Genomic DNA, 72,089 nt, shown 5'->3' with positions numbered 1-72,089 from the left:
GTTTGCATGCTATGCAGGCTGAAGCATGTAACTAACTCAGTCTGACCGGTAGTGTAATTAGAGGTGCAGCACAACACTGGAGCCAGTGCTAGAGGAAGCAGAACCAATGCTTCCTGTATAGCAGCCCCTTCTGTCACATGGGCAGGGGTGGAGTCAGGGGTGGAGCCAATGGGGGCGACAAAATGAGGTTTCGCCTAGGGTGTCAAAAATCCTTGCACCAGCCCTGGATGCGATGCATAGTAGTCCATTATGCTTTACCTTTGCAGGGAATCAAAGAGGAAGTAAACTCATCAGGGTTTACTTCCTCTTAAAGCGGGAGTCGGCCGGGACTCTTTTTTTTTTTTTAAGCCAGCAGCTACAAATACTGCAGCTGCTGACTTTTAAAATAGTGACACTTACCCGCCCAGCGCGCCCGCGATGTCGGCACCCGAAGCCGATCTCTCGATCGTCTCTCGGGTTCTGCCGCCGCCATCTTGGGTATGGGAATCAGGAAGTGGAGCCTTTCGGCTTCATTTCCCGGTTCCCTACTGCGCATGCGCGAGTTGCGCTGCGCAATAAGGATGGACCCTGCTGTCTCTGGGATCTGTGTGTTTCCCAGCAGGCAGCGGGGGACTTTCGGAAAGGGGCATAATCTACGCCTCTTTCCGCAGAGAGCTATCCCGGAAGTGGGTACAGATACCTGTACTGTACAGGTATCTGCACCCCCCTCCCCCCTGAAAGGTGCCAATTGTGGCGCCGGAGGGGGGGAGGGTTCCGATGAGCGGAAGGTCCACTTTAGGGTGGAGCTCCGCTTTAAATACTTATTTTACTCACTGAACTGCAGCTCAATTTATAACATTTGTATCGTGTTTTGTTTTTTTCTGGATTTTTGGTTGATATTCTGTCTCTAATATTTAAAATTGACCTATGATAAAAATGATAGACCCTTCATTTCTTTATAAGGGGGCAAAACTTACACAATCCGCAGAGGATCAAATCATTATTCTTCCCCCACTGTATATATATATATTCAAACTACGTTTTCTGCTATTTGATGTTTTCTTCCCTACAGAGATTCTATTGCTTTATTTTCAGTTAACAAATAAATAAAATGTATAGCGTGACGTGAGGTAACCGCATTTTGTATACATCTGTGATATTATTTCGCGGCGGGTTGGGGATGGCGGTTGATAATTGCGGCCCTCCGTTCTTATTTTGAACGCTCGGCGTACGATGTATTGTGTATCTTTGGAGAAATAAATGAAGTCTGCGTTGTTGTTTTGCATTCTTCTCCACAACCTTCGCGGTTTTTTTTTTCCGCACATTTTTAATTTTATTCCGTATTCAGGCTTATAATTATCTGCCCATGCTCAGACTTCCGCCTGCAATTTTTCCCCTAAATATCTATTTTTTACTCAACAACAAGTTAATTACCAATCTGAAAAGTACATTGACATTCTATAAAATGTCACCTAATAGATTTGTGCTTTTTTTTTCGCCCCAACTAAAAAGACGAAGCATTTTAGAAATGCCAGGCGGCCAAAACCATGCCAACCCCCCTTCAGTGCAGGGAAAGGGAATGACATGCCCACTGGTGAGGCTGAAATCCAGGCAGATATGAAGGGGGGGGGGGGGGCAGGTAATGCAGCTTTGAGTTTGGTACAGTGCATCCGGAAAGTATTCACAGCGCTTCACTTTTTCCACATTTTGTTATGTTACGGCCTTAATTTAAAATTGATTAAATGCATTATTTTCCTCTAAATTCTACAAGCGTTCGGGGGAGCCCATTAACTCAATCTTCCCGTCAACTCTGACCAGCTTCCCTGTCCCCGCTGAAGAAAACCATCCCCACCACATGATGCTGCCACCACCATGTCTCACGGTGGGCATGGTGTGTTCAGGGGGATGGGCAGTGTTAGTTTTCCCCCACATTTAGGTCTGGACTGTGACTGGGCCATTCTAACACATGAATATGCTTTGATTGTAATTCCATTGTAGCTCTGGCTGGATGTTTCGGGTCGTTGTCCTGCTGGAAGGGGAACCTCCGCCCCGGTCTCAAGTCTTTTGCAGATTCTAACAGGTTTTCTTCTAAGATTGTCCTGTATTTGTCTCCATCCATCTTCCCATCAACTCTGACCAGCTTCCCTGTCCCTGCTGAAGAAAACCATCCCCACCACATGATGCTGCCACCACTATGTCTCACGGTGGGGATGGTGTGTTTGGGGGATGGGCGGTGTTAGTTTCCCCCACACATAACGTTTTGCTTTTAGGCCAGTAAGTTGAATTTTGGTCTCCTCTGACCAGATCACCTTCTTCCACATGTTTGCTGCCCCCTCCCCCACATGGCTTCTCACAAACTACAAACAGGACTTCTTATGACTTTCTTTCTCCAATGTCTTTCTTCTTGTCACTCTTCCATAAAGGGCAGATTTGTGGAGAGACGACTAATAGTTGTCCTGTGGACAGATTCTCCCCCCTGAGCTGTGGATCTCTGCAGCTCCTCCAGAGTTACCATGGACCTCTTGGCTCTTCTCTGATGAATGCTGTCCTTGCCCGGCCCGGTCAGTTTAGGTGGACGGCCATGTCTTGGTAGGTTTGCGGTTGTGCCATACTCTTTCCATTTTCCGATGATGGATTGAACAGAGCTCTGTGAGATGTTCAAAAGCTTGGGGGAGATTTTATTATAACCTCACCCTGCTTTATACTTCTCCACAACTTTATCCCTGACCTGTCTGGTGTGTTCCTTGGTCTTCATGATGCTGTTTGTTCACTAAGGTTCTCTAACAAACCTCTGAGGGCTTCACAGAACAGCTGTATTTATACTGAGATTAAATGACACACAGGTGGACTTCTAACTAATTATGTGACTTCTAAAAGCAATTGGTTCCACTACATTTTAGTTAGGGGTATCAGAGTAAAAGGGGGGCCAAATACAAATATTTGGAGAAAAAAATTGGAAAATCATTTATCATTTTCCTTCCACTTGACAATTTTGTGCCACTAAAATACATTTACATTTTGGGTTGTAACATGACAAAATGTGGACATTTTCAAGGTGTATGAATACTTTTTCAACTGCACTATACTGCTCCTGATGAAGCTGCTTGGACCACGAAACACGTAGATCTCATTGGTGACCCTCTTCTCCTCCCTCTTTGTATAGTATTTATTTATGGCACTATGCATGGTCCATTTTTGGAAAGGGCAGATGGTTATGTTGGCTTACAATTGTAATAAGCTTGTAGAGGGCTGGATGTTTGCTTTGGGTACACCTTTACCAATGATTCTGAATCTTTTTCCCTTTTTTTTTAATGTGTTTTATGCATAATCTTTTTATATTATGTAAAAATCTAATTATGTATGTTGATATGTGGTTGTCATTATTTGATACCTGGTGGTGCCTTAAAAGCCCAAGTGCTTTAGTAGTTTGTGATTCCTGCAGTTGTTGTTGTTGCCAATCTCTCCGTGAGCGGTCCGTCTCCCATAGCAACGAGAGCAGATCAGCACTGCAGAAATCTCCAGCCTGTACACAGGTACGGAAGAGGAAGAATCAAGTAAAGTGGATGCATGGAGTCAGCGCTAGGTGCATGGCGGGGCTCCATACCGTTACTGGGAGTTAGGTAGTGGAGATGCACTGGACAGGTGGAGAAGGCATTGGCTCTGTGTGTCCCTCCTACATACACAAGTACCCATGGTGGTGTATATTACATCAAGAGAGTTTATTAGAGTTCAGTTGTCAGTTGTAAAGGCACCCCATGTGTCCTCATCCAAAGTGCCTAGCATAGCCCAGAAGAACCCACCCCAGGGTTGGCCTCTCATGTGTCCCTTGCTTGGCGCCCAGAGAGGAGGGAAACATGGAGGAAGAGTGACCCACCTGCCCCATTAAGAGATTTTATTTGAGTTCAGTTGTCTTTCCAAGTAAAGGTACCCCATGTGTCCCCATCCAAAGTGACTAGTGTAGCCCAGAAGAACCCACCCCAGGGTTGGTCTCTCATGTGTCCCTTGCTTGGCACCCAACGAGGAGGGAAACATGGAGGAAGAGTGACCCACCTGCCCCATCAAGAGAGTTTATTAGAGTTCAGTTCTCTTTCCAATTAAAGGTACCCCATGTGTCCCCATCCAAAGTGACTAGTGTTGCCCAGAAGAACCCACCCCTGGGTTGGCTTCTCATGTGTCCCTTGTTTGGGGCCCAACAAGGAGGGAAACATGGAGGAAGAGTGACCCACCTGCCCCATCAAGAGAGTTTATTAGAGTTCAGTTCTCTTTCCAAGTAAAGGAACCCCATGTGTCCCCATCCAAAGTGACTAGTGTAGCCCAGAAGAACCCACCCCAGGGTTGGCCTCTCATGTGTCCCTTGCTTGGTACCCAGGGAGGAGGGAAACATGGAGGAAGAGTGACCCACCTGCCCCATTAAGAGATTTTATTTGAGTTCAGTTGTCTTTCCAAGTAAAGGTACCCCATGTTTCTCCATCCAAAGTGACTAGTGTAGCCCAGAAGAACCCACCCCTGGGTTGGTCTCTCATGTGTCCCTTGCTTGGCACCCAACGAGGAGGGAAACATGGAGGAAGAGTGACCCACCTGCCCCATCAAGAGAGTTTATTAGAGTTCAGTTCTCTTTCCAATTAAAGGTACCCCATGTGTCCCCATCCAAAGTGCCTAGTGTTGCCCAGAAGAACCCACCCCAGGGTTGGCCTCTCATGTGTCCCTTGTTTGGCGCCCAACGAGGAGGGAAACATGGAGGAAGAGTGACCCACCTGCCCCATTAAGAGAGTTTATTAGAGTTCAGTTCTCTTTCCAAGTAAAGGAACCCCATGTGTCCCCATCCAAAGTGCCTAGTGTAGCCCAGAAGAACCCACCCCAGGGTTGGCCTCTCATGTGTCCCTTGCTTGGTACCCAGGGAGGAGGGAAACATGGAGGAAGAGTGACCCACCTGCCCCATTAAGAGATTTTATTTGAGTTCAGTTGTCTTTCCAAGTAAAGGTACCCCATGTGTCCCCATCCAAAGTGCCTAGTGTTGCCCAGAAGAACCCACCCCAGTGTTGGCCTCTCATGTGTCCCTTGTCTGGCGCCCAACAAGGAGGGAAACATGGAGGAAGAGTGACCCACCTGCCATATCAAGAGATTTTATTTGAGTTCAGTTGTCTTTCCAAGTAAAGGTACCCCATGTTTCTCCATCCAAAGTGACTAGTGTTGCCCAGAAGAAGCCACCCCTGGGTTGGCCTCTCATGTGTCCCTTGTTTGGCGCCCAACGAGGAGGGAAACATGGAGGAAGAGTGACCCACCTGCCCCATTTGCTTTGGGTACACCTTTACCAATGATTCAGAATCTTTTTCCCTTTTTTTTAATGTGTTTTATGCATAATCTTTTTATATTATGTAAAAATCTAATTATGTATGTTGATATGTGGTTGTCATTATTTGATACCTGGTGGTGCCTTAAAAGCCCAAGTGCTTTAGTAGTTTGTGATTCTTGCAGTTGTTGTTGTTGCCAATCTCTCCGTGAGCGGTCCGTCTCCCATAGCAACGAGAGCAGATCAGCACTGCAGAAATCTCCAGCCTGTACACAGGTACGGAAGAGGAAGAATCAAGTAAAGTGGATGAATGGAGTCAGCGCTAGGTGCATGGCGGGGCTCCATACCGTTACTGGGAGTTAGGTAGTGGAGATGCACTGGACAGGTGGAGAAGGCATTGGCTCTGTGTGTCCCTCCTACATACACAAGTACCCATGGTGGTGTATATTACATCAAGAGAGTTTATTAGAGTTCAGTTGTCAGTTGTAAAGGCACCCCATGTGTCCTCATCCAAAGTGCCTAGCATAGCCCAGAAGAACCCACCCCAGGGTTGGCCTCTCATGTGTCCCTTGCTTGGCGCCCAGAGAGGAGGGAAACATGGAGGAAGAGTGACCCACCTGCCCCATTAAGAGATTTTATTTGAGTTCAGTTGTCTTTCCAAGTAAAGGTACCCCATGTGTCCCCATCCAAAGTGACTAGTGTAGCCCAGAAGAACCCACCCCAGGGTTGGTCTCTCATGTGTCCCTTGCTTGGCACCCAACGAGGAGGGAAACATGGAGGAAGAGTGACCCACCTGCCCCATCAAGAGAGTTTATTAGAGTTCAGTTCTCTTTCCAATTAAAGGTACCCCATGTGTCCCCATCCAAAGTGCCTAGTGTTGCCCAGAAGAACCCACCCCAGGGTTGGCCTCTCATGTGTCCCTTGTTTGGCGCCCAACGAGGAGGGAAACATGGAGGAAGAGTGACCCACCTGCCCCATTAAGAGAGTTTATTAGAGTTCAGTTCTCTTTCCAATTAAAGGTACCCCATGTGTCCCCATCCAAAGTGACTAGTGTTGCCCAGAAGAACCCACCCCTGGGTTGGCTTCTCATGTGTCCCTTGTTTGGGGCCCAACAAGGAGGGAAACATGGAGGAAGAGTGACCCACCTGCCCCATCAAGAGAGTTTATTAGAGTTCAGTTCTCTTTCCAAGTAAAGGAACCCCATGTGTCCCCATCCAAAGTGCCTAGTGTAGCCCAGAAGAACCCACCCCAGGGTTGGCCTCTCATGTGTCCCTTGCTTGGTACCCAGGGAGGAGGGAAACATGGAGGAAGAGTGACCCACCTGCCCCATTAAGAGATTTTATTTGAGTTCAGTTGTCTTTCCAAGTAAAGGTACCCCATGTTTCTCCATCCAAAGTGACTAGTGTAGCCCAGAAGAACCCACCCCTGGGTTGGTCTCTCATGTGTCCCTTGTTTGGCGCCCAACGAGGAGGGAAACATGGAGGAAGAGTGACCCACCTGCCCCATCAAGAGAGTTTATTAGAGTTCAGTTCTCTTTCCAATTAAAGGTACCCCATGTGTCCCCATCCAAAGTGCCTAGTGTTGCCCAGAAGAACCCACCCCAGGGTTGGCCTCTCATGTGTCCCTTGTTTGGCACCCAACGAGGAGGGAAACATGGAGGAAGAGTGACCCACCTGCCCCATTAAGAGAGTTTATTAGAGTTCAGTTCTCTTTCCAAGTAAAGGAACCCCATGTGTCCCCATCCAAAGTGCCTAGTGTAGCCCAGAAGAACCCACCCCAGGGTTGGCCTCTCATGTGTCCCTTGCTTGGTACCCAGGGAGGAGGGAAACATGGAGGAAGAGTGACCCACCTGCCCCATTAAGAGATTTTATTTGAGTTCAGTTGTCTTTCCAAGTAAAGGTACCCCATGTGTCCCCATCCAAAGTGCCTAGTGTTGCCCAGAAGAACCCACCCCAGTGTTGGCCTCTCATGTGTCCCTTGTCTGGCGCCCAACAAGGAGGGAAACATGGAGGAAGAATGACCCACCTGCCCTATCAAGAGATTTTATTTGAGTTCAGTTGTCTTTCCAAGTAAAGGTACCCCATGTTTCTCCATCCAAAGTGACTAGTGTTGCCCAGAAGAAGCCACCCCTGGGTTGGCCTCTCATGTGTCCCTTGTTTGGCGCCCAACGAGGAGGGAAACATGGAGGAAGAGTGACCCACCTGCCCCATTTGCTTTGGGTATACCTTTACCAATGATTCAGAATCTTTTTCCCTTTTTTTTAATGTGTTTTATGCATAATCTTTTTATATTATGTAAAAATCTAATTATGTATGTTGATATGTGGTTGTCATTATTTGATACCTGGTGGTGCCTTAAAAGCCCAAGTGCTTTAGTAGTTTGTGATTCTTGCAGTTGTTGTTGTTGCCAATCTCTCCGTGAGCGGTCCGTCTCCCATAGCAACGAGAGCAGATCAGCACTACAGAAATCCCCAGCCTGTACACAGGTACGGAAGAGGAAGAATCAAGTAAAGTGGATGCATGGAGTCAGCGCTAGGTGCATGGCGGGGCTCCATACCGTTACTGGGAGTTAGGTAGTGGAGATACACTGGACAGGTGGAGAAGGCATTGGCTCTGTGTGTCCCTCCTACATGCACAAGTACCCATGGTGGTGTATATTACATCAAGAGAGTTTATTAGAGTTCAGTTGTCAGTTGTAAAGGCACCCCATGTGTCCCCATCCAAAGTGCCTAGCATAGCCCAGAAGAACCCACCCCAGGGTTGGCCTCTCATGTGTCCCTTGCTTGGTACCCAGGGAGGAGGGAAACATGGAGGAAGAGTGACCCACCTGCCCCATTAAGAGATTTTATTTGAGTTCAGTTGTCTTTCCAAGTAAAGGTACCCCATGTGTCCCCATCCAAAGTGCCTAGTGTTGCCCAGAAGAACCCACCCCAGTGTTGGCCTCTCATGTGTCCCTTGTCTGGCGCCCAACAAGGAGGGAAACATGGAGGAAGAATGACCCACCTGCCCTATCAAGAGATTTTATTTGAGTTCAGTTGTCTTTCCAAGTAAAGGTACCCCATGTTTCTCCATCCAAAGTGACTAGTGTTGCCCAGAAGAAGCCACCCCTGGGTTGGCCTCTCATGTGTCCCTTGTTTGGCGCCCAACGAGGAGGGAAACATGGAGGAAGAGTGACCCACCTGCCCCATTTGCTTTGGGTACACCTTTACCAATGATTCAGAATCTTTTTCCCTTTTTTTTAATGTGTTTTATGCATAATCTTTTTATATTATGTAAAAATCTAATTATGTATGTTGATATGTGGTTGTCATTATTTGATACCTGGTGGTGCCTTAAAAGCCCAAGTGCTTTAGTAGTTTGTGATTCTTGCAGTTGTTGTTGTTGCCAATCTCTCCGTGAGCGGTCCGTCTCCCATAGCAACGAGAGCAGATCAGCACTGCAGAAATCCCCAGCCTGTACACAGGTACGGAAGAGGAAGAATCAAGTAAAGTGGATGCATGGAGTCAGCGCTAGGTGCATGGCGGGGCTCCATACCGTTACTGGGAGTTAGGTAGTGGAGATACACTGGACAGGTGGAGAAGGCATTGGCTCTGTGTGTCCCTCCTACATGCACAAGTACCCATGGTGGTGTATATTACATCAAGAGAGTTTATTAGAGTTCAGTTGTCAGTTGTAAAGGCACCCCATGTGTCCCCATCCAAAGTGCCTAGCATAGCCCAGAAGAACCCACCCCAGGGTTGGCCTCTCATGTGTCCCTTGCTTGGTACCCAGGGAGGAGGGAAACATGGAGGAAGAGTGACCCACCTGCCCCATTAAGAGATTTTATTTGAGTTCAGTTGTCTTTCCAAGTAAAGGTACCCCATGTGTCCCCATCCAAAGTGCCTAGTGTTGCCCAGAAGAACCCACCCCAGTGTTGGCCTCTCATGTGTCCCTTGTCTGGCGCCCAACAAGGAGGGAAACATGGAGGAAGAATGACCCACCTGCCCTATCAAGAGATTTTATTTGAGTTCAGTTGTCTTTCCAAGTAAAGGTACCCCATGTTTCTCCATCCAAAGTGACTAGTGTTGCCCAGAAGAAGCCACCCCTGGGTTGGCCTCTCATGTGTCCCTTGTTTGGCGCCCAACGAGGAGGGAAACATGGAGGAAGAGTGACCCACCTGCCCCATTTGCTTTGGGTACACCTTTACCAATGATTCAGAATCTTTTTCCCTTTTTTTTAATGTGTTTTATGCATAATCTTTTTATATTATGTAAAAATCTAATTATGTATGTTGATATGTGGTTGTCATTATTTGATACCTGGTGGTGCCTTAAAAGCCCAAGTGCTTTAGTAGTTTGTGATTCTTGCAGTTGTTGTTGTTGCCAATCTCTCCGTGAGCGGTCCGTCTCCCATAGCAACGAGAGCAGATCAGCACTGCAGAAATCCCCAGCCTGTACACAGGTACGGAAGAGGAAGAATCAAGTAAAGTGGATGCATGGAGTCAGCGCTAGGTGCATGGCGGGGCTCCATACCGTTACTGGGAGTTAGGTAGTGGAGATACACTGGACAGGTGGAGAGGGCATTAGCTTTGTGTGTCCCTCCTACATGCACAAGTACCCATGGTGGTGTATATTACATCAACTGAGTTCATTAGAGTTCAGTTCTCTTTCCAAGTAAAGGTACCCCATGTGTCCCCATCCAAAGTGCCTAGCGTAGCCCAGAAGAACCCACCTCAGGGTTGGTCTCTCATGTGTCCCTTGCTTGGCGCCCAACGAGGAGGGAAACATGGAGGAAGAGTGACCCACCTGCCCCATCAAGTGACTTTATTTGAGTTCAGTTCTCTTTCCAAGTAAAGGTACCCCATGTGTCCCCATCCAAAGTGCCTAGCGTAGCCCAGAAGAACCCACCTCAGGGTTGGCCTCTCATGTGTCCCTTGTTTGGCGCCCAGAGAGGAGGGAAACATGGAGGAAGAGTCACCCACCTGTCCTATCAAGAGACTTTATTTGAGTTCAGTTGTCTTTCCAAGTAAAGGCACCCCATGTGTCCCCATCCAAAGTGCCTAGTGTTGCCCAGAAGAACCCACCCCTGGGTTGGTTTCTCATGTGTCCCTTGCTTGGCGCCCAACGAGGAGGAAAACATGGAGGAAGTGTCACCCACCTGCCCCTCACCCCTTCAAGTATACACTCATTGGTTTATTTCTTAATAATGTCTGGACAGTAATGCACTAGGCCAGAGATGGGGAACCTTGGCAGCCCAGATGTTTTGGAACTACATTTCCCATGATGCCCATGCACTCTGCAGTGTAGGTGAGCATCATGGGAAATGTAGTTTCAAAACATTTGGGGTACCAAAGTTCATCATCACTGCACTAGGCCTTTTATACTTGTTTTGTCTTTACATGGTTTTATGTTGAATGTCAAGGCCGACTACAGCCAAGAATATGTAATGTATGTAATAACGTATTCCTGCCTGAGGCCGGGTGGCTACATACAGTATATGTATTTCAATGACTTGTGTAGCCGTTTGCCCGGAGTTCAGCTTTAAGAAACGGAAAATAGCACAATTTTCTGCTACGTCTGTAGCTACCCGTTCCTCTAATCTGCCAACAATATTGACCGAAGAGGATCTCCATCAATCTGTTAATTTTCATTGTCAGGCAGAGAAAGTCCCAGTTCTCCTGCTCTGCCAATTTCCATAAACCATCCATTCCCGGCCGCCCCATGTCACAACCGATAACTCCTCTCCCAGTCAAGGAACTGCTGACAAATGGGGCTTCCAGGTTCATCTGTTTCCTGCAGATGGGCAGGAGGTGTAATTAAAGGTGTAATATCACTTATCAATGACCTGTTTTATGATGTGTACGGAACCCGCAGCCTTCATCATGGTGATGGAAGACACGGGGGACGTCGGCCCCTACAGTAGGGGGGAATTTTGTATCTGGTTACAGATTGCTTTTCTACCAAACAGATCGACCTGTCAGGGGAAGAAGTTTGAATAATGCATCACATTTTCCTCACCCCAGGGAATTAGCTCTGGACCTACCTGTGTTCTAAGACCCCCATAGTGGTTGATATAGGTAAACTGGAGAGCGTGAAATCTGGTGCACCTGTGCATGGGAGCCAATCGGCTTCCAGGTTTTATTGTCAATGCTTAACTGTACAAGTTAGAAGCCGATTGGCTGCTATGCACAACTACATACGATTTAGCAATCTCCAGTTTTAGTAAATCAACCCGGTAGTATTTACAGTGGAATTCTTAGCTAATTATAAGGCTGTCTGAGGGCCTATCCAGAAGCAAGAAGCAGCGTAGGGTTCAAGACTGCGGCTTGTAGTCCAACCAGAAGTGACGGTTCTGCCGGCCGTAGAACCTGTTGTGGTCGGAGGTAGAGGGGAAGTTGTCACCAATAAGGGACCACTGTCCGCCTTATTACCCGGGATCACTGTGAGTAGCTGAAGGAAGTACCAGAGGAGACTTCTCGCCAACCGGGGGCGATGAAGAAGTGGGAGAACTTCAGCAAGTGCCAAGCCAGGGACCCGGCCATCGGAGGGGTGACGCTTGCAGAGCATTATTGTGTGCCAAGCCAGGGACCCACCCAGTGGAGGGGACGCTTGTAGAGCATTATTGTGTGCCAAGCCAGGGACCCACCCAGTGGAGGGGACGCTTGTAGAGCATTATTGTGTGCCAAGCCGGGGACCCACCCAGTGGAGGGGACGCTTGTAGAGCATTATTGTGTGCCAAGCCAGGGACCCACCCAGTGGAGGGGACGCTTGTAAAGCATTATTGTGTGCCAAGCCAGGGACCCACCCAGTGGAGGGGACGCTTGTAAAGCATTATTGTGTGCCAAGCCAGGGACCCACCCAGTGGAGGGGACGCTTGTAAAGCATTATTGTGTGCCAAGCCAGGGACCCACCCAGTGGAGGAGACGCTTGTAAAGCATTATTGTGTGCCAAGCCAGGGACCCACCCAGTGGAGGGGACACTTGTAGAGCATTATTGTGTGCCAAGCCGGGGACCCACCCAGTGGAGGGGACGCTTGTAGAGCATTATTGTGTGCCAAGCCAGGGACCCACCCAGTGGAGGGGACGCTTGTAGAGCATTATTGTGTGCCAAGCCAGGGACCCACCCAGTGGAGGAGACGCTTGTAAAGCATTATTGTGTGCCAAGCCAGGGACCCACCCAGTGGAGGGGACGCTTGTAGAGCATTATTGTGTGCCAAGCCAGGGACCCACCCCGTGGGGGGGGACGCTTGTAGAGCATTATTGTGTGCCAAGCCGGGGGCCGAGCAGACCAATAGGGTGAGGCTTGAGGAGTATCTGTGAGTACCAAGCCAGGGACCCAGCAAGGATGCGGGGGTGGGTGACACTTTAGGAAGATACTCAGTGAGAAGGTTGGAAGAGCTCAGGAGATCCAGTGGTAAGTGGATCAGTAGGTCTAGTTAGAGAGACGGGGAGCTCAGTGGAGTGAAGTTCTACAAGAGGAGATTGTAGAGGAAGTGAAAGGGTTATTGCAACATGTTAGAAACTGTTACAAAAATTGTTGCCATAGGAGACAGCGTTCCTGCTCATGCAGACGTGGTGTCCGGCTGGATACCTTTCCCTGCATGGCTGTCTACCTATAGAAGTCTTGGAGTCTTAACATTGCATCTACTTAAAGGTGTCCTGGTCCCAACCCTCTCCCCTACAGTTCCGTTTAAGAGGCAATAAATCTCTTTGCATTCAGGAAGTGTCTGGCGCCCATCAATCCACCTTACATTGCACCCCCCCCCCCCCCCCCATGCCTTGTAACCCACTCTACACATTAGGCCCAAAGAGACTCGGGACTTTGCTACATTATTATTATACATGTTAAATATATTATCATTACTATTATTTTACACTTTAAAATGACTTTTATTATTATTTACTTAAAAATATATTTATTAGTATTATTCCTGTTGTTGTTATTATTATAATTATTCACTTTAAATATATTATGTCTGCTACATTTATTATTGTTGTTATTATTTTTCTTCTTCTTCTTCCTCATCATAGTCTTCTTCTTATTTGAAATATATTACTGTTATTATAATATCCTTTAAATAGTATTATTATTTTTATTATATTCTTTAAAGACGAAGTACGGGGGAAAGCTTATTTGGCTGTACTTCTCCAGTTCATTCTGCACTCCTGTTACTCGTTTTCAGCAGACAGAGGGCTGTCAGCTGATGTCACACAGAGCCGGTCCAGGCTCTGGCAAGATCGTGACATTGAAATCCGGATCCGCCCACATGTCCGGAACGGCACACGGCTCAGCCTCTCAGCGAGCCACTGAGAGCTCCCGCCCCCTCCACAGCCCAGCGCTCCGGGGAGTGAGGAGAGGGCGGAGCAGAGAGCGGTCACCAGTTCTCTCCTCAGGGGGCACTGAGAACCGAGCGACTGGCAGTGATTGATTGCTCAGTTCTCAGTGTTAGAGCTGGCGGGGGAAGGATGCAACTTCAGACCGATGCTGTATCCACCTAGGTAAGTAAAAATCTGCAAAAAAAAATCTCTTTTAAATATTGCATGTCTGTTAAATGTATTACTGTTATTGTTATTATTGTTATTAATATATATTTTATATATATATATTTCTGTTATTATTATTTCTATTATTGTATATGCCTTAAAGTGGTTGTAAACCCTTACAAACCACTTTGACCTACAGGTAAGGCCTAGATTAAGCTACCTGTAGGTCCAAGAAATATCTCCTAAACCTACACGGTTTAGGAGATATTTACAAAAAGACAGGCACCGCTGTCTACGGCGCATGCGCGGTAGACAGTGGCGCGCAGGCGCACTGAGCAGCCTGCAGATCACTGCAATATGCCGCTCGTGTCGGCTCCCGTGTGCATGCACGGGAGTGACGTCATCGCGGCTCCGGCGAATCACAGCGCCAGAGCAGCAAGACCCGGGAGTCACTCCGGGATACATGGCAGCGGCGAAGATGAAGACGGAGGAGCGCTTCGGGGGCTTCGTTCTCAGGTAAGTTATTCATAATGAGCTAGTATGCTATGCATACTAGCTCATTATGCCTTTGCCTTGCAGGTTGCTTTTTTTTTTTGCCTTTGCTTCCTCTTTAAATATATGACTATTTTCATTATTATTACTACTATTATTATTATTTCCTTTAAATTTATTACTAGTATTAATATTGTTGCTTACATTATTATATCCTTTGAATGTATTATTATTACTGTTGCTGTTATTGTTATTATTATCATATCCTTTAATTCTATCATGTCTGTTAAATGTATTACTGTAATTATTATTATTAATATTATTATGAATTACTGGTATTATTAATACTATTATTTTTTATTCCTTAAGTGTATTATTAAATCCCTTAAATATATTACAATTATTATTCTTATTACTATGTATTCATATTTTTATTATTTCTATTATATCCTTTAATTAGCTTCATTTCTGATCAGCTCCCAAAATGATCCCACATTGAAAGATATCGGAATTTTTTTTTTTTTTCATAATCCTGTCTTTTCTTTTTCCTGACACTTAGTTTTCAGGGGAAGATGCAATAACCGTTCGTGTCACCTGGCGATCGCTATCTTTGTGATGAAGGACCATAATCATAAAGTGTGGAGTTATCTGGCCATCGCAGCTGGAAAGGTCACTACCAGCAGGGAATGGAAGTGGAGACTCAGTTGGTTAATTAGCAGCTGAGATCAGGAGATCCGTCCGATTTTATACGACCGGAGAAATCCCGTCTTTCCAGGTCCCAGCCCAGCACAACGCTCGCTATGTCCAGGGAAACGATCGTAGATCTTCGGGGGAAACATTCATCATGGGGGTAAAGCTAATTTTCCAGGAACGTTCTTCTCCCCCCCCCACTACTCCTAACCCCTCCACCAAATAGGGAAAAAAAAAGAAGCTTCCTAAAACCCCTTTTCCTAAATCCACGGCCACGTGGTGCACCAAGTCCTGCATCTCCGATGTTCCTCACTGTGAGAGAGTCCTTCTTCAGGCCTTCACATCACTGTTTAGGTGACGTGGACGCTTCTCATTGGTGGTTCAGCAAGCTCCAGCGCTGGGATGACATCACCGCGAGCGAGAGGTTTCCGGAGGGGGGGGGCGGATCGAAATATGTTGGAGGCGTGGCCTGGCGGGAGCCCAGGCTGAGGTTGCCTCTCTCATACCAACATAGGACTCAGTGGATGTTGCGACACCAGGGATCTTTCCTCTCTTCCTTCCAGTGACTACAGGAGCTGGGACGAGCCCCGTCCCTTGCTGGCACTCTTGCAGTGGTTGCAGCATCACCCACACTATTTCCCATGGTGATCGTGCCTGAGCAGGACCCTAAAAAAAAAAACATGGATCACCGTGAGAGGACCAGTAGGTACAGACTGCAGCACTGGAGGAACTGAACTAACTAGCACTAAACAGGAGGGGAGGACAGAGGAAGATACCAAAATCACATTAGTAAACAAGCTGTAGTGACCAGAAACTGGCACTAGATGTCAGAAAGGTCATGAAGAACAACAACCTAATGTATTTCGATACAAGACCTAAAGATTGCATGAAAGTGGGGCAGATCAGATGAGCTTTATGCTGGCAGAGGACAGACTTTTCTACGCAGGCTTTAGCAGTGACCTCTCTGTAGAGGTCCAATACTCCCCCCCCCCCCCATCAGTCAGAGCTTGTCCTCTTCAAGCAGGGAGCATGCTCCGATGATGGCGGCAATCTCCCGGATCTCCCCATGCATCCTCCCCTCCCCCCTGGTACAAGCCAATACGATCGCTTCTCCTCTCGGCCAATCGGGTCTCATTAACCACTTCTTAATTGGCCCGGCAGGAAGCAGGAATACAATAGCGAATATTAATTCGCTATTGTCACACATCTGGGTGGGCGCAGTGCTCTGTGCCCCGAGCCCACCCCTTTTTTAAGCCAATTAGAGCCTCAGACTCTGATCACGTGCTTCTAAAAAAGAAAAAAACCCCATTGGAATTCATGCGTCCGGCGCCCTGCATGTAGATTAGGGAGGGCGGCACCCCTGTGTCCCATATGGAGCGGCCGCCACTGCTGCAGACAGACCACTGCTCCCACACAGAGGTCACGGGTCCTTCTATGTGGCATGTTGGCAGGGGACTGACTTTTCTTCGCTCTAAAAGCAGTGACCTTTCTGCAGAGGTCCGATATTCCCCATGTGCTCTTCAATCAGGGAGCATGAGCCTTGTTTATTGGAGAGCTCTAGCTCTGAATGGGCAAGGGGGGGGTGTCAAACCACTGCAGAGAGACCACTGCTTCCCCACAGAGTTCAAGGGTCCTTCAATGCAGCATTCTGGCAGAGGACAGACTTTTCTACTCGGGCTCTAAAAGCAGCGACCTTTCTGCAGAGGTCCGATACTCCCCTTTTGATTCAGAGCTTGTACTCTTCAATCAGGGAGCATGAGCCTTGTTTATTAGAGAGCTCTACCTCTGACTGGGCAAGGGGAGGTGCGTCAGACCACTGCAGAGAGACCACTGCTTTCACACAGAGTTTAAGGGTCCTTCAATGCAGCATGCTGGCAGAGGACAGACTTTTCTACTCAGGCTCTAAAAGCAGCGACCTTTCTGCAGAGGTCCGATACTCCCCTTTTGATTCAGAGCTTGTACTCTTCAATCAGGGAGCATGAGCCTTGTTTATTAGAGAGCTTTACCTCTGACTGGGCAAGGGGGGGTGTGTCAGACCACTGCAGAGAGACCACTGCTTCCACACAGAGTTCAAGGGTCCTTCAATGCAGCATGCTGGAAGAGGACAGACTTTTCTACTCGGACTCTAAATGCAGTATACGCAGAGGTCCAATACTCCCACTATGAGTCAGATCTAGAGTTCTTGAATTGGCGGGGAGCGCAAGCCTTGCTTATTGGAGAGTTCTAGCTCAAACTCAGCAGGGGGCGTGTCAGACCTCAGCAGAGAGACCACCGCTTCCACACAGAGAGCAGGGGTCCTTCTGTGCGGAGGACAGACTCATCTACTTGAGCTGCGGCTGCTTTCTAAAGAAAAGTGAACTCTGCGCACCTTTTTTTTGTTCTGATGCCCCTGGAAGTTATTTTGCTGATTTCGACTAAAAGCTTATTTGGGCTTTGTAGCTTTTCGCCATTATCTCAGCGTTCTAATTCTTTAAATATCCTTTCAGGCGCCCACCGGGTTGACATAAGGTAATTGTTACATCAGCACACCGGCAGGTCGCTCGCTGGTTTCCACTGACAGCGGGGGGAAAAAAAAACCCCAAAATGAACATGTTACAGGTTCCCCCGTTAGGATATTTCCTCAGACGTAAAACAATCCCGAAAATGATAGAAATCCCTTTCATCTCTTCTTTTAGTAAAAAAAAAAAGATATCGAGTCTTTCAAGAGTACAGCGTTCCCCCTAATGCAACTTCAAAAAAGCGCCATCCCCTTTCATATTTAACCCTAGCGCAGCAATTTCCTGTTATTTAATTATTCAGGGGCTCGTCTGTTATTTTAAGAGACGCTATTAGCATGAAAGTCGGAGTTTCGCTTTCATCTCCACAAATTGTCTCTGGTATCAGCACATTGACGCCGGGCCTGGAATGGCTCCCGGGCTCCGAGGGAAAGGACGAAATAGGCAACGCCGAGGAGCTCCGCGCACAGCGGCTTCGTATTTCAAGCCGCCGTGGCCTTTTCAGGATCTCAAACCGCATTTCGAATGCGGGTCACAAATCTTCCCTCTGCCGCCCATTAATGTCTATAGAATTGATCCTTCGGGTGGCCAAGAGACTCCTTAGATCATAGTAAAGACGCCGGGTCACGGGTAGAAAGGAAAGATCTCAGTGCTCACCGCTTAAGTGTAAGATTTCATTTTTGTGTTCAAAACACAAACTACTCACATAAAAGAGGATAAAAACACAGCATGTAAAGCCGACATTCGTGTTAGTTCCGTAGGGCAGCAGCAGGTGACGTCATGCGTAGCGCCTCCCCCGTACGCGTTACGTTCAATCAGAACTTCAACATCACCGGACTCCTCCTCTCTTCCCTTCACTAGCAGATGGAGGCGTACAGCCAGCGTACAGCTACGGCGATTCACGCGGGAGAGTCAACCTGCCGCTGTATAACGATGGCAACTGGTTGGAAATCAGTTAACCGGCAATTGCACGTTTATGCAACACTGTACGCAAATTAACTTTATATCATTTTTTTTTCACACAAATAGAGCTTTTTTGTTGGTGGTATTTGCTCACCACTGAGTTTTTTTTATTATATAAATAAATTTTGAAAAAAAAACTATATTTTTTACTTTCTCCGATATATCCAATAATTTATTTATTTTTTAAATCGAATTTCTTCATAAATTTGGGTCAAAATGTATACTGCTACACATCTTTGGAAAAAAAAAAACTTAGTTTTTACTAGTAATGGCGGTGATCAGCAACTTATAATTGGACTGTGATAGTGTGGTGGGCAATCTGACACTGGGTGGGAACTGTCTAACGGACATCACCAGTGACTAATACAGGGATCAGTGATAATACTATACACTGTCACTGTACTAATGACACTGGTTTGGAAGGGGTTAACATTTAGGGATAATCAATGGGTTAGCTGTGTGCCTAACAATGTGTGTAATGCAGTGAAGTTTTAGGATGGGGGACGCCAGACCATGCCCCTCTTTTTTGATCCCTCCTACTTCTCATAAGCCCCACTCCTTATAAAATCCACCCACTACGTTCCCTGTACTCCACTTGCTTTCACCCATAGTGTCAGGAGTATTTAGCTCAGCTTCACAGCACAGAGTATACAGCCCAGCATCACAGGACTGAGTATACAGCCCAGCATCACAGGACAGAGTATACAGCTCAGCATCACAGGACAGAGTATACAGCTCAGCATCACAGGACAGAGTATACAGCCCCAGCATCACAGGACAGAGTATAAAGCTCAGCATCACAGGATGGAGTATACAGCCCCAGCATCACAGGACAGAGTATACAGCCCCAGCATCACAGGACAGAGTATACAGCCCCAGCATCACAGGACAGAGTATACAGCTCAGCATCACAGGACAGAGTATACAGCCCCAGCATCACAGGACAGAGTATACAGCTCAGCATCACAGGACGGAGTATACAGCTCAGCATCACAGGACAGAGTATACAGCCCCAGCATCACAGGACAGAGTATACAGCTCAGCATTACAGGACAGAGTATACAGCCCCAGCACCACAGGACAGAGTATACAGCTCAGCATCACAGGACAGAGTATACAGCTCAGCATCACAGGACAGAGTATACAGCCCCAGCATCACAGGACAGAGTATACAGCCCCAGCATCACAGGACAGAGTATACAGCTCAGCATTACAGGACTGAGTATACAGCCCCAGCACCACAGGACAGAGTATACAGCTCAGCATCACAGGACAGAGTATACAGCTCAGCATCACAGGACAGAGTATACAGCCCCAGCATCACAGGACAGAGTATACAGCTCAGCATCACAGGACAGAGTATACAGCCCCAGCATCACAGGACAGAGTATACAGCTCAGCATCACAGGACGGAGTATACAGCTCAGCATCACAGGACAGAGTATACAGCCCCAGCATCACAGGACAGAGTATACAGCTCAGCATCACAGGACGGAGTATACAGCTCAGCATCACAGGACAGAGTATACAGCCCCAGCATCACAGGACAGAGTATACAGCTCTGCATTACAGGACTGAGTATACAGCCCCAGCACCACAGGACAGAGTATACAGCTCAGCATCACAGGACAGAGTATACAGCTCAGCATCACAGGACAGAGTATACAGCCCCAGCATCACAGGACAGAGTATACAGCTCAGCATCACAGGACAGAGTATACAGCCCCAGCATCACAGGACAGAGTATACAGCTCAGCATCACAGGACGGAGTATACAGCCCCAGCATCACAGGACAGAGTATACAGCTCAGCATCACAGGACAGAGTATACAGCTCAGCATCACAGGACATAGTTTACAGCCCCAGCATCACAGGACAGAGTATACAGCCCCAGCATCACAGGACAGAGTATACAGCCCCAGCATCACAGGACAGAGTATACAGCCCCAGCATCACAGGACAGAGTATACAGCCCCAGCATCACAGGACAGAGTATACAGCTCAGCATCACAGGACAGAGTATACAGCTCAGCATCACAGGACATAGTTTACAGCCCCAGCATCACAGGACAGAGTATACAGCCCCAGCATCACAGGACAGAGTATACAGCCCCAGCATCACAGGACAGAGTATACAGCCCCAGCATCACAGGACAGAGTATACAGCCTCAGCATCACAGGACAGAGTATACAGCCCCAGCATCACAGGACAGAGTATACAGCCTCAGCATCACAGGACAGAGTATACAGACCCATCACCACAGGAACGAGTATACAGCTCAAAATGACTGAAGGGGCGGAGACAAGACCAGTCTCCCTGCACTAGGAGAGAGCAGAGCTGTGGGAGGAGTAAAGTAGGCACAAGGAGAGAGAGCAGCAGTGAGTGGTCTTTATTACAGGAAGTCTCACACTGGATTAGTGCACAGATCTGGAAGAAATACACAAATCTCACCGAGATTCAAGAAGAATCCACATGAGGAATGGATTTAGACAAATGTTTAATTTTCCAGAGTTTGGCTTCAAAAAGTTAGTGAACCCCCATTGGGTTCCTGATGATATTTAACAACAGCTCCGATTATTAACAGATGGTACCCCAAAAAGTAGGCAGCATCACAGCTGTACAACGCCTGCACAATGACTTTGATCTGCCGGCAAAAAAAAAAAAAAAAAAGGAAACTAATCAAAGAAAAGGGATAAAACTGGGACATGGATAATGGCTTTCATTAAATGGATGAACGTTCGGCTCTTTCTTGCTGTTCCAAGCTTGTTAGTTTGAGTCATTACCGCCGGTACAAAACAGGAAATAAAACCCCATTTTCTGCGTGTGTGTGTGGAGCGTCTTTCTTGTAATGCTAATTCATACAAATAGAACAGATCTGAGGCTATTTAAATGTGCGCGGTAGAGTAGACGGTTTTGTAGGGGATACAATGAATTAACTACTGATCATAGAAAACGTATTCTGAAATTTCATCAAAAGACGCGCCGGCACAAAAAAATAAAGTTGGGGATTGGCACGCAGCATCAAAGTATAACTGAAGGTTCAGGGATAGCAAGATACTGATATACTAGGCTTGGTCCAAACAAGCACAGGCGCGTTCCCACGTTTCATAAACACGTTTGAGAGATACATTGGAAGCACGCCTAAAAGCCAATGCCAAGAAGCATTTGTGTTTACAAGCATCTCACTTGTAGACTCAACTAAACTCCACTTCCGGGGGAACGTGATGACGTCAGCATGTAGCTCCGTCTGACGAGTTTCGTTGGAGATGACGTCCTATGCAAGAATGGCCGCATACAGCCATTCACTTGTACAGCAGGCTGTATGCAGCACATGCATCTCACTTGTAGACTCAACTAAACTCCACTTCCGGGGGAACGTGATGACGTCAGCATGTAGCTCCGTCTGATGAGTTTCGTTGGAGATGACGTCCTATGGGGAGGTGCGAGTATGGCCGCATACAGCCATTCACTTGTACAGCAGGCTGTATGCGGCACATGCATCTCACTTGGTGTGGGGAAAGCAAGAGAATATATCGCGCTAGGCATAGAAAATGTCTATACAATCTCTGTCTCATGAACCCTTAAAGTGGAAATATATAGTTATCCAAGGGCGCAATTATATCAATAAACCAGGCGACTGCAAAGGGGCCCAGTGCTGTTTGGCTACACGGTGATCTATTCAGGTAGCCGTAGCATTTGGTAAATACATTTTGGATGAAAAGAACGTAGATAGAATTTGTGACTACTATGAAAGCAATTTGGATTCTCTACCTCTGGAGAAGCCATTCCCAACCAGGGTTCCAGGGAATAGAAATAGAAATGACTCCTCCTGTGTTCGCAATGTAGCAGGGCAGCCTCTTGGCACGGCACCTGGAATGTAGTGGAGATCACTGGAATACCGGTGTCTACTACAGAGATTTCCATCTTTTAGCGCAGGGGTGTTGAACTCAATTTCATGGCGGGTTACATCCACAGTATGGTTGCCCTCAAGGGGCCAGTTGTATCTGGGGTGCGTTATGTCCAGAGTGCAGAGTTCAGGAGTGCTTTATGTCCAGAGTGCAGAGTTCAGGAGTGCGCTATGTGCAGAGTGCAGGGTTCAGGAGTGCGCTATGTGCAGAGTTCAGGAGTGCGCTATGTCCAGAGTGCAGAGTTCAGGAGTGCGTTATGTCCAGAATGCAGAGTTCAGGAGTGCGCTATGTCCAGAGTGCAGAGTTTAGGAGTGCACTATGTCCAGAGTGCAGAGTTCAGGAGTGCGTTATGTCCAGAGTGCAGAGTTCAAGAGTGCGCTATGTCCAGAGTGCAGAGTTCAGGAGTGCGCTATGTCCAGAGTGCAGAGTTCAGGAGTGCGCTATGTCCAGAGTGCAGAGTTCAGGAGTGCGCTATGTCCAGAGTGCCGAGTTCAGGAGTGCGTTACGTCCAGAGTGCAGAGTTCAGGAGTGGGTTACGTCCAGAGTGCAGTGTTCAGGAGTGCATTACGTGCAGAGTGCAGAATTCAGGAGTGCATTACGTGCAGAGTGCACAGTTTGGGGGTGCATTATGTACAGAGTGCAGATTTCAGGGGTGTGCTATGTACAGAGTGCAGGGTTTGGGAGTACAAAACATACTGAGTGCAGGGTTCAGGAGTGCCTTATGTACAGAGTGCAGTGTTCAGAAGTGTGCTATGTACAGAGTGCAGGGTTTGGGAGTACAAAACATACTGAGTGCAGGGTTCAGGAGTGCCTTATGTACAGAGTGCAGTGTTCAGAAGTGTGCTATGTACAGAGTGCAGTTTTTAGTGGTGTGCTGTGTACAGAGTGCAGGGTTTAGGGGGGCACTATGCACAGTGTGCAACCCCAATCCCCCCCCCCAAAGCTTCCTCACATCTCTACTCTCTCCTTCCTGGCCCGGCCCCTAGTGCAGAACCTCCCTGTGCAGGTGGCTCTAGTACCCCCCTTTGTAGGTGGCTCTGTCTCACCTTGCAGGGGGATCATTCTATCTCCCAGATTGTGGAGATCTGTGCCTGCTGTGAGTGCGTGTAGGGATCTGGGAGCCACTGAGAGCAAATCTGTCTCTTGTAAACACAGTAAGCTTCCATGTTTACAACTGACAGCAGGGGGCGGGAGCAAAGGGAGAGAGCCAGAGGTGGTGGAACGGAGTTCAGGCACATTACGGCTACAATACTGGGTGTGAGGGCCACATGGCAAGGCTGAGTGGGCCAGATTTGGCCTGTGGGCCTTGTGTTTGATGTGAGTACTGGAGGGATCCCACAAGTAGGGCATATGGATCCCACAGGTATGGTATATTCATAGTTACATTGGTCCAAGCTCAGTGCCGGGACAAGGTCATCAAGCTCCCAGGGCAAAGATGCCAAACTGCCCCCCCCCCCCATTTATGATGTGCAAGCTTAGGGCATGCAACACCCAACAGTCACACACTGGTCAAAATCACTGCCGCTATCACTACTCCTGTCAGCCTTCTAATAAAAGGAAGGCGTCCCAATCTCTACAGTAACCCATTGTGCCCAGGGAAGCCTCCCCTTGTGCCCACCCCTTGTCCCAGCCCTATCCAAGGTGGACCAATGTAACTACTGTATGTACAAAATGCCATACCTGGAATTCTTCTTTAATGATGATCTTTCGGGATTCTTCTATTATCCCATTCATAACCAGTTCTCCAGTGCCGGGACAAGGTCATCAAGCTCCCAGGGCAAAGATGCCAAACTGCCCCCCCCCCCCCCATTTATGATGTGCAAGCTTAGACCCCTTTCACACTGGGGCGTTTTTCAGGCGTTTTTCAAGCGCTTTAGCGTTAAAAAAAAACAAAACAAAAAAAAGCGCTTGAAAGAAGCCTCATCTGCAGTCCCAATGTGAAATGTCAGCGCCCGAAAAACGCTTGTAAAGCGCCGCTTAAACTAGCAGCGCTTTACCAGCGTTTTTCGAGCGTTAATGGGGCGCTTTTAACCCCTGCTAGTGGCCAAATAAAGGGTTAAAAGCGCCCACAAAACGCTGCTGCCAATAGCGTTTTTCTGGCGTTTTTCAGGCGTTTTACAAGCGCTTCCCATTGATTTCAATGGGAAGGGGCGTTTTAGGAGCCTTGTATTCACCGCTCCAAAAGCGCTGCAAAGAAGCTGCTTGCAGGACTTTTTTTGACGCTCTTCCAGCGCAGCGCCTCAGTGTGAAAGCACTCGGGCTTTTACATTGGGATTGCAGTTGCAGCTTCTTTCAGGCGCTTTTTTTAACGCTAAAGCGCCTGAAAAACGCCCCAGTGTGAAAGGGATCTTGGTGTGAAAGCACTCGGGCTTTTACATTGGGATTGCAGTTGCAGCTTCTTTCAGGCGCTTTTTTTAACGCTAAAGCGCATTAAAAACGCCCCAGTGTGAAAGGGGTCTAGGGCATGCAACGCCCAACAATCACACGCTGGTCAAAATCACTGCCGCTATCACTCTTCCTGTCAGCCTTGTAATAAAAGGAAGGCGCCCCCATCTCTACAGTAACCCATTGTGCCCAGGGAAGCCTCCCCTTGCGCCCACCCCTTGTCCCAGCCCTATCCAAGGTGGACCAATATAACTACTGTATGTACAAAATGCCATACCTGGAATTCTTCTTTAATGATGATCTTTCGGGATTCTTCTATAATCCCATTCATAACCAGTTCTCCATGTACTGCATTTTTTACTAAGCGTTAGGGCCAGACCGCCATTTGCAAGACACAGATGTCTTCAGAAAGCCTTAGGGCAGGCCATTGCCCTTTTCTAAGGGCAAGCAACGTTGTTGCATCTTCATTTTTCCCGGCGTTGCGTTTTCAACAGGATCAGCAATGCAGAGCGGGGCATGCAGAAAGATTAGGGAAGGAACTACTTTAAGCCACTTTAAGAAAGATAATCCCCTCCCCCCCCCCTTCTTCTGCAGCTCTTGCTAGAGGGAAAGTTATTCGATTTTTTTTTTATTTACACAGAAAACTCAGCGGGGAAGGGGGATGAAGACTTTCCAGCTCTCTGTATGTGAATCCCCACAGGGGAAGAGAGACACATTAATACACAGTATTAATCAGCAGACGGATCATATTTAGAGGCCATTAATCATTGTTCTATGAGGTGCGCCCTGACAGCTCATCTCCTGGAAGTGGAAGCCAACTGATAACTCATTAAGCTCCCCGGGGATTCTCCGAGCATCCTCAAACCTCCTTGTTACCGTAATAAACATTCTTATCGCTAACTTAACCGCGGTCCGGTTCTGCTCATCAGAGATGGGATAATGGATGTCCACATAGAGAGCCGGGCCTCATCCCAGACGCATCGATAGCAGCGCATTCCCGGGGGGGGGGGGGGCGCATTACTAATGTCTCTTCCTTTTACAGGTTCAGTAAGTGGCGGCACTCACTACGTCTAAAGAGCCAGGAATTCCAAGAACAGGATTAAATCCCAAGCAAAGACCTGAAGAACAATAGACCGGCGGTTCTCAACCTCAGCCCTCAAAAACCCCCAACAGCAGGGACGTAACTATAGGGGGTGCAGCAGTCGCGACCGCAACCGGGCCCTGTGATGCAGGGGGCCCATGCAGCCTCCTCTACATATGGCTGGCAACAGCATAGGCAGCTAGGTGTACCAGTGCACCATGCACACGGGTGGTGGAGGGTGACTAGCAGAGTTCCATGCTCGACTATCGCACTGGCTGCTCTTTAGTTGTGCATTCCCCGCATGACCTGTGTCCTCGGCCGGCTCCTCAGTGTACCCCTCTACTGCTCCATGCATTGCCGCTCAGTCCAATGTCTGTTCTCCCCAGCCAGAGTCCGGCCCACACTGCACTGCATACTTCTCCCGGGTAAAAAAAACTTTAAGCACACAGATGTAGTGCAGCCCTATGAGAGACGGCTCCCCGGAGGACACTGCAGGCTTGTCTGCCAGCCCCCCTCCTCCCCCGTCATACACAGATGATGAAAGGTCTTTCTGGGAGATATGCTGATCGCCCGTCCAGCACACTGGATGGAGCCCAGGCCAACATGGATGAGTGCACGGCCTACAGCTTGGTCATGGTGAGTGAGAGGACCCCATCCCCCACACACCATTACATACCCCCTCCATCTCCCCCTGGGGACAGGGACCGCTTCTCACGTGGGGACAGGGACTCCCACCTCCCCTGGGGGCAGTAACTTCATCTGCCCTGGAGAAAAGGACCTCATCTCTTCTGGGGACAGTCCCCCAATGGGGCACCTAAAAAAAACAAAAAAAAAACTACTGATACCAGTGGTGGAACTACAGGGCTCACAAAGGTCATACCTGTGACCACGCCCTGGAGTTCCACCGCCGGACTCGGAGGAAAGGGCCCTGGCTGGGGTTTAGGGGGGGCCCTTCATGGTTTCTTCCATCGGGGCCCTGAAGGTTCTAGTTACGCCACTGCCCAACAGGCCATGTTTGCAGGTTTTCCTTTATCTTGCACAGGTGCTTTACCACTTGGCGCCCATACCACGTCTAGTGACGTCGTGGGCTTTGTGGCGGTATATCTGAATGATGCCTGAGGCCACAGACATCATTCAGATATCGGCGTTTTCAGCCGGCAATTCCCTGCACCATAAGCCCTTGTACACACGGTCAGAGAATCCGTCGGAATGTGTCCTATCGGACCGCGTTGTCGGATAATCCGACTGTGTGTGGTCTGCATCGGACTGATTCCGTCGGAATATCCGTCAGACCCAATTTTCCAACTTGTTGGAAATATTTTCCGACCAACTGGTTTGATCGGACATACTCCGATCATGTGTAGAGAATTTTGAACGGACCAAGTGCCACGCATGCTCAGATCAAATTCCTACATCAAAGCTATTGGCTACTAGCCTGAATGTAGTCCCATCGTAACGAAATTACGTCATCACGTTCTGAAAGATCGGATTTTTCGACAACTTAGTCCGACCGTGTGTATGTAACAGTTTCGGACAAGATCCGACAGGCAAAATCCGACGGATAAAATCTGACGGATTTGGTTGGCAGAATGTCCGACCGTGTGTACAGGGGCTAAGAATGATCATAGCGGCTGTTCCGCCGCTTGATCGTTCTTACGGGCAGCGGGAGGGGACGTCCCCCGCCTCCCGCCGCCCTCCGGTGCTTCTACCGACTCACTGCTTCCATCGGTGAGTCGGACACAGGATCCGCCAGGCCCCCGGAAGTTACCATAGAGATTTCCGGCGGACCAGATCGTCCCCGGAGTCTCTATGATCGTTCGGAGGCCGGGCGCGATGTTATGACGTCACGCCCGGCCTCTGCATTCAAAATAACGGCGCCGATTTGGCTAGGAAGCCAGGAGCATTTTTTTTTAATTTTTTTTATTTTAGGCTTTCCAGCCTAGAGGTGAGATGTGGGGTCTTATTGACCTCCCATATCTCACTGTAAATAGGTCCGATCGTGCCATATTCCTATTACAAGGGATGTTTACATTCCTTGTAATAGGAATAAAAGTAATCATTTTTTTTTTTTAAAGTCTCAAATTAAAAAAAATAAAATAAAATGAACAATAAAAAAAAAAAAAAAAAAAAAAATGTAAAGCACCCCTGTCCCCGTGAGCTCGTACGCAGAAGCAAACGCATACGTAAGTCCCGCCCACATATGAAAACGGTGTTCAAACCACACATGTGAGGTATCACCGTGAACGTTAGAGCGAGAGCAATAATTCTAGCTCTAGACCTCCTCTGTAACCCAAAACATGTAACCAGTAAAAACATTTAAAGCGTCGCCTATGGGGATTTTTAAATACCAACGTTTGGCGCCATTCCACGAGCGCGTGCAATTTTGAAGCGTGACATGTTGGGTATCTATTTACTCTGCGTATCTTCCTCTTTCACATTATGCAAAAGAATTGGGCTAACTTCACTGTTTTTTTTTTTTTTAAAGCGCAAAACTGTTTTTTTTTTCTGAAAAAAACGCGTTCGAAAAATTGCTGCGCAAATACCGTGCGAAATAAAAAGTTGAAACGACCGCCATTGTATTCTCTAGGGTCTTTGCTAAAAAATATATATATATAATGTTTGGGGGTTCTATGTAATTTTCTAGCAAAAAAAATTATGAATTTTACATGTAGGAGAGAAATGTCAGAATTGGTTAAATCCGAGTCAATGGCTTGGTATTTTGGACAGCTATTTTCTTAGAGAAATTCCCAAAACATGGACTGTTTGGGTACTTGAGGACTGAGGTTGAGAACCACTGCAACAGACCATAGGTTTTTTTTTTTTTTTCCTTTTAACCCTGGGAGCAAGTTTAATTTTATTTTTATTTGTATTTCATTGTTATAAAATTTTGGGAAGTACCTGTATAATTACTTTTATGTGCTATTTTCTTTTTTTTTTTACAACAAACTATCTTAATGCTATGTTTTTCTATTTCTAGAAAAAATGATAAGCTCCTGATGAAGCGTTATGGTGGACGCGAAACATGTAGAGCATTTGAGTATCTCTGAGCTGATTCGTCTGTGATATACTGTCTGTATATAAATTATTTCTTGCATTGATGGTTGTTTGTTCCTTGATGCCCCCACGTTGGATGCCTATGGGAATATATGTAAAATATGATGTACTTACAATACGCTAGACAGTGAAAGATTGTGCTCTGAGGCGTTGAGTTTTTGTTTGTTTTTTAGAAATAAAAATAGTTTAAAATGACCCCCCTTCTTTTTGTTATATCTATATTTATGCCTAAAAAGTCCATTATTGTCAACATTACTCGTTGAGTTTTTTTAGTAAATTTAAATATCGGGACGTGGCATGTGTTTTATATAATGTATCCCCAGGACCACCCTGTGGTAGATACATACCAATTTTAACAGACCATAGGTGTCACGTACCAGGCTGGAGGCTGGGGTGACGAGAGGGCTCCCCTTGCGGCTGAGTGCAGAGTACCCCTGGAGTTGGAGGCAGAGGGTGCTATGCCCAGAGATGCACGGGTTGCCCGCCGGTGAAGCTGTCTGATGGTTCCAGAAGCGGACACCCAGGAGCCGAGAAGGTGGTCACAGCCAATGATTCCCTGGAGGTACTGGCGGATCTTAACAGGTGGAAAAGCAGAGACGTCGTCAGAAGCCAGGCTGGGGGTCAAAGACAGGAAGGCAATCAGAAGCAGAGGCAGGAGGAGTACTTGTGATGATCAAGCCGGGGTCAAACACAGGAAGTCAATCTGGAACAGGCAAAGGAGGTCCGTGAAACAAGCTGGGTTCAGAGCGAGGAGAGAAGCCAGAGCAGGTCAGGGTAAGCCGGGTCAGTAACAGGTAATCAAACAGGAGCAAGAAACACAGGAACACAGGATACAGAGCTGACGATAATCCAGAGATTTATGACAGCAATTGGAGTTCTTAAATAGTCATGGAAAACACTGGTAATTAGCAAGTTTTTGTGTAGGCACGTTAGCCGTTGCTAACGTACGTTCGCCGTTATGAGCGGATTCGTGCGGCCATAATGGCTATTGGCATATCTGCCAGTTCTGTTCCGATTTCTTCCCTGACCATAGGGATGAAATAACAGACCTCTGTAGCACCCTCTAGTGTGTTGGAGTTGGCAATGTTCGTTTTTTTAGGAAGTGAGGGACTGTGCTGGAGTGGTGACAGGAAGCAGGTAAGTATTTATTGATGATGAGGGTGGGTAGGACAGGTAGTGGAGTGTTTTCTAACTTAATGCAGAGAATGCCATTAAGGTTAAAAAAAAAAACTTTTGACTTGAGGACCACTTTAATAAACACTGGTATATGTCTTCTCTGTATTTTTCTACCTTCTCAAATTGTAAACTATATTTAATAGAGAAAAATAATTTCTAGTGAAGTTGTCCTATTTGTTGTCCACTGGCTATTGTCTATTTTGTGTCTTTTTTTGTCTCTTGATAAATCTTCCCTATGTTTTTACTTTGCAAATCCGTATGCTATGCCCATGGAGTCATTAGAACACGTCAACCACAAGGGCCACAGTCCGAATCCAGCCCTCCAGGCCATTTCATGTAACCCCCCCCCTCCTCGCCTCTGCCTCCAAGTTGCCTCAATGGTCAGCAGCAAAGAGGAAGGAACTCCTCCTAGAGATCCTGCGCTTCTCTGTGCAGGCGCAATACCCCCTCGTCTACGTCTCCCCTGGTCTCAGCATTCAGCAGACTCTGGTAGCGGACTCCAGCCCTCATCCAGTCCTTCTCCAGACCCTGTAACTTTTCTGCTTCCCAGCTCTGCCCCCAAATTTTCCCCAGCAGCAGCATAAGATAAGGGAGGTGCACCGTGACCTAAAGGATGGTGAGGGGACTCTTGACTTCTGATGGTGAGGGGACTCTTGACTTCTGATGGTGAGGGGACTCTTGACTTCTGATGGTAAGGGGACTCTTGACTTTTGATGGTGAGGGGACTCTTGACTTCTGATGGTGAGGGGACTCTTGACTTCTGATGGTGAGGGGACTCTTGACTTCTTATGGTGAGGGGACTCTTGACTTCTGATGGTGAGGGGACTCTTGACTTCTTATGGTGAGGGGACTCTTGACTTCTGATGGTGAGGGGACTCTTGACTTCTGATGGTGAGGGTACTCTTGACTTCTGATGGTGAGGGTACTCTTGACTTCTGATGGTGAGGGGACTCTTGACTTCTGATGGTGAGGGTACTCTTGACTTCTGATGGTGAGGGGACTCTTGACTTCTGATGGTGAGGGTACTCTTGACTTCTGATGGTGAGGGGACTCTTGACTTCTGATGGTGGGGGGGCTCTTGACTTCTGATGGTGAGGGGACTCTTGACTTCTGATGGTGAGGGGACTCTTGACTTCTGATGGTGAGGGGACTCTTGACTTCTGATGGTGAGGGTACTCTTGACTTCTGATGGTGGGGGGGCTCTTGACTTCTGATGGTGAGGGGACTCTTGACTTCTGATGGTGAGGGGACTCTTGACTTCTGATGGTGGGGGGGCTCTTGACTTCTGATGGTGAGGGGACTCTTGACTTCTGATGGTGGGGGGGCTCTTGACATCTGATGTAATGGGGGTGGGGTGTTCTGAACATCTAGCCTTACAGATACAACTGGCCCTTAGAGGACAGCCATAATGCTGATGCCGGCCGAGATGAAATTAAGTTTGATACTTCTCTCCCCTAGAATATCCCCTTTTTAAAAATCTCTCCCTCAAAGCTCCTAACCTCCTCTCAAACATCCCAATATTGGTATATTTGTTCTTATCCTAATAAATTCTCCTTTTTGAGCTGCATAAATACCAAGCCTAGGATAGCAGCTAGCGGCATTGCGGCGAGAATTCCGAGAAATGGGTTTTCTCCACAATTCTACTTCCACTTTCATGTCACATACGACACCTTTCAACATCAAGTCCAAAAAGTTTATAGATTCCTTATTCCTTGAATTGTGAATCGTAAATTATACTCATTCTGATTCATATAGTTGACCCAAACTGAAGCTTCAAGATCATCATCTGCTCTGCACTTTGTTTGATTTACAGTCATAATATGATGAATCAGCACATTGTAATTCTTCTACCTTCTCCTCCATTGCAAGAGAATAAAGAATCGTTACACTTTTTGGTCTTGAATGACTTATCGTTTGGAGCGTCTGGGTTTAGTCCTAGACATAGCTCAGGAGTATTTCTCTTTTCTCCCTCCAGAGAAACTCCAGTTCCCTTACTTCCCTTACCTTCATAAGAGAAACTCCAGTTCCCTTACCTCCCCTACCTTCATAAGAGAAACTCCAGTTCCCTTACCTCCCTTACCTTCATAAGAGAAACTCCAGTTCCCTTACCTCCCTTACCTTCATAAGAGAAACTCCAGTTCCCTTACCTCCCTTACCTTCATAAGAGAAACTCCAGTTCCCTTACCTCCCTTACCTTCATAAGAGAAACTCCAGTTCCCTTACCTTCATAAGAGAAACTCCAGTTCCCTTACCTCCCTTACCTTCATAAGAGAAACTCCAGTTCCCTTACCTCCCTTACCTTCATAAGAGAAACTCCAGTTCCCTTACCTCCCTTACCTTCATAAGAGAAACTCCAGTTCCCTTTCCTCCCTTACCTTCATAAGAGAAACTCCAGTTCCCTTACCTCCCTTACCTTCATAAGAGAAACTCCAGTTCCCTTTCCTCCCTTACCTTCATAAGAGAAACTCCAGTTCCCTTACCTCCCTTACCTTCATAAGAGAAACTCCAGTTCCCTTACCTCCCTTACCTTCATAAGAGAAACTCCAGTTCCCTTACCTTCATAAGAGAAACTCCAGTTCCCTTACCTTCATGTTCCCCATGCCAGGGGTTGGCTCACTTCTGTCCTGGGTCTGATGGCAGGCTTTCTTTAAGGTAGTCCTATTTGCCCAGTTTCATTCTAGACCAGGCTTTCTCAACCTTTTAACCCTAGAGGAACCCCTAAAATAATTTTCAGGTCTCGAGGAACCCTTACTAAAACCAATTCATCAGGGGTCAATAGCAACAATGCCCCTTATATTGGTTGTCAATGGGAAGAATGTTCCCCTTAAAGTGATGCTCAGAATGCCACCCTTAAAGATAGCTAAAGACTAGAATTTGATGGGGCACAGTGAGGCTGCATTTGATGGGCACAGTGGCTGCATTCAATGCGGCACAGAGGCTGCATAAGATGGGGCACAGTGGCAGCATTTGATATGGCACAGTGGCTGCGTTTGATGGGCACAGTGGTTGCTTAAGATGGGCACAGTGGCGGCAATTGATGGGCACAGTGGCTTTGTTTGAGGGTACAGTGGCGGCAATTGATGGGCACAGTGGCTGTGTTTGATGGGCACATTGGCTGCGTTTGATGGCACAGTGGCTGCATTTGATGGCACAGTGGCTGCGTTTGATGGTTACGTTGGCTGCGTTTGATGGGCACAGTGGCAGCATATGATGGCACAGTGGCTGCGTTTGGTGGCACAATGGCTGCATTTGATGGAACAGTGGCAGCATTTGATGGCACAGTGGCTGCGTTTGATGGCACAGTGGCTGCGTTTGATGGCACAGTGGCAGCATATGATGGCACAGTGGCTGCGTTTGATGGCACAGTGACAGCGTTTGATGGCACATTGGCTACGTTTGATGGCACAGTGGCTGCGTTTTATGGCACAGTGGCTGCGTTTGATGGCACGGTGGCTGCGTTTGATGGCACGGTGGCTACGTTTGATGGCACAATGGCTACGTTTGATGGCACAGTGAGGCTGAAATTGATGGGGTTTTTTTTTCATAATTTTTCAGTTTGTTTGCGCCCCCTCAAAGATTTTGAGCACCAGCCGCCACTGCTTTTTATAATAAAATAAGTTTTCAGATGTAAGCTTGTTAATCTTAACAGCTTGTGTTAAATCGCAGCGATATTCCCCATCTGCTTCATAAAAACAATAGCTAAGAACAGGGAAAAAGATCCATAACTTGAGAATATTTCAGTAAAAACTCCGTACTTCAAAAACATCTGCTGCACTCTACACCTTCTTCCATCTATAAACTGATCATTTAAAGTTTATGTCAAACCAAAACTTTATTTTTATTATTGATACCAGGGAGATATCAATGGGGGAAAAGTTGTCAGTCACCCGCAATGCAGGCAGCAATTGGTGCGATGTGTACCGAAGGTGCAGAGAAAATGCACTGCAATGCCAAAGCCACGGGTGAGGTTGCCACTGCTCCTCTGAGACTCTGAAACTCGGGTGCAGGCTGCAAGAGACTCCACCAAAAGGAAAAGCATTCGCACTTCAATGACGTCATCTTTTAAAAAGCTTTATTGAAAACCAGACATACGACACAGGAAACATGTCAGTCCCATCTAAAGACTGCCCTCTACTGACACGTTTCGTCCTTCCCATAGTTCTTGTTCACAGAGATACATGGCCAAGGGAGGGTAGATAAGGAGGCTTTATGAGAGTTCATCCCATGCTGGTTCCTTGGCCTTGGGGCTAAACGCACTGTGCCAAGGACATTGGACTCCATTCACAAAAGCATCTTGCATGCTGTATTTATGTTTTCAGACACATTTTGCCTAAATATTGCATGTAATCCTGAAACTGTCAATTCACTATACTCTTTTGCTGTATTTAAATACCGCAAACAAAGCTAAAAATACATACTGCATTAACAGACATTAAAAGAGATGTATGGGGTGTTTTTTGTCTGTCTCCCCAGCGTCTCTAACACTGAGAACCGAGCGATCAAACACCACTGATCACTCGGTTCTCTGGGCTTCTTGAGCAGAGAGCTGCTGTCTGTCATTCACCATGCTCTGCCCCCCCCCCCCAGTCCCATGCTAGGCTGTGGATGGGGCTCAGGCTCTCAGTGGCTCGCTGAGACGCTGAGCTGGTTAACAGCTCTGTGACATCAGCAAGCTTCAGCCAGCTGTCTGCTGAAAACGGGTCACAGGAGTGCAGAGGGATCCAGAAGTCCAGCCAAATGAGCTTTCCCTGTACTTCTCCTCTAAACCCAATTCACAGAAGGAAATAACTAATGCATGCAGTAATTAAAGTGATTGTAAAGGGAACAATTGTATGTAAAAAAAAAACAACAAAAAATCAAACATGTTATTCGTATCTGCTCTGTGCAGTGCTTTGCACAGAGCAGCCCCGATCCTCCTCGTCGCTGGCACTGTGGACCCCTCCCCCTTTGCCGAGTGCCCCCATAGTAAGCTGCTTTCTGTGGTGGGGGGGGGCACTCATGCATGCTCGCTCCAGGCCCAGCGTCCATAAGACGCAGAGAGAGCAGCTTGGCCCTTGCTCCCGCCTCACTGGCTGTGACTGACAGCAGTGGAAGCCGATGTCCCCTGCACCTCAGCCAATTAGGAGGGAGAGATCTGGGACAGCCTCCGGTCTCATGCACATTGCTGGATCGAGATCGGGCTTAGGTAAGAATCTGGGGGGGGGGGGGGAGGGGCTGAGGGGGGAGTTGCACACTGAAGGTTTGGATTGACCCACAGGTGTCTATATTATATGGATTGATGGCGTGATGTCTAGCGGTCTGACGCTCGCTGTTTCAAAGTAAGACCTGGTTTGCATACATCAGCACCGTTCAGTCCAATAGACAATGGTTGTCTGACAGTGAGGCCTTGCCCGCATATGCCTCCATCATTCTGACAAACAGAGCATAATTTTGACGTCTGGCGCACAAATACTTTCCATTCATCACAGCGAGGCTTGAACCGCGTGCGCCAGCGCCATTTTGTCTGATCGGAAGTGTTTACAGCACATCCAATACACTATGAACGCACCACGGGTTCGCGTCTCGTTTTGAGGTCACATTATCTATTTAAACGTCATGACAGGTGCAGACCCACACCCTAGATGATGTCTGCTTAGACGAAACGCGTCGGTACGAGCCTTGCCAATGTCACTGCATAATCCTTCAGTTATTCCTACAAGCGCTTTTAAATCTACTCAAATGTGAGTGTTCCTAATTTTTAATAAATACTCTTTTTTTTTTGCCAACGATATCACACTATGTGGAACCTTTTTTTCATTTTCTGGTTACATGGTGTGAATACACGGGAACGATTCGGCCCACCCCTCTCTGAGACAATCTATCGGGTCACTGTTGCTGTGAACTATTCGAAGCCAGAGGTTCCAGATGTTGAGGTTTCCAACCCATTGGTGCGTGGTCACCACAAGCCTTGAAGACTCGGGGGGTGTTTGCTCTTTTGAGTCCACTGACTCCAGTGAGCCTTCTTGTTGCTGGTGGTGGTTATTTTCCAAATCTACCCTCCTCACCCGTCCTCCCACTGATGTCCTAAGAATGTTATCCAACTGTCAGGATTAACTTTAACACCCAATCTTCACCTGTGGACTTATATTTTTTGTATATATTCATTTTATATATATTTTGTAATAATTGGAAGTCACACTAACGAAGCCTAAGATAGGCTCTGATGGGCATTCTTGAATGTTAGGGGAGGCTCTGATGGGCACTCTTGGATGTAAGGGGAGACTGATGGGCACTTTTGAATGTAAGGGGAGACTTTGATGGGCACTCTTGAATGTAAGGGGAGACTGATGGGCACTCTTGGATGTAAGAGGAGGCTCTGATGGGCACTCTTGAATGTAAGGGGAGACTGATGGGCACTCTTGGATGTGAGGGGAGACTGATGGGCACTTTTGAATGTAAGGGGAGACTCTGATGGGCACTCTTGAATGTAAGGGGAGACTGATGGGCACTCTTGAATGTAAGGGGAGACTTTGATGGGCACTCTTGAATGTAAGGGGAGACTTTGATGGGCACTCTTGAATGTAAGTGGAGACTGATGGGCACTCTTGGATGTAAGAGGAGGCTCTGATGGGCACTCTTGAATGTAAGGGGAGACTGATGGGCACTCTTGGATGTGAGGGGAGACTGATGGGCACTTTTGAATGTAAGGGGAGACTCTGATGGGCACTCTTGAATGTAAGGGGAGACTGATGGGCACTCTTGAATGTAAGGGGAGACTGATGGGCACTCTTGATTGTAAGGGGAGACTGATGGGCACTCTTGAATGTGAGGGGAGACTGATGGGCACTCTTGAATGTAAGGGGAGACTGATGGGCACTCTTGGATGTAAGAGGAGACTCTGATGGGCACTCCTGAATGTAAGGGGAGACTGATGGGCACTCCTGGATCTAAGGGGAGACTCTGGTGGGTACTCTTGAATGTAAGGGCGGACTCTGATGGGCACTCCTGTTCTAAGGGAGGACTCTGATGGGCTTTCCTGGATGTAAAGGAAAATTCTGATGGGCTCTCCTGGATATAAGGGGGGGTGGGGCTGATTTTCTTCGGTCTGCAAAGACTTGTAAGACACACGGTGGGCCTTGAAGAGTTTGTAGACCCCTGACCTAACCAAACACCCGTTTTGTTGCGACAGCTCCTTTTGTGCCCCCTGCCTGGAAAATAATGTACCATCCTCCGCAGTCTGATATGGATTTCTCCGAGTAACGCAGAACTTGCAGCATAGAGAGTTTTAGAAAGTCACATTGAATGGATTAGGCAGCAACAAAAGATCAGCCGACGTCTTTCATCCTTGAGAAGTTCATCTAGTTGTCGGTGTTTGTACCCTGATCTCCGGCAGCCAACAGCCTTTTGATCTGCTGCTTATAAAGCGTGGTATTGATTGAGGGATAATGCTGGATGCCACGGATGTTCATGCATTTGCTGATGTTTGAAATCTGAATGTACTGGAGTCAGCTTTCGGAATTTGCTGCTGGCGCTTTTTTATTTTTTTACATTTGAACTTAAAAATAAAAAGATATAACGATGGAGGGAAGTGCGTGAATAGCAGGTTGCTTTAACCGGATGTTTTGTTCCAAAATGTAAGGAGAAAACAGAAAGTGTTTTCAGGGAGCGCAGGTTCTGCGGGGTTCATTGTCATGTTAGTCTTGGAATGATTCTGCAGTAGCCTTCATTTTGCTGTACCATATTTTCATTACTGTATTCCATATAAGATGTCAAATCTACCTGTGCGGCCTGCCTGTTCAACAGCTGCTGAGATAAAATATCTGACACACGGGGGGTGCGCATTGTGTTCATAGCTGCCACAATTACGAAAAAATGTCCGCAGTTTTTTTTTTTTTTTTGCTATGCATCAATCAAGTCATTGTAGGTGGAGAATGCACTTTTACTAGTTGCAGATTTTGGGCGTGCTACACACGGCCAAAAAAATGTCATTGTTGTACATAGGACGTGTGTAGCACGCCCACTCTATCTTGTCCTGCTTCTGGGACCTCCTTCCACTATACAGCAATTGTTGGCTTTAATCAAAGCTGGCATTACTGTATACTCAGAGGTGTTGGCAGCTGCAGCTGTCAGACTCAGTGTTTATAAAAAATAAAAATAAAAAACACCCTTACAGGGATTAGATAAAGTTACATTTGTATCATTTATCTGTAGAGCGAAAGGGATGAAATTAGATCTGCAAATAATGTCAGTTAACCACTTAAAGCGGAGGTCCACCCTAAAGTGGACCTTCCGCTCATCGGAACCCTCCCCCCCCTCCGGCGCCACAATTGCCACCTTTCAGGGGGGAGGGGGGTGCAGGTACCTGTACAATACAGGTATCTGCACCCACTTCCGGGATAGCTCTCTGCAGAAAGGGGCGTAGATTACGCCCCTTTCCGAAAGTCCCCCCGCTGCCTGCTGGGAAACACACAGATCCCAGAGGCAGCGGGGACCGTCCTCATTGCGCAGCGTGACTCGCGCATGCGCAGTAGGGAACCGGGAAATTAAGCCGAAAGGCTCCACTTCCTGATTCCCATACCCCAAGATGGCGGCGGCAGCACTCGAGAGACGATCGAGAGATCGGCTTCGGGTGCCGACATCGCGCGCGCGCTGGACAGGTAAGTGTCACTATTTTAAAAGTCAGCAGCTGCAGTATTTGTAGCTGCTGGCTTTTAAAAAAAAAAAAAAAAAAAAAAAAAAAACGCGGAACTCCCAGCGGACTCCCACTTTAAGCCCCGGACCAATTTGCAGCCAAAAGGACCTAGCCCCTTTTTGCGATTCGGCACTGCGTCACTTTAACTGACAATTGCGCGGTCGTGGCGACGTGGCTCCCAAACAAAATTGGCGTCCTTTTTTTTCCCCACAAATAGAGCTTTCTTTTGGTGGTATTTGATCACCTCTGCGGTTTTTATTTTTCGCGTTATAAACAAAAATAGAGCGACAATTTTGAAAAAAAAATCAATTTTTTAACTTTTTGCTATAAATACCCCCCAAAAAATATATAAAAAAACATTTTTTTTCCTCAGTTTAGGCCGATACGTATTCTTCTACATATTTTTGGTAAAAAAAAAAATCATAATTAGCGATTATTGATTGGTTTGCGCAAACGTTATAGCGTTTACAAAATAGGGGATAGTTTTATAGCATTTTTATTAATATTCTTTTCTTTACTAGTATTGGCGGCGATCAGCGATTTTTATTGTGACTGCGACATTATGACGGACACAACAGAAATTTGTGGGACCATTGTCATTTATACAGCAATCAGTGCTATTTAAATGCACCGATTCCTATGTAAATGACACTGGCAGTGAAGGAGTTAACCACTAGGGGGCAGTGTAGGGGTTATGTATGACGTTATGTGTGTTTTTTTATTGTAGGGGGGGAGTGGCCTGGCATGTGACGTCACTGATTGCCCTTCCCTATAAAAGGGAACAGATGATCGGTGACAGCCACAGTAGAAAGCACGGGGAGAGGTTGGTTACTTCAGCTCTGTGACCCGATCGCAGGACACCAGCGGCGATCGGGTCCGCTGGTCCCACGGCCACGGAGCTCAGGACCGGGTCGGGAACGTGCCGCCGGCAGCGCGCTCCCGACCCACAGCTGGGCACTTAAAAAGAAACGTACAGGTACGTGCTTGTGCCCAGCTGTGCCATTCTGCCGACATATATGTGCAGGAGGCCGTCCTTAAGTGGTTAAAGCAACCCTACAATTAAAAAAAAAAAAAATTTTTTTTTAATAAAATGTTCTCCTGTTAAAAGAGAATTTATTTTATTTTTTTTCATATTTCTACTTACCTAGGTGGATATATCGGTCCGATGCTGCATCTGTCCTCCCCGGCCCCTCTAACACTGAGAACCGAGCGATCGAACATTGTAGATCGAGCAGAGAGCTGGTGACTGTCAGTCACAGCTCTCACCCTGCTCCACCCTGCGCAAACACTGGAGCTCTGGGATGTGGAGGGGGGTGGGAGCGGCCGGCTTGCTGAGAGGCTGAGCCAGGTATCGGTCCAGGGATCTGGGCAGATCCCAACACCATGGTCGTGATGACGCCAAGCCTAGACTTCAGCCTGCTGTCTGCTGAAAATGGGTCACAGGTGTGCAGAGTGAACTGCACTCCTGTGATCCATAGAAGCACAGCCAAATGAGCTTTTCCCCCTAATTCTCCCTTAATAAACTCTAATCAGCTCTAAGTAACACTCCTCCCCTCTTCAACTTCCTCCTGCTTTTTTTCTATTTTATTAACTATTATATATATATATAGCACAACCTTGGATTATGAGCATAATCCGCTACAGGAGAATGCTTGTAATCCAAAGCACTCGCATATCAAAGCGAGTTTCCCCATAGAAGTTAACAAATATAATTTGTTCCACATTGACTTCTATTGCATGCAATACCGCATGTGGCCAGAGGTGTGGGGGGGGCGCCGGAGAGACTTGGAAATACTCTGAGACCGAGTATTTACGAACGGCTCCGAGTGCCACTGGTGCCCCTGCACCTCTGGTCAAATGCGGTACTGTATACCGCAGAGGCTTGATTCCTGCTTGTTTTGCAAGACATCACTCACAAACCAAGTCAGGATATTTTAAAAAGAATTGCTCGTATTACCAAATGCTCATTAACCGCGTTACTCGCAATCCAAGGTTCCACTGTATATATTATTTGAATAACATATAACATAGTACAGGTGCAGAGCATACAACATAGCGTATGCAACACACGCCTGCCCCAGAAGACATCGTGTCCGGCGCGTTTTGTCAGATGGAGCTACATGTTTACACCATCACATTCCCCGAAAGTGAAGCCAAACCGGTCCTAATTTTTTACTGTGCAGGGACTTTTCGCTTACATGTTAAGTGCATTGCCCATCGGGTTTCTACACTATTTAAAGGCTTTGGTCTCCCGTTTCGTCCCTAACATATACTGACATGGTAGAGGTTGATGGAGATACCTGTGGCCAATTCTGTCTCTTCTCAGTGGTGCATCCTGCTGAGAACCAGGAACCTTACCTTTGGGTGACCGATATTTCCACTTGCCATATATAACTTTTCTATAGTGGGCGAGTCATACATTTTCGGTAAGCCTTCACTCGTGACCATATGGTGGTGGAGATCTTCTTTGGATAAACTATTTCAATGTTCTCAGACACTTTGAAATTTGAATGATTCACAGCGGACTGTTTTCACTTGTGGATTGGACGACTATTCTGGTTTTTGTGGGATTTTTTTTATTTTTTCTTGATTTATACACAATATAAAAGCATGTTGTGGTTACTACGGCGTTCGCAGCTTTGCTTGTTCATTTCATAAAAGTTTTCTTTACAAGAGCGGTTTCTGTCTTTGTGACATTTTTCTTAAATCAATTTATGGGGGCAGTTCTCCCACCGCTATCAACGTACGGGGGCAGTTCTCCCACTTTTATCAAAGTACGGGGGCAGTTCTCAGACTGCTATCAACGTACGGGGGCAGTTCTCAGACTGCTATCAACGTACGGAGGCAGTTCTCCCACCGCTATCAACGTACGGGGGAAGTTCTCAGACTGCCATCAACGTACGGGGGAAGTTCTCCCACCGCTATCAACGTACGGGGGCAGTTCTCCTACTTTTATCAATGTACGGGGGCAGTTCTCCCACTGCTATCAACGTACGGGGCAGTTCTCCCACTGCTATCAACGTACGGGGTAAGTTCTCAGACTGCTATCAACGTACGGAGGAAGTTCTCCCACCGCTATCAACGTACGGGGGAAGTTCTCCCACCGCTATCAACGTACGGGGGCAGTTCTCTCACCGCTATCAACATACAGGGGCAGTTCTCTCACCGCTATCAACGTACGGGGGCAGTTCTCCTACTTTTATCAATGTACGGGGGCAGTTCTCCCACTGCTATCAACGTACGGGGCAGTTCTCCCACCGCTATCAACGTACGGGGGAAGTTCTCCCACTGCTATCAACGTACGGGGGAAGTTCTCAGACTGCTATCAACGTACAGGGGCAGTTCTCCCACCGCTATCAATGTACGGGGAAGTTCTCCCACTGCTATCAATGTACAGGGGCAGTTCTCCCACCGCTATCAACGTACAGGGGCAGTTCTCCCACCGCTATCAACGTACGGGGGCAGTTCTCCCACCGCTATCAACGTACGGGGGCAGTTCTCCCACCGCTATCAATGTACGGGGAAGTTCTCCCACTGCTATCAATGTACAGGGGCAGTTCTCCCACCGCTATCAACGTACAGGGGCAGTTCTCCCACCGCTATCAACGTACGGGGGCAGTTCTCCCACCGCTATCAACGTACGGGGGCAGTTCTCCCACCGCTATCAATGTACGGGGAAGTTCTCCCACTGCTATCAATGTACGGGGGAAGTTCTCCCACTGACCTCCAAAAAACGGTGGCACTTCTATCACTGACTTCCAACATAAGAGGACACTCCTATCCATCACCAATGCCAAGATGGAAGTTCTCACACCGATGTAAAGAGGTGGTTATCCACCGACTTCCAATCAGGTCTGCCGTTAGAAATCCCGGGAGCCCAGTACAGCCTAGCTGACCTGCACTCCACCCGGAAACTGTCCCCTGTAGCACCTGGCAGGAGGGAGAGAAGAAACTGTAAGCACTGCTGGTGGGGCACATTGGGGGCCTGGCCGCAGGGGGAAGGTGCTTATCTACAGGAGGGGTAATGGTGCAGTGGGGGGGGGGGGCATTTACTAGCACAGATTCTGTGTATGGCTCTCCCTACAGCAGCTGAAAGACAGCTCCTCCTCCTCTCCCTCCTGCTTGCTTTCAGCTGTTGTAGGGAGAGGCATACGGGGGATTGGTTCCTATAATTGCCCCCCCCCCTGCTGCACTGATCACCCCCTCCTGTCCATGATTGGATTCCCCCTTTACCCAGCTGCATGGCCCTCCCCCCCCCCAGTATGCATCCCCCTTTCCTCACAGCTCCATCGCCTCTCCCTCCTACCAGTTTCAGTTGGTGCAGCAGGGGGGGGAGGCTACAGGGAATCTGTTATAGTAAATGCCCCCCCTTCTCCCTGCACCAATCCCCCCTCCTGTAGATAATCTCCTTCCCCCAGCTGCTGGGCAAGTTCTTGTAATTACACCCACTGCATCAATCACCCCCCCCCCCCCCCCCCCCCATCCATGACACGATTCCTCCTGCCAACCCCAGCCCCCTGGCTGAACTGCTGGGGTCTGGGCCCCATACAGGAGGAACCAGCGGTACCCCTTTTTCAGCGTCCCCTGCCTCCAATGTAACGTGGCATATTTCCTTCATACTAAAAATACAGAGAAAGGCCTTTTATAGAGGAAAGAAGAATGACGGCTGCTCTACAGAAGTGAGCACTGATTCTCGGTTAGTGAGCTAAGACTTGGGGGGGGGGGGGGGGGGGCAGAACGGCTAAATAGAAGCAATTTACCTGATAGGGCAAAGGGATCAGTTACTGCACATTACAGTTTATTGTACAGCTGCTTTCAAATCAGATGTAGCCGAGAACACATTTTAAAAATTCACAAAACTGCTCATTAAATATCTGAAAGCTGGTAGTTCTGAAAAGGTTCATGTAGACGAGTTGCAGCGGTTTTGGCACTTTCCTTTTACATAAAAGTCAGACAGTCAGACACAAGGCAGCCTTTTACTTTGCCAGGCCGGTCGCTCCGAAGACTCGCGGCTTTCCGATGACATTATTAAAAGGTAATATTAATGAGGTATTGGGAATAGAGTGCATCCCGCCTCAATGTCGCCACCCGCGCCGAGTGATTGGGCGGAATGTGAACCAAACGACTACCTCTGTAGTATAAAGGCGCGACTGATGACAAGGAAAGGTGCGTCATAGTCTACAGAACAATCATCAAAGTGCAGCAACCAATCAAAACCCATCGTTCCAGGACCGGACTCGAGCAAAGAGAAATTTGGTTGCTCTGCTCTTCGGTTCGGCTTGATTGGTGGGTTCTGTAATGTGAAGTGGTGTCTGTGAAATGTGGGACCAGATTATTGCACACAGGAACATCCTAATATAACTGAGGAATAAACACAGTAAAACAAATTAGTCTAGGCAACAAATAAATGATATCATGGGGCCCATAGGTAAAAACAAAACAAAAAGGAAGGAGTAGGGCACAATTGTTCTTAAATTACACTACGCTGAACTGGCCCTCGACTCTAGGTGGGCCGGTGGGCAACATGGTACATAAGAAATGGTGATTTATTTTTATTTTTTTTATTGACATGTGGAGCAAGGAGTCTCTTCTGTAAAACATTCAGGCTGGGATCACACAATTGCACATTGGATTCTCCACATCCAATTCGCAATACCCTGTTTCCCCGAAAATAAGACCTAGCATGATTGTCGTTGATGGCTGCAATATAAGCCCTACCCCCCAAATAAGCCCTACCCTGTTTCCCCAAAAATAAGCCCTACCCTGACAATAAGACCTACAAGGAATTTAACTAGGGCTTATTTGGGGGGTAGGGCTTATATTGCAGCCATCGCCGACAATCACGCTAGGTCTTATTTTCAGGGAAACAGGGTAGCAGGAGATCTTAACCAGCTCTCTATGGAGCCGTTCAACATATATCCGCTGCAGGTCCGATGCGAATTTGCACAGGAGTCTGTTTCAGGCCCAAATTCAGCCAAAAATTCAGACTGAAAACGGTAAACGGGGACGGATTGCTGGGAGACACATCGGTGTTAGGTGTGAACCCAGCATCAGCCTTGTTGTCCACTAGTAGGGCCAAAAACCTGGGCAAACCGAGTTGAGGCTTGGGCGGCCTTGAAACATATAGCCCTGGATATGTCTTTTTTTTTGGGGGGGGGGGGGTACTACATGTTTCAAGGCCACCCAAGCCTCTTTGTCAAGCCAATTTGGTTGGCATGGAGTCTCTTCTGGAAGACTTGCAGCCTTGTTGTCCACATGTAGAGCCATAAACCTGGGCAAACCGAGTTGGCTTGAGAAAGAGGCTTGGGCGGCTTTGAAACATATAGCCCTGGATATGTCTTTTTGGGGGGGAGGTACTAGATGTTTCAAGGCCGCCCAAGCCTCTTTGTCAAGACAATTTGGTTGGCATGGAGTCTCTTCTGTAAGACTTGCAACCTTGTTGTCCACATGTAGGGCCATAAACCAGGGCCAACTGAGTTGGCTTGAGAAAGAGGCTTGGGCGGCTTTGAAACATATAGCCCTGGATATGTCTTTTTGGGGGGGAGGTACTAGATGTTTCAAGGCCGCCCAAGCCTCTTTGTCAAGACAATTTGGTTGGCATGGAGTCTCTTCTGTAAGACTTGCAACCTTGTTGTCCACATGTAGGGCCATAAACCAGGGCCAACTGAGTTGGCTTGAGAAAGAGGCTTGGACGGCTTTGAAACATATAGCCCTGGATATGTCTTTTTTTTGGAGGGGGGGGGGTACTACATGTTTCAAGGCCACCCAAGCCTCTTTGTCAAAACAATTTGGTTGGCATGGAGTCTCTTCTGTAAGACTTGCAGCCTTGTTGTCCACATGTAGGGCCATAAACCAGGGCCAACTGAGTTGGCTTAAGAAAGAGGCTTGGGAAGCTTTGAAACATGTAGCCCTCCTGATGTCACTTCCAGACTCATTTTGGATTCAGAATAGGCTGAAAGTAATAGCAGGGGGCAGGCTACAGGTTTCAAGGCGGCCCAAGCCTCTTTTTCAAGCCAACTCAGTTGACCCTGCTTCACGCTCCACATGCCAGAGCCAGCTGTTGACCGTTGTGAACAAAAGCTCAAATTTCGTATGTACCATATTACCCATCAACACCATCTAGTGTGTTTGCTAATACCAAGGTGTCCTGCTATGCTGGAGATAACCATCAGATGCCCTAACTTATTGATGAGTGAGTTCTTCTGTTTATGTAAGTTGGAAATTGTCCTTCGCTCCAATAAATCAATTTTATATTACACTTAGATCGCGCCCTCTCCTCTCTATCTGTTCCCTCAGAGCCACTCCAGTCTCTGAAGAGGAGCTCATGGGTCCTTAGATCAAAAGTGTGCATTTGTTCAAAATGTGTGCATTGACTCAAAGTCAATGCAGGCTGATGGGTAGCATGGTACATACAATATGGGGGCTTTTATTAATTAGATATCTATCTATCACCTTGGTGTCCACAGGTAGAGCCAAAAACCAGGTCCAACCAACTTGGCTTGACAAAAGGCTTGGGTGGCCTTGAAATATGTTGCACCCTCCTGATGTCACTTCCGGTCTGCACACCCATCCCAAAGAAGTCCGACAGTGATCTCTTTGGTTTCGGTTTCCACCATCACATCTGTTTATTAGCCGTACTTGTGGAGAACAAGGCGGAAAATTTTACAGAAGAGACTCCATGCGTCACCTGCCAGAGCCAGCTGCTGACCGTGGTGATGTATAAAAAGAGCAATTTGTTAGGTACCACGTTATCCTTCAGCTCCCCTAGTGTTTGCTTGGACCAAGGTGTCCCGTTATGCTTAAAATTACCACCAGAGGCCCTAATTTATTGAGTTCTTTCAATGGTTATGTAAATTACACTTAGACAGCGCCCTCTTTTCTTTCACTCAAATAAATACGTTTTATATTACACTTAGCTCACACTCTCGCTCTGTTCTCTTAGAGCCACTTCAATCTCTAAGGAGGCGCTGCATCAAGTGTCTGAGGCCAGCAAGAAGTCACCCCAGATGCTTCAACTGAACTTATGGACTTTTTTCTGAACACTTTATAGACACACAACACTCATTGCGCCATATACCCCCCCCCCTTCTATGAATGGCTGTTCATTGCCTAGGAAGTCGATCTTGCTCAGCAGAAAGAAGATGAGGCGTTGTTCGTTAACGTCTGTGCAGGCTTCAAAACGAGACCAGAGCAGGAAGAAGACGTCATTTGGTTGGCGAAAAGACCTCACAAGAACATTACAGATCCTGGGAAGCCATTGTTAAAGAATTACAAATGTTATAACTGAAAAAAAAAAGGTGAAAACTGCGTGTCTGACGACATCAAAGGTAGTGCGCATGAGTAGAGAATGAAGGCAGGGTCATAATGCCACAGTCCACAAAGTGACAACTCCTTGCCCAGAAAGTTCCGGTTTCCTTTTATAACTTACTGTTCTTTTTAAACTGAGACACCAAACTCAGCACTTGTTCGGAGGCTTCGATGTATTTCATCCTGAGATAATTAGAACTGTTGGCGCTGGTGTTCTCCAGAAAGTAGCGATAGTTCACCATCATGCCGCAGGAAGAGGTGGCTCCTCGGGGGCTGATATCCGCCATCCAGTTCAGTCTCCACATAACCGCCCCGTTCTGCAGGTGAAAGTTAGCTACGGGGTTCAAGGCAAAACCGCGGTGCTTCTCTCCGTACAAGTACCAAGCACAGAGTCTCATCATGGGATCCTCTAAGGCCTTCACCAGTCTTTCCGATCTCATCCACTCGTTGTTTGTGAGGAGGCGTTTTAAGGCTTCGGCAGCCGGCGCTCCGGTGATGTCCGATATCGCTTTACATTCCGACTCCAGAAAGAGCTCCATCCTGCCACTTTCCTTTGCCTGCGAGTTCAGAGTCCCGAGAAGCCACTTTGTAAATCCAGGAATCGGGGAAAGGCTGGAGAAGGCAGAAATCTGGGGAAACTCAACCTGAGAAGAAAAAAAATAAAAATAAAACACAATTAACCACTTGCCTACTGGGCACTTAAACACCCCTCCTGCCCAGACCAATTTTCAGCGCTCTCACACTTTGAATGACAATTACTCAGTCATGCAACACTGTACCCAAATTAATTTTTTGTCCTTTTTTTCCCACAAATAGAGCTTTCTTTTGGTGGTATTTGATCACCTCTGGGGGTTTTTTTTTTTTTGTGCTATAAATGAAAAAAAGACTGTAAATTTTGAAAAAAAACTAATTTTTCTTTGCTTCTGTGATAAAATTATGCAAATTATTAATTTTTCTGCAGAAATTTTGGCCACAATTTATACAGCTACATATCTGTGGTAAAAAATAACCCAAAATTAGTGGATATTATTTGGTCTTTGTGAAAGTTAGAGAGTCTACAGGCTGTGGTGCGAATCATACAAAATTGATCACATCTGATGATGATCATTTCTTGCGACCCAAACAAGTCAGGAAAGTACAAATACCCCCCAAATCACCCCTTTTTTGGAAAGTAGACATTCCGAGGTATTAAGTAAGAGGCATAGTGAGCTTTTTGGTGTTGTCATTTTTTCCCACAATTCTTTGCAAAATTAAGATTTTTTTTGTTTTTTTATTTGTTTTTTTCCCCACAAAATTGTCATTGTAATAGGTTATTTCTCTCAGATGGCATGTGTATACCACAAATGACACCCCAAATTAAATTCTGCTCCTCCTCCTGAGTGTCACAGCCTGGACACTTAGAGAGGCTCAACATGCAGGGAGCGCCGTCACGTGTTCTAGGAGCATAAATTACACATCTAAATTGTTGACTACCTATTACACTTTTGAAGGCCCTGGAGCACCAGGACAATGACACGGAGACACTGATGTGGCACCGATGACAGATGGCACATGACACTGATGCAACACTGACGACAGATGACACTAATATGTGGCACTGATGACACTTGACACCGATGACAGATGGAACTAATCTGTGACACTGATGACAGATGGCACTAATACGTGGCACTGATGACAGATGGCACATGACACTAACAGGTGGCACTGATGACATGTGACACTGACGATACATGGAACTAGGGACAGGTGGCACTGGGGACAGAGGACACTGTTAGGTGGCACTTTGGACACGTGGCACTGACGACAGGTGGGCGTGTGTGTGTGTACAGTCACAGACGCTGCAGCACGGAAGCTCTCCCTCCTCACACGCTGTCTGTGTGAGGAGGGGAGCCGGCAATGAGAGATGTAAACATATGAGATCACCTCTCATTGGATAGCACGATCTGTGATTGGCTGTGTCCGAGGGACACGGCCAACACAGAACTTCCCCGATGCGCGTCCGTGGCGGCGCGCATTAGGGTAGTAAACAGGAGGATGTCTCTCTCGGCAGTTAGCGTCCGCTCTGTAGACTACCCCCACCCTAGATCCCCCTTACACCTACACTTGGTACATGAGCCCAATCTAGCGATGTGCACAACGACAAAAGCTCTTTCTGGTCTATCCGTCTGCATAGGCTCAGAGACAGCTGTCGATCACAGCCAGCGAGGAAGGAGTGGGGCGGGGGGGGGGGGGGGCCAAGATGCACTCTTGGGAGCGAGCCTGTACGTGTACCCCATAGGAAGTGGTTTGCGATGGTGAGCACCAAGTGGGGGGTGGGGAGCCAGAAGCCCCAGTGGGGGACTCGAGATTAATTTTTCGTCTTGGCAACGAATGGTCACCCGAAACAAGTAGAAAGGGTGGATATTTCTAGTAGGGACTCTAGGAGTTATAATCCCTCCCCATTCTACCCAAAACTGAGAAAAAAATTATTGGGGCTGGACATACACTTTAATACAAGTCAAGTAAAACAGGGGCACAAGTGATCAACGCCTGTAAGTTTTGAGGAAAAGGGATGCCCCTTACCCTGCTGGCCCCAGGCACTGCCCTATATATGCCATTTTGGAAAAACAAAACAAAACAAAACAAAACAAAAACAAAACAAAAACAAAAACAAAAAAAAAAAAAAAAACAGCCCTTGCCCTACTTAGTAGGAACAAATGACATGGCTCCTCTCCTCTGACAGCACAGGGATTGGTGCACGTGATCACCAGTGCAGCGGGCGCCCACCCTCTGGAGGCCGGAAAGCGGAAGGATGTACTTGTACGGGGTTTCGCCCAGGAGAGCCATTCTGCCTCAGTATATCTGCGTGAGCCGGTTAATGTATTATTTTGTTCGCGTTTGGGTGTTTATTTTATTATTATTAATAATAATTATTATATTTTTAAGGTTAGAGGTTAATATTTTATGAATGTATTACATATTATTAAATTTATTTTACGAATTCATGATGATTTTTTTTTAGTTATTTGTGTATTTATCTTACATTTATTCATATATTATTACCAAATTTTATTTTTGACATTTTTCTTTTAAGCAGAAAACTGCGCGACAAAACGCATGAATACGCACAAAAACGCGCAAACGTCGAATTTCCATTCATTTCTATGGGAATAAAAAGCGCACCCAAAACCCCCCCCCCCCCCCAAAAAAAACGCCCAAATCTGAATCTGCCAGATTTGAGCGATTAAAAAAAAAAGCTCCAGAACGTGTTTGAGCTTCAGGCGACTTGGAGTGGAGATGTGAATCGTCTCCCCAGGAGAATAGATTTTTTTTTTTCTCTTCCAGCGTTTTTATACTTCAAGTGGATAATCGCTCAGGTGTGAATGGGGCCTTGCAATGACTAATAAAAAAAAAAAAAAAAAAAAAAAAAAAGGGGGGGGGGATGCATGGGATCAGAATGAGAACTCACCAAAAATGCGTAAAGAATGCATTCAGAACGCATCCCGATTGCGTTTCTATGGTCCTAAAAGTATTTATTTGGGGGGGGGGGGGGGATTTTTTCAAGGTGACCCCATGCAGTAATGTTTCATGATCACATTTGGCCGCACTCACATCCTGAACCTTTCCTGCATGTATCGGACTTCTGAATATTTGAGGAGGAGAAAAAGAAATGATTTACTGAACAAACACGGTATACGGGGGGCTCTGTAGGCTCCGCCTCCTCTCTGGTGTCTCACCGACTTCCATTAAATTCCTAATAGCCGCGAGGAAGGAGAAAACATGTTTTTTATTACAGACGCCATTAATCAGACCCCGGGCACAAACTAATAGGAACGGCAGATTGCACGCAACTTTTTTTTTTTTCCCCTCTAACCGTCGCCATGGAGACAACTTTTAAACGTTTTCTCTACCAGTTAAATGTGAGATTTTTCAATTGAATAAACTTCAGCAAAACGACCGCCGACATTTCACAACGTGAAGAATTAGAGACTTTAATTCCGGTAAATTGACATCAATGTCTTCAATGTCTGCTGTTGATAGTAAAGAATAAACCTTTCTGGGGGAAAATCACACCCTCCAGATACCCGATGGATACTTCACAGCTCTTCCATTTCATCAGAAAATATATATATAAAAAAAAAAAACACACATATAAATAATGCGGCAATCTACTTTCATGCAGATGGCTGGGGGGGGGGGGATGGGGGGGGGTTTGTCATCCACACTGATGCAAAAAAATATATAGATGGACATCCCGTACCGAAGGGGCAGTCAGGAGAAGGTAACCAATCGCTTTCTTAGAAGCATCTGAGCGCCAATGACCGGCCGCCTTACATTTACTGAAGACGGGATACAAAATATCTTCTTTTCAGTTAAACTCCGATGTGTTCTCTTTAACCCCTTCAATACCAGGGGGCACCTTCACCCCCTTCCCGCCCAGGACGACTTTCAGCTTTCGGTGCTCTCACACTTTGAATGACAATTACGCGGTCATACAATGATGTATCCAAATGACATTGTTATTTTTTTTTTTTATTTTTTTTTTAGACAGATGGAGCTTCTTTTGATGGTATTTAATCACCCAAGTTTTTATTTTTTGCTAAATTTAAAAAAAATTTGAAGAAAAAAAAAAAAAGAAAAAAATATCAGTTTCTGTTATATAAATTTGCAAATAGGTTATTTTTCTTGAGGCCGCACCGGCGGGCGCTGGCTGAGGCCGCACCGGCGGGCGCTGGCTGAGGCCGCACCGGCGGGCGCTGGCTGAGGCCGCACCGGCGGGCGCTGGCTGAGGCCGCACCGGCGGGCGCTGGCTGAGGCCGCACCGGCGGGCGCTGGCTGAGGCCGCACCGGCGGGCGCTGGCTGAGGCCGCACCGGCGGGCGCAGGTTGAGGCCGCACCGGCGGGCGCAGGTTGAGGCTGCACAGACGGGTGCAGATAAAGACCGCGCTGATGGGCACCGGTTGAGGCCACACCGACGGGCGCCGGTAAAGACTGCACTGATGGGCGCCGGTGAGGCCACACTGATAATCAGTGTAGGTGTGCTGTCACAGGATCCCTGTTTATCGGCTTTCCTTTCCTCAGTGCCAGTGCTGAGGAAAGGGAAATGCTGATAACTGCCATTTGTTTACATGTGATAAGCTGTGATTGGACACAGCTGATCACACGGTAAAAGAACCAATGTTATTGGCCCCTTACCGCAGTCTGCAATCACAAAGCGCACTCGATGTGCACCCTGAGGGCCTGACAGGGGGGGGGGGTTATGGGGTCTTTCAACGCCCTCCCAGAACTGCACAACCCCCACTATAGTGCGGTCGGCGAGTGGTTAAAGTAAAACTAAAGCCATTGATTTAACAGCTTTAAAAATCTGTTACATTCCGAGCAGGTGCCGGCAATGTAACAATGCACAATGTTGTGCAACCAAACTGCCAAGCCAGCCAATGGCCGGTGACATAACTGATCACATGTGCAGCACCATGGCATTTCAAGATTAGAGAGGCCAAGATGGCGGCTTCCTTGGCTGAAAAGTAGAGGAGGGTTTAAGTTCCGCTTTAACCAACTCAGCTGCGGAAGGTTTTACCTTCGTCATGACCAGGGCGTGTTTCACTATTTAGCACTGCGCTACTTTAACTAAATCTAAATTAAAATTGATATCATTTTTCTCGCACAAGGAGTGTTCGGAAACCTCGGCATTTATAGTTCCACTTGTAACTCGGTCACCTTAATTTAGTCACTGTGATGTCATCGTGTTACATGTGAATAGTTATTCAACTGTTAGGGTAACACATCTGACAATTTACACCTCAACTTGTGTCATTTATACAATTAAAACATGTTGATCACAAAGTAATATCACAACCAACATCTGTCTTGACACATTAGAAGACCGTATAATGATTAAAGTAAAGTGACTACCGGGGTGGCTGTAAATGCTGAGGTACATTATATTACCAAAAGTATTGGGACACCTGCCTCTACATGAACTTTAATGGCATCCCAGTCTTAGTCCGGAGGGTTCAATATTGAGGTGGCCCACCCTTTGCAGCTATAACAGCTTCACCTCTTCTGGGAAGGCCATCCACAAGGTTTAGGAGGGTGTCTATGGGAATGTTTCACCATTCTTCCAGAAGGGCATTGTGGGGTCAGTCAGGTTCCTCCACCCCAAACTCCCTCATCCATGTCTTTATGGACCTTGCTTTGTGCACTGGTCCAAATCATTTGGTGGAGGGGGAAGGCCACAGGGTAGGAGCTGGAGTGGGAGCTGCCGAGTTGGCAGCACCGAGAGCCCGCCTGCGGAAGTGGCATTGTGGATGGCGTCATGGTGAGCCCAGCTGTCCAGCACTGTTTGCACCGAAGGGCTTGGCATGCCCGAAGGGGTGTTCCCTCCTTCTGCCTGCATGACTTGATTGGCATAGGTGAGTCCTTGTCACAGTGCTGGAGGTGGGCACATAGCCAAAAGTTCACATGCACTGTATCTCCAGTGGAAAAGGGGTACTACATGGATGGATTAATGGTGCTGGGGGATATCAAGGGTGTATGGGGGGGGGGGGGGGGAAACAATGCTGGGGGGGGGGGGGTGTATAGGGGGTAGCAATGCTTGGAGGATCAGGGATGAAGAGAGGGCACATAGTAGGGGGTATCAGGGATGTAGGAAGGGAATAGGAAGGGAATAGCTTGGGTGCAGAGAGGGATCAGAATGCTGGGGAGGGGATCAGAATATCTGGGACGTGGAGGGGTCAGAGTGCTGGGGTGATATCTGGGACGTAGAGGGGTCAGAGTGCTGGGGTGAATATCTGGGATGTAGAGGGGTCAGAGTCCTGGGGGGAATATCTGGGGTGTAGAGGGGTCAGAGTCCTGGGGGGAATATCTGGGGTGTAGAGGGGTCAGAGTCCTGGGGGGAATATCTGGGGTGTAGAGGGGTCAGAGTCCTGGGGGGAATATCTGGGGTGTAGAGGGGTCAGAGTCCTGGGGGGAATATCTGGGGTGTAGAGGGGTCAGAGTCCTGGGGGGAATATCTGGGGTGTAGAGGGGTCAGAGTCCTGGGGGGAATATCTGGGGTGTAGAGGGGTCAGAGTCCTGGGGGGAATATCTGGGGTGTAGAGGGGTCAGAGTCCTGGGGGGAATATCTGGGGTGTAGAGGGGTCAGAGTCCTGGGGGGAATATCTGGGGTGTAGAGGGGTCAGAGTCCTGGGGGGAATATCTGGGGTGTAGAGGGGTCAGAGTCCTGGGGGGAATATCTGGGGTGTAGAGGGGTCAGAGTCCAGGGGGGAATATCTGGGGTGTAGAGGGGTCAGAGTCCTGGGGGGAATATCTGGGGTGTAGAGGGGTCAGAGTCCTGGGGGGAATATCTGGGGTGTAGAGGGGTCAGAGTCCTGGGGGGAATATCTGGGGTGTAGAGGGGTCAGAGTCCAGGGGGGAATATCTGGGGTGTAGAGGGGTCAGAGTGCTGAGGGGAATATCTGGGATGTAGAGGGGTCAGAGTGCTGGGGGGTATATCTGGGGTGTAGAGGGGTCAGAGTGCTGGGGGGAATATCTGGGATGTAGAGGGGTCAGAGTGCTGGGGGGTATATCTGGGGTGTAGAGAGGTCAGAGTCCTGGGGGGAATATCTGGGGTGTAGAGGGGTCAGAGTGCTGGGGGGTTATCTGGGGTGTAGAGGGGTCAGAGTGCTGGGGGGTTATCTGGGGTGTAGAGGGGTCAGAGTGCTGGGGGGGTTATCTGGGGTGTAGAGAGGTCAGAGTGCTGGGGAGGATTATCTGGGGTGTAGAGGGGTCAGAGTGCTGGGGGGATATCTGGGATGTAGAGGGGTCAGAGTGCTGGGGGATTATCTGGGATGTAGAGGGGTCAGAGTGCTGGGGGGTATTATCTGGGGTGTAGAGGGGTCAGAGTGCTGGGGGATTATCTGGGATGTAGAGGGGTCAGAGTGCTGGGGGGATATCTGGGATGTAGAGGGGTCAGAGTGCTGGGGGGTATTATCTGGGGTGTAGAGGGGTCAGAGTGCTGGGGGATTATCTGGGATGTAGAGGGGTCAGAGTGCTGGGGGGATATCTGGGGTGTAGGGGGGTCAGAGTGCTGGGGGGTATTATCTGGGGTGTAGAGGGGTCAGAGTGCTGGGGGGAAATCTGGGGTGTAGAGGGGTCACAGTGCTGGGGGGGGAATATCTGGGGTGTAGAGGGGTCACAGTGCTGGGGGGGGGGGATTATCTGGGGTGTAGAGAGGTCAGAGTCCTGGGGGGAATATCTGGGGTGTAGAGGGGTCAGAGTGCTGGGGGGTTATCTGGGGTGTAGAGGGGTCAGAGTGCTGGGGGGTTATCTGGGGTGTAGAGGGGTCAGAGTGCTGGGGGGGTTATCTGGGGTGTAGAGAGGTCAGAGTGCTGGGGAGGATTATCTGGGGTGTAGAGGGGTCAGAGTGCTGGGGGGATATCTGGGATGTAGAGGGGTCAGAGTGCTGGGGGATTATCTGGGATGTAGAGGGGTCAGAGTGCTGGGGGGTATTATCTGGGGTGTAGAGGGGTCAGAGTGCTGGGGGATTATCTGGGATGTAGAGGGGTCAGAGTGCTGGGGGGATATCTGGGGTGTAGAGGGGTCAGAGTGCTGGGGGGTATATCTGGGATGTAGAGGGGTCAGAGTGCTGGGGGGATATCTGGGGTGTAGAGGGGTCAGAGTGCTGGGGGGTATTATCTGGGGTGTAGAGGGGTCAGAGTGCTGGGGGAAATCTGGGGTGTAGAGGGGTCACAGTGCTGGGGGGGGAATATCTGGGGTGTAGAGGGGTCACAGTGCTGGGGGGGGGGGATTATCTGGGGTGTAGAGGGGTCAGAGTGCTGGGGGGGAAATACACATTACACAGAGCAGGCAAGTATAACTTTTTTTTTTTTTTCCCCCTCTAAAAACAACAAACCCCCCCGAGACTTTACAATCACTTTAAAATGTTAGATCAGCAGCACCGAGCAATGCAGATGAAGCCAATTCTCTGAGAGTCCTGCCCCTCCCCCATCCGATTCCTGCGGAGGATTACAGGAGGCCAATATTATGGCCACTTAAGACGCCGTTTAAAATTAATTTTGAAGATTTTTTTTTTTTTTAATAAAGACAACTGGATTAAAAATTGTATTTTTGCATCTGCCTATGGCTGTGCTTGAAGGAAGACGCATTCTGGTGCATAAAGCATAAAAAAAAAAAAAAAAAAAAAAGAAGAAGAATCAAGTGGAAAACATATGATTTATTTAAAAACACAGCCCCAGTGGGCTTGCTTTGCGTTTCATACAACGCGGAGATCTGTAGCAATTAGTAATCTCCAACGTTTAAACAATGCAGCCGCCGCACTCCCCATCCGAGCTCAAGATGCAAATTAATTAGGCCCAACATGGGAAGCGAGGTAATTACATAAACGAGCAGCAGGACGCTGCGGCTACAGGAGAAAGAGGAGCGACGTTTAGTTGAGGGAATGCCGGCTTTGTATTCGATTCCTTCTCATACGGACAGCCAGTTCCGTCCCGCGGCTCGGCGGCGGCGGCCGCTGCCCCACACGGGCGCCCCGTGCCAACTCATTTACGAGCTTATGCTGCAGAAGCAGGTGCTGCCATTAAAAAAAAAAACGGAACGTCGAGAGCCGCGTCCCACATTACTGCCTGCATAAATGTTTGCATTAAAACCTACGAGACGCATTTATTTACTCGATGTCGGACTTGAGAGGCACAGATGTGACCGGACCGGTTCAAATAAAAATCCACTAGAAAAAAAAATAAATAAAAAATAAGGGACTTCCCTTCCCGGGATGAAGCAATGATTTGGGGGGGGGGGGGGGGGGGCACTAATGACTGAAACATTCACTGCTGAGTGCAGAGAAAGGCCAAGGAGATAAAACCGTCCATCCAAAAAAAAAATATATATATAAAAAAAAAGAAAAAGGAGGAGGAGGAGGAAGGTGGGCATTTGGGGAAATTTGGAGACGTAGTTATCATAGTCAGGTTCAGAGACCAGTAGAGAAGCTCCCACCAACCAGCAGGATAAGTGAACAAGCACCCCGGTGGAGGACGCAGGCTCACCCGAGGTGATCTAAGCCCCGGGGGTCGCGGTCCTCAGGATCGCCACCAAACTAGGAGATGAGCAAGCCAGGGTCCAGTAGCTGATATAGCAGGTAAGTATTGTGACGGAAGTCACTTTGGGCGGGGGGGCTTGTGGAACCCAGCTTACCTTGGAGAGCTCTGGAAACTCCTTGTCCAGCTCCAACAGCCCCTCCTATATTTGAGTCACCCTGTGTCTATCAGTGGCACAGGGTGACCGAGAACCCCAGTCGGGTCTGCCTAACTTCTACCCCCTTCATGCCCAGGCCATATTTTCAGCTTTCAGCGCTGTCACACTTCAAATGACAATTACTCCATCACGTAATACTACACACGACATTTGTATCTTTTTTTTTTTAAACAGATAGAGTTTTAATTTGGTGGTATTTATTCACCTCTGGGGTTTTTATTTTTTGCTAATTAAAAAAAGACCAACATTTTTTTTGAAAAAAAATTAAATAAATCTCTTCCACACAGACGGGCGCCGAAGAGCCCAGGCACGGCTGCACCGACGGGGGCGCCGACGAGCCCAGGCACGGCTGCACCGACGGGGGCACCGACGAGCCCAGGCACGGCTGCACCGACGGGGGCGCCGACGAGCCCAGGCACGGCTGCACCGACGGGGGCGCCGACGAGCCCAGGCACGGCTGCACCGACGGGGGCGCCGACGAGCCCAGGCACGGCTGCACCGACGAGCCCAGGCACGGCTGCACTGACGGGCTCCGACGTGCCCAGGCACGGCTGCACTGACAAGCACAGGCGAGACTGCCCTGATGGGCGCCGACAAGCACAGGCAAGGCTGCATTGATGGGCACTGATGAGGCTGCACTGACAATGAGGGCACCGATGATCAGTGTAAATTCTGTACTCACTGTGCCCTGTCCAAAGCGGCTCTCCTTTCCTTACAAGTTGTCTGCATGAGGAAAGTAGAGCCGATAATCGGCAAGACTGTTTACATGTGACCAGCTGTGATTGGACACAGTTGATCACATGGTAAGGGGTCAATGCAAGTGGCCCTTTACCCTAATCTGTGATCCTCTGTGTCCAACGGACAACAACGATCACAGACTCTTCCCGATGTCAATCCCAGGGGGGCATGGGGAATCGGGTTCTCGGGAGGACGTCAAGGGACACCCTCCCAGAAAACGGAGAGCCGCTCTCTAGCTGTATATCATGGTGGTCATCGTTTTGAAACAGATGGCAGCAAAAAAAGTTGGGACAGGGCAACAAAAAGCTTACAAAGTGGTACTAACAAAGGAAAAGCTAGAAGAATATTTTGCAACCGGTAACAAAACTATTGAGCCCTCCTTGGTCCACGATAGTCTACGCAATGATCACCTTCGCTCGGGACAAAGTTGAGAATTAGGACTACCAAACACACTGCAATCAGATTGTACAATATCCCTTGAATTTACCATAACTATGTAAAGTATGGACAAACCATTCTATGGGTATCCAGGCAGACAGTCCCTTATATATTACACAGTTGTTGGTGGATTGTATAGTGTATAGCGAGTTTTAGACAACTGCAACAGTTTGGACAACTTTAAAGTTGCGGGGGGGGGGGGGGGGGATCCCCAAAACAATCACAGATCTGATCCCATCAGTCTTCGGGTTTTGTTCCAGACTCCCTTGGCAGAGATTCCGACTGAAGATTTCACCTATGACAGAATACATAGGAGGGACATCAAGGCCGAAAACCGCCGCTGGACAAACTTCCCGAGAGACGTTGTGCTCTGTATTCCAAGAGGAGATCTTACCAGCAGTGCACAACACACCGGCCATTACCGAGGATCACCGGGGTGGGGGAAATCGGTGGAGGTGGTGGCAGCGGTGGTGGTAGTGACAGTGACCGCCGAGAACAGTTGCGCACTTTGCACCAACTCCAGTTATAAGTAATCAGTTGCCTCCACACCGAACTACGGAACTCATTTCAATGCGGCTCTCACAATGTGCCGCACAAAAAGATTTTCAAACGCGCTTTACAATCTCTTCTGAACAAATCTCTTTGTGCTCAGACTTAACAAGCGCACTTTACAGGAATTCTGATTGAAAGTACGTTTTCAGAAAAGCCGAGTTACAGGGCAATTTGGTGACTAAATAGGACTGGAAATGTAAAAAAAAATAATATACATATTTACCTGAACGCCTCTAAAAAATAAATATACTTAGACAATTTTATAGGCTTTTTGATGTGAACTTAATACAGTGGAGTCGCTCAATTCCATCTTGGAGTTGGTGTGCAATTTTAAAAGGCAGAACTGCTAAACGCACCATTGAAATAATTATATGCGAACTGGTTTACGTGTCGAATGAGTCTTGGGATCCAGGCACCCCTGCCAGACAACACATCCAGGTCAGGGACCTCACTTTTATACTGTATGTGAATAATGAGCACTATGGCATGTTCACGGCCACATCCGCAGCCTGCTAACTGAACAGGCAGCAGTGTTTATAGATGCAAGCAATGTGGCTCAGGATCAAGCCCACAGGTGTGCCACAATAAGAGAAGTGGCGCCGGCGGGGGACCCCAGAAGAGGAGCCTGGCATGCCGGCAGGGGACCACAGAAGAGGAGCAGTGCCGGACCCCAGAAGAGGAGCCCAGCATGCCAGCGGGAGGGACCCCAGAAGAGGAGCCCGGCACGCTGACAGGGGATCCCAGAAGAGGAGGAGCGCCGGCGCAGGACCCAGAAGAGTAGTCGTTAGGAACACCAGCTGGGGAACCAATGAGGAGGAGGAGGAGCCAGGAGCACCGGACCCCAGAATAGAAGCCCGGCACGCCGGCGGGGGGGGGGCCCAGAAGAGGAGCCCGCCATGCTGGCAGGGGACCCCAGAAGGAGAAGCGCCAGCGGGGGACCCCAGAAGAATGAGGAGGAGGAGCCAGGAGCGGCGGCAGGGGACACGAGAAGAAGAGGAGGAGGAGGAGGAGCCAGGAGCACTGGCAGGGCACCCGAAAAGGAGGAGGAGCCAGGAGCGCCGGCAGGGGACCTGAGAAGAAGAGGAGGAGGAGCCAGGAGCGACGACGGGGGAACCGAGAAGAGGAGCCAGGCGGAGGATCGGAGCTGCTCTGTGTAATTCCAGTGCACACACACCAGGTAAGTATAACATGTTTGCTATTAAAAATAAATTAAATGCTAGCCTATAGGGCTGTGTGTTTCTATTGATGCACACAGTGTAAGGAAACACAAACTCCATATGCAAGGGTAGCTTCATAGCTGCAAAACAGAGAAGCCACCCCGAGACCGGAAACCTGGGACAGCGTTCATGGGGGCAGCTTATGCTAGGTTCACATCTGTGAGGGAGTGCGTATAATTCACACCCATTCCCACAACAACATGTAGTCGCAACAAAAACACGCTGCTTTTAAGAAGATGCGGAGGGGTGCCATTAACTCTTCATGCAGTGAAAAACGCAATGAGATTTCCTGCACACAGAAACGCATGGTGCCAAAGCAGCATGCAGGTTCCACGCGGGCATTTATAAAAAAAAAAAAAAAAAAAAAAAAAAGAAGAAGACGACGTGGGTACAGAAGCAAATTTAAAATGAATGTTCAGCCTTCAAGAACATGTCCTTTGATGACATAATACTTTGTTGGGCCACATGGAGCTCTAGGAATTTTTCCAGCCTTCAGAAAAATAAATAAAATAATATAAAAATAAAAACACGCGCTCTCCAGGGGGCCCGTGGAGAAAGCACTACAGTTAAAACTCCAGCAACCGTGATGGGAGTGACACCGGCTGACCTTGGAATGGTGTAAACTCACCGGGACGCGCATAACCTTCACAGGTACATGATTGCACGCGCCGACAACGGCGTGTAAAAATATAGCTTTTGTTTTGAAGTATTGCCAATTGTGAAGACGTCTATTCGCGGAGATGTCAATCACCCCCCGGCTCTTCCACTTATCTCACCTGGAAACTCATCAGCTTCAAAAAAAAAAAAAAAAAAAGGGCCTTCCAGAGCCTGTCACATCTGTTAACATAACACAACTGTTAGCAAGAGATAGACAGACATTGTTCAATGGTATTTAAAGCCTCATTTGCCAAAACTGGGTATAGTCCGGAGAACCCTCTTGTCCTCGCTGCTAGATACAAAAAAAAAAAAAAAAAAGAAGAAGAAGAGGCATCTATGCCACAAAAGTCTTCTGCGGATCCAAGACAGTTACCGAACAGGAGAGAAAAAAAAAAAAAAAAAAAAAAGAAAAAACCGACAAGAACATCACACAAGCGCTAAATAACTTATCGAGCTCACAAAGAAATGACAGTAGAAGCGGCTCTTTGATGTTCTAGTGGCGCTGACAACTGCAAATGTCACTGCTAGATTACATTTTACTTCTGGAGAACAGGAGGGGAAAAAAAGCTGTAACTCTTTCATTGACAACGTGAACTGACTGCTGTCCACGGTGCTGAACACGTGTGCAGAGGGGGAAAACAAAAGAGACGTAAAGTGTAGAGTATATCCCTGCACATCTCTATACTGACGATGGGGAACCTCAGACCCCTTCCATTGGGGAAGCTTTTCAATGGGAGTATATAGCGATTTATTTCCATTATTCCATTAAAGTATGGATCAGGTTTTCTCAACCAAAAAAGAAAAAAAAAAAAAAAGAAAAAAAGAAAAGAAATAAGAAAAAAGGGAAAGAAAAGTGTAGAGCAGGGATATGCAATTAGTGGACTAATGTTCCTCATCTCCAGTGCACTAATGTTCCTCATCTCCAGTGCACCTTACATTGGATGTCAGTTGGGATTTGACCACTTTTATGGGTGATTAGTGTAAGTAGGAGGTCAGTCTGCTCAAGGAACTCCTAGCATCCTCTGGAGGAACCTCGGGGGTTTCATGGAACCTTGGTTGAGCACAACTAGTCCATACTATAAAAAGATAATAAATCTGAAATGACTTTATTACCGTATACCACCAATAAAAAGATTCCCCATGAAAGGGTCTGAGGTTCCCCATCGTCAGTATACAGATGTGCAGGGATATACTCTACACCAGGGATATGCAATTAGCGGACCTCCAGCTGTTGCAAAACTACAAGTCCCATCATGCCTCTGCCTCTGGGTGTCATGCCTGTGACTGTCAGAGTCTTGCTATGCCTCATGGGACTTGTAGTTCTGCAACAGCTGGAGGTCCGCTAATTGCATATCCCTGGTGTAGAGTATATCCCTGCACATCTGTATACTGACGATGGGGAACCTCAGACCCTTTCATGGGGAATCTTTTTATTGGTGGTATACGGTAATAAAGTCATTTCAGATTTATTATCTTTTTATAGTATGGACTAGTTGTGCTCAACCAAGGTTCCATGAAACCCCCGAGGTTCCTCCAGAGGATGCTAGGAGTTCCTTGAGCAGACTGACCTCCTACTTACACTAATCACCCATAAAAGTGGTCAAATCCCAACTGACATCCAATGTAAGGTGCACTGGAGATGAGGAACATTAGTCCTTTTCATAAGGATAAGTGGTCAAATCCCAACGGACATCTGAAGTGAGATTTAATGGGGGATGAGGAATTTCAGTCCCTTTCATAAGAAAACTTTCTAATGGGACTAGCTTTCTTATAAAAGGGACTGAAATTTCTCATCCCCATTATGTCTCACATTGGATGTCAGTTGGGATTTGACCACTTATGTTGGTGATCAGTGTAGGTAGGAGGTCAGTCTGCTCAAGTAACTCCTAGAAACCTCTGAAGGAACCTCCAGGGTCCCATTAGATGTCAGTACAGTAAGGTATACCAGGGATGGGGAACGTCAGTCCCTTCCATTGGGGAAGCTTTTCAATGGGAGTATATAGCGATTTATTTTTTCATTATTTACATTAAAGCATGGATCAGGTTTTCTTAACCAAAAAAGAAAAAAAGAAAAAAAAAAAAAAAAGAAAAAAGAAAAAGGGGAAAGAAAAGTGTAGTAGTATATCCCTGCACATCTGTATACTGACGATGGGGAACCTCAGACCCTTTCATGGGGAAGCTTTTTATTGGGGGTATACGGTAATAAAGTCATTTCAGATTTATTATCTTTTTATAGTATGGACTAGTTGTGCTCAACCAGGGTTCCATGAAACCCCCGATGTTCCTCCAGAGGTTCCTCCAGAGGTTGCTAGGAGTTCCTTGAGCAGACTGACCTCCTACTTACACTAATCACCCATAAACGTGGTCAAATCCCAACGGACATCCAATGAAAGGTATAAATGGGGATGAGGAATTTCAGTCCCTTTGATATGGGAGTATATAGCGATTTCAGATTTATTTCCTTTATTATAGTATGAACTGAGTTTTCTCAAGGTCCACAAAAGCCAGAGGTTCCTCCAGAGGATGCTAGGAGTTCCTTGAGAAGACTGACCTCCTTACCTACACCAATCACCAATATAAGTGGTCAAATCCCAACTGACATCCAATGTAAGGTGCACTGGAGATGAGGAACATAAGTCCCTTTCATAAGGATAAGTGGTCAAATCCCAACGGACATCTGAAGTGAGATTTAATGGAGGATGAGGAATTTCAGTCCCCTTTCATAAGAAAACTTTCTAATGGGACTAGCTTTCTTATAAAAGGGACTGAAATTTCTCATTTCCATTATGTCTCACATTGGATGTCAGTTGGGATTTGACCACTTATGTTGGTGATCAATGTAGGTAAGGCAGTCAGTCTGCTCAAGTAACTCCCAGCAACCTCTGAAGGAACCTCCAGGGTCCCATTAGATGTCAGTACAGTAAGGTATACCAGGGATGGGGGAACGTCAGTCCCTTCCATTGGGGAAGCTTTTCAATGGGAGTATATAGCGATTTATTTTTTCATTATTACATTAAAGCATGGATCAGGTTTTCTTAACCAAAAAAGAAAAAAAAAAAAAAAAGAAAAAGAAAGAAATAAAGAAAGGAAGAAAAAGAAAAAAAGAAAGAAAGAAAGAAAGAAAAAAGAAAGAAAAGAAAAAAAAGAAAAAAGAGAGAAAGAAAAAAGAAAGAAAAAAAAAACAAAAGAAAAAGAAACGAAAAAGAAAAGAGAAACGAAAAAGAGAAAAGAAAAGAAAGAAAGAAAGTTAAAAATGCTCCTGTGTCCCAATGGGCTCCCCTTATTGCTCCGGTGTCCGCCCAAGGGATTCTCTGTATGTTGGTGCTAGGGAGCTGAGAGGATCTCTCTATTGTTTTCATGCGTCCTGATGAAGCTAATTTTGGTGAAACGTGTCACATGAAAAACGTATGCATCAGCATTGGAATTGCCAAGCATGTGAACATTTATAGTCACATATGTACAGTCAATCCTATAGGCACTACTATACTTTGATTTTATTTAGAAAGAGATAGATATATATATATATATATATATATATATATATATATATATATATATACACACATATACATACACACACATATACACACATACACACCTGGAAGTGCAGGATCACTATATATATATATATATATATATATGCACACACAATATGAAATCTCTGGTTAAAAAACATGTTGTACAAAACATGTTGTACAACAAAAAGCGTATGATTTTATAATATACTCCACGTTTGGCCTATGTAATCCAACTTTCTCTCTGTCAATTTATACAATACAGAGGTTGGCCAGGAGTGTCACATTAATATTTATACTAAGACAAGTACACTATGCAGTCCTCAAAGGGGACATGAATTTTGCAAACACCAAGACATATACAATGACAGGATCACACGGTCCGTTCCTACAACACAAGAGAGGCGCCGCCCTGGTGCACAGAGGGGTAATATACAATGTGTGGGGGGTCATTCCCCCCCCCCCTTCTCTAAGACAGACAGACGACTCCATTGGACTGTAAGCTCCTTGGTGACAGATAATGATGCGAATGGTTTGGCCGCTCTGCAAAGTACTAAAAAAAATAAAAAAATTGTATCAAGTTTGATAACGGGGAAAAATTAAAACTCCCACACCTGGACATAACAGAGCGGATTAAAAAAAAATGATATATATTTCCCTGTGTGAAGAAGATAAGAATTAGAAGGAATAAAGCAAAGATGGTTTTGTGCCCTTTGAAAGGCTTATCAATGACTTCATTTATAGGTAGCGGAAAAAAAAGAAAAGTCTCACTTGTCGGATAACCGGTCACAAAACAGAAGCGCCGGCGCCATGTGTGAGTGTGGGGGGGGGGGGGGGGGGGGGTGAAAGAATCTGTACCTGAGAGGTGATGGGATTTCTCAAAGTAATATTTCTTATCTAAAAATAGACCTCCGCACATCTTTCTTTAATTCACTGTATTGTGAAAACCCAACAAAAGATGAAGACGGGATTGTTACAAAGGATTGATAATCCATGGAGGGTTAACCCCTTCCAGGCTGGAAATCGCCATTGCTTTCCAACACTGCGCCCCCCCCCCCTCCTCCCCCAACCAATCACTTTTATTCTTTAGGATACTTTGTTAGGAAAAAAAAAAGGAGTTATTGCAGTTCGTCCAGAGACTGAACTGAAGGCAAATAAAAAATAGATCTAGAGATACAGAGACACACACACACTATAATAAATATATATATTTTTAACACATATATATATTAATAAACTAATAATAAATAATGAACTTTAATGGCACCCCAGTCTTAGTCCGGAGGGTTCAATATTGAGTTGGCTCCGCCCTTTGCAGCTATAAGAGCATCAACTCTTCTGGGAAGGCCGTCCACAAGGTTTAGGAGGGTGTCTATGGGAATGTCTGACCATTCTTCCAGAAGAGCATTTGTGAGGTCCGGCACTGATGTTGGACGAGAAGGACTGGATCACAGTCTCCGCTCAAATTCATCCCAAAAGGTGTTCTATTGGGTTGAGATCAGGCCAGTCAAGTGCCTCCACCACAAACCCACCCCTTCATGTCCTTTATGGACCTTGCTTTGTGCACTGGTCCAAATCATTTGGTGGAGGGGGGATTATGGTGTGGGGGTGGGAGAGGGGGATTATGGTGTGGGGGTGGAGGGGGGATTATGGTGTGGGGTGTTTGGTCTTCAGGGGTTGGGTTTGGCCCCTTAGTTCCAGTGAAGGGAACTCTTAAGGCGTCAGCATACCAAGACATTTTGGACAATTTCATGCTCCCAACTTTGTGGGAACAGTTTGGGGGACGGCCCCTTCCTGTTCCAACATGACTGCCCCACCAGTGCACAAAGCAAGGTCCATAAAGACATGGAGGGGGGAGTTTGGGGTGAAGGAACTTGACTGGCATGCACTCTTCTGGAAGAATGATCAAACATTCCCATAGACACCCTCCTAAACCTTGTGGACGGCCTTCCCAGAAGAGTTGAAGCTGTTATAGCTGCCAAGGGTGGGCCAACTCAATAATGAACCCTATGGATTATGGTGGGGGGATTATGGTGTGGGGGATTATGGTGTGGGGGGAGGGGGGGGGGATTATGGTGTGGGAGGAGGGGGGGGGAAATTATGGTGTGGGAGGAGGGGGGGGGGGGAAATTATGGTGTGGGAGGAGGGGGGGGGGGGGAAATTATGGTGTGGGAGGAGATTATGGTGTGGGAGGAGGGGGGGGAAATTATGGTGTGGGAGGAGGGGGGGGGGGGAATTATGGTGTGGGAGGAGGGGGGGGGAATTATGGTGTGGGAGGAGGGGGGGGGGGAATTATGGTGTGGGAGGAGGGGGGGGAATTATGGTGTGGGAGGAGGGGGGGAATTATGGTGTGGGAGGAGGGGGGAATTGTGGTGTGGCGGGTTGTTTTTTCAGGGGTTTGGCTTGGCCCCTTAGTTCCAGTGAAGGGAACTCTTAAGGCGTCAGCATTCCAAGACATTTTGGACAATTTCATGCTCCCAACTTTGTGGGAACAGTTTGGGGACGGCCCCTTCCTGTTCCAACATGACTGCCCACCAGAGCACAAAGCAAGTTGCGAGTTGGAGATTTGGTCAGGGTCAATAGTGCCCTTAAGAAACATTTTTGTACCATCTGCGTCCTATTGGGAAAAATTCCCCTTCATTTCCTGTCCCAGAGCCAAAACAGTGAGAATTCCCGGCTGTCACCAGAACCAGTGTCCCCATCGGAAGATTTCCTCCCATTACTGCTCTGGGGGCAACCCAAAAACGTAGGAATGTCATTTTACTTTAGACGATAACGGTAAACAAGAGAAGAAAAAATAAAAAAGGATGGTCTTCCTAGAAGGAACGCACACAGTAATAAAAAATAAATAAATAAATAAAAAAAACACTGACAAAAATGTTCTAATCCTCTCCACTATATCCAAAACTAAAAAGAAAAAAAAAGAAAGTTTTGCCTTTAGTTATACTTTAGGGGTTAGTGGTCGGGAGGTGGGGGGTGAGGAGGAGACTTTTGTTTTCAGCATTGGATTCTGAGATTAAGGTAGGTGGGAACAGTGCCCCATCTCTGGCGTCAGGGAGGAACAGTGCCCCCATCTCTGGCGTCAGTGGGGGGAATAGTGCCCCATCATTGGTATCAGTGGGAGGAATAGTGCCCCATCATTGGTGTCAGTGGGAGGAATAGTGCCCCATCATTGGTGTCAGTGGGAGGAATAGTGCCCCATCATTGGTGTAAGTGGGAGGAATAGTGCCCCATCATTGGTGTCAGTGGAGGATAGTGCCCCATCATTGGTGTCAGTGGGAGGAATAGTGCCCCATCATTGGTGTCAGTGGGAGGAATAGTGCCCCATCATTGGGGTGTCAGTGGGAGGAATAGTGCCCCATCATTGGTGTCAGTGGGGAGGAATAGTGCCCCATCATTGGTGTAAGTGGGAGTAAAAGTGCTCTAAGGGCCAGATAAAAGTGAGCAAAGGGGCCGCAGTTTGGGGCCCGCTGGCATAGATAATAGCATCCCCATAAATATCGGTGTATTGGAAAAAAAAAAAATGTCAGCTGTAGGCCGAATTTCCCTCCGCGGTCCATTATTGTCACGCGCGGCGTAGCGCTAATGCACAGCAGAACAAATGGGATCACAATATGCGGCATCAATATAAACCTCCTGCAAGAAATGGTTCATTTCATTAACAACAAACCACAAATGTTCTGGGAAATGAGTTCCGGGGGGGAAACAAAACAAGACGCATTCTGTGTGCCGCATTAATGCGAGGAGATTACGCACGCATTCGCTGCGTACTGTAATTGGGCAAAAAAAAGGAAAGAATTACCATTAGTCCCCGGAAGACTCCTGAAAGCCGAGTTGGAAATCCTGTTTGCAGCGGCAGTAATAACGTTGGCGCAGTCCGAGTCGGCGGGGGGGGGGGGGGCGCTGAGCTCTCACATGTGCGGTGGGGATACGAAAGGCACGGCGAGGGGCGAACGCGGCAGGATCCGAGTTTAATGGCTTTAAATTTTGCTGCAGGACGGCGCCGAGTGACACACCGAACGAACGAACGAACTTCCATTTAACCACAAAAAAGGAAATTCTATTTTTGCTATAAATATCCACGAAAAAGCCGATATTACTCGCCGCAAACAGTCCCGGGTATTTAAAGAGACGCAATTCACGAAACGCTATCCACTCGCTTTAAGATCGCGGGTGTAAAAAATAGCTCATAGCGTTTTCAAAAATCTTTTTTTTTTGTGAATTGCAAAAAAAAAAAAAAAACGCTACTAAAATAACGCGTGTGTGCGATTTCTTGACGCGATGCTGTTACTTTAGTAGTGAAGGTTTGCAGTATTTTAACACCGGCACCCGCCGGCGTCCTTCACCAATGAATATTTGGTTAACCACTTCAGCTCCGGAAGGTTTTACCCCCCCCCCCCGACCAGGCCCTTTTTTGCAGTATGGCACTGCGTCGCTTTAACTGACAATTGTACAGTCGTGCGACGTTGTACCCAAACAAATTTTTTTCCCACAAATAGAGCTTTCTTTTGGAGGTATTTTTTTTTCGCCATAAAAAAAAAGAAAAAAAAAAAAAAAAAAGCGTAAATTTTGAAGAAAAAACATTTTTTTTTAACTTTTGCTATAATAAATATCCCCCAAAAAAATATATAAAAAAAAAACATTTATTGGATCAGTTTAGGCCAAATGTGTATTCTGCTACATATTTTGGTAAAAAAAAAAAAAAATAAAAAAAAAAATTACAATAGGCGTATTATTAATTGGTTTGCGCAAAAGTTATCGCGTCTACAAACTATGGGATAGATTTAGGGCCTTTTATTTTTTTATTCTTTTTACCAATAATGGCGGCGCTCTGCGTTTTAGCGGGACTGCAACATTGCGGCGGACAAATCTGACCCTAAAATTACACTTTTTGGGGACCAGTGACATTATTACATTGATCAGTGCTAATAAAAATGCACTGATTACTGTATAAATGACACTGGCAGGGAAGGGGTTAACACTAGGGGTGATCAAGGGGTTAAAGATGTTCCCTCGGCGTGTTTCTAAGGCAGATCCCCGTTTACCAAGTTTTCAAAGGCAGATCCCGTTCTCCCTCTGTGTATACACACACACACACGCACACACGCACACACACACACACGCACACACACACACAATTGCTCTGGATTTACTATTATACTCTTGCAGAAATGAACATGTAGCGAGAAATAAACTATAAGCCCCTCTATTACCCCTCCTGGAATCTAAGCAGAGCTCCACTTTAATAGCCGAGGAGCTGACCATTGGGGACGCTTCTACCGACCTTCAATTCTTTCACTACCCTTGATCAGGTAGTTGCCGAGCTCCACGCCCTGCAGGCCTTGCTGGGTTGAGCTGATGGGGTAGAATATGGCGGACTTGATCTTGTTCCCATCTTCAATTTCTGATGGAGGCGTCTCTTTTACAATCGTCTGCGAAACAAAAAGGGAAAGCAAAGGCAATAAGAACAGCGAGTGCGGAACACTTCCTAATAAGATATAAAGGACGTCTATAAAAGAAAAATATTTGGCAGCCGCTGCAAAGTCTGACTTTATATTTAATTCAGCTAAAACTGACACTGCTTGGTGCATCACAGCATGTGACACCCTCCGTCACAGCCACCTCTTATGGCCAGCTTGGCATTTTGTAAGAACAAAAAAAAAAAAAAAAATTATATATTTATCTATATATATATATATATATATATATATATATATATATTATATTATTAATAATATATTATTGTCATTATATTTTTTTCTTACAAAATGCCAAGCTGGCCATAAGAGGTGGCTGTGACGGGAGGGTGTCACATGCTGTGATGCACCAAGTGGTGTCAGTTTTAGCTGAATTAAAAATAAAGTCAGATTTGCAGCGGCTGCCAAATATTTTCCGAATGCAAATTTTCCAAATCGAAGAAGAAGAAGTAGAAGAAGTAGAAGATTCCTCAGTTTAGGCCAATATATATTCTTCTTACATATTTTTAGTAAAAAAAAAAAAAATAATAATAATAAATCGCAATAAGTGTATATTGGTTTGCACAAAAGCTATAGCATCTACAAAATAGGGGCGTTTTTTTTTTTTTTTTTGTATCTTGTAATGTCGGTGATCTGCGATTTTTATCATGACTGCAATATTGCGGCAGACACTTTTGACACTATTTTGGGACCATTCACATTTATACAGCGATCAAAGCTAAAAAACAAATGCACCGATTACTGTGTAAATGTGACTGGCAGGGAAGGAGTTAACACTAGGGGGCGATCAAGGGGTTAAATGTGTTACCTAGGAGTTATTCTAACTGTAGGGGGAGGGGACACACAAGGGGAGGAGATCAGTCTCTAGCAGGACGTGGACTGTAAGTTTACACACACACACACAGATGGACGATCTGCTGTGTCCATGGGCAAAAAAAAAAAAAAAAAAATGTATTTACATTTATTTATTTTTTTTAAAACACACTGTGACCAGAGCAATACAGTGTTAGCATAGAAACATTGTATCACTCTGGGGAATTGATTATCATTTTTATTTTTATTCTTTTTACACACACACACACACACACACACACTACGATTTTTTATACCAATGAATTTCAAGCAACCATTTACTGAATGAAACGATTCATGCAGTGTGTATTATTGTGATTGGGCACAACTAATCCCATAATACAGATGGGCTGTGATTGGTCACAGTGATCACATGGTACAAGACAGGGGCAATCACAGCAAGCAACACAAATTTGGAATTTTTTTTTTTTTTTTTTTATACATCACCACCAGTCAGTGTCCTTGAACATCAGCAACTCCAAACACCCCAACCCACATTAATTTCCTTAGTTTTCCCCCAAAAATGACATTGTGACAAATAATTATAACTTAAAAAAAAACTTGCCACGCCTCTTACTAAATACCTTGGCCTGTCTACTTTCCAAAAAGGGGTAATTTGGGGGGTATTTGTACTTCATATGGATACAGTGTAGCATGACCGCGCAATTGTCATTCAAAGTGTGACGGCGCTGAAAGCTGAAAATTGGTCTGGGCGGAAGGGGGTGAAAGTGTCCAAATATGAAGGGGTTAAAGCGGAGTTCCACCCAAACATGGAACTTCTGCTTTAAAGGAAGGCAACCCCCTGGTCATGCCAGATTCACAGATTCGGCATGTCATTTTTTTTAGAGGGATCCAGCTCCTGCATCCTCCCAGAGCACCACGGCCCCGGACGGAAGATCACCCCCCCCCCCCCTCTCCTCTCTCTCTCTGCAATCATCTGGGACACGTCACACGCATGCGCTGTGTGTGCCCGGCTGTGAATCCAAAGCCAGGCGCCCACAGTGACAAATGCCGGCTCTGCAGAGAGGGGGGGGGGGGAGAGGATTGGGGCTTCCCTCCCCCAAATCGCTGGACCCTGGGACAGGTAAGTGTCCGATTAAATAAAGTCAGCAGCTGCAGTATTTGTAGCTGGTGACTTCATTTATTTTTTATTTTTAAGCGGAACTCCACTTTAAAGAGTATATTAGATATTCAATGTGATGGAAATTCTCTCTTCCCTCTGGAATTGGTTGAGTATATAAAGACTGTATGGGTAACATGAGTTCCTCATACTGAATGAGTTGATTGGTGCCCTGCCCCCCCCCCCCCCCATCATTATTTTTACTCTCTAAATGTTTTTTGTTCTCATATTTGCATTTGAAAAAAAGGTCACAAGTTCCATTCACATCGGACGCACGAGTCATTTAGCGGCTGCGTGGGGGTCCAATCTGCACAGCGGTGGGGCCCGCCAGCAACGCTACG

At 47.0% G+C, this 72,089-nt stretch overlaps 2 protein-coding genes across 2 annotated transcripts; both read right to left on the bottom strand.

Moving 5' to 3' along the window:
• Nucleotides 1–34,029: 34,029 nt before the first annotated feature.
• Nucleotides 34,030–47,064, bottom strand: LOC143927202 (uncharacterized). Its single transcript, XM_077451190.1, has 2 exons — nucleotides 44,917–47,064; nucleotides 34,030–44,728 (listed from the first exon to the last, which is right to left on the bottom strand). The coding sequence occupies exon 2, from the start codon at nucleotides 37,178–37,180 to the stop codon at nucleotides 36,194–36,196; it is 987 nt and encodes a 328-aa protein (XP_077307316.1). The 5' UTR covers nucleotides 37,181–44,728; nucleotides 44,917–47,064; the 3' UTR covers nucleotides 34,030–36,193.
• Nucleotides 47,065–47,449: 385 nt separating this feature from the next.
• Nucleotides 47,450–69,731, bottom strand: MLYCD (malonyl-CoA decarboxylase; the record flags this gene model as incomplete). Its single annotated transcript, XM_077451203.1, is given in 2 exon segments — nucleotides 47,450–47,596; nucleotides 69,584–69,731. Coding segments are annotated over 2 exon segments (153 nt in total), but the record flags the coding sequence as incomplete, so codon positions are not given.
• Nucleotides 69,732–72,089: the final 2,358 nt, after the last annotated feature.

This window comes from Lithobates pipiens, unplaced genomic scaffold, assembly GCF_037356315.1.
Source record: "Lithobates pipiens isolate NorthernLeopardFrog02 unplaced genomic scaffold, aLitPip1_a1.2 Scaffold_10, whole genome shotgun sequence".
Taxonomy (NCBI): domain Eukaryota; kingdom Metazoa; phylum Chordata; class Amphibia; order Anura; family Ranidae; genus Lithobates; species Lithobates pipiens.
This window is presented reverse-complemented; position numbering and strand designations above follow the sequence as displayed.

Coding starts and splice junctions, on each gene's coding strand:
- LOC143927202 (XM_077451190.1), bottom strand. CDS start 37,180: ATGGTACATTATTTTCCAGGCAGGGGGCACAAAAGGAGCTGTCGCAAC.